Source organism: Panthera tigris, chromosome C1, assembly GCF_018350195.1.
Source record: "Panthera tigris isolate Pti1 chromosome C1, P.tigris_Pti1_mat1.1, whole genome shotgun sequence".
NCBI classification, from domain to species: Eukaryota; Metazoa; Chordata; class Mammalia; order Carnivora; family Felidae; genus Panthera; species Panthera tigris.
The window spans coordinates 45,063,356-45,135,444 of NC_056667.1; the positions used below are offsets into that span (position 1 = coordinate 45,063,356).

At 44.1% G+C, this 72,089-nt stretch overlaps 1 long non-coding RNA gene across 1 annotated transcript; it reads left to right on the top strand.

Moving 5' to 3' along the window:
• The first annotated feature begins 3,482 nt into the window (after positions 1-3,482).
• LOC122241379 lies at positions 3,483-23,262 on the top strand. The gene is made up of 3 exons (XR_006221485.1): positions 3,483-4,466; positions 4,919-5,085; positions 23,031-23,262. It is a non-coding gene; the product is annotated as an uncharacterized LOC122241379 (long non-coding RNA).
• Positions 23,263-72,089: the final 48,827 nt, after the last annotated feature.

Below are 72,089 nucleotides of genomic sequence, written 5' to 3' on the forward strand. Positions count from 1 at the left end.
TTTGCCTGCCAGAAATGACCTCTGAGAAAACGAGGGCTGAAGACAGCCATGCCACTTACAGGACTGAGGGTACAATGCCTACCCCTTACTGCCCCGCTTCCCCCAGGAGCTCAGACATGTCATTTTCTCCAGGTGGTAATGGTGGGAGCAGCTGAAAGCAAGTCAAAGTGCTGCATACATCTGATGGAGCCAAACATCTTTGAGAGTTTTGCCAAGAACTTCTCTCCTTCTCCTCCACTTTTTAAGCACGTTGTTTTCAGGAAAAATTTGCCCATCTGGTTCTGATTCATTTGCACTTAACTCATCAGAGGGTGGTGTTGTAATACCAGATTGACTTGCAAAAAGTTCCAATTCACATATCTCCCCAGCTTCTATCCCGAGAAACTGGGGAATGGGTTTGGCCAGCAGATGCATAAGGCACATAAAGATGGGGCAGAGGGCACAAGATGGCAGGTCCAGCTCTGTTACAAACACCCCAATGTACCCTGAGCTGTCCCTCATTTCTGGGGTCTGGACCTGCTCTCCTAGGAAATGAGGGTTTCAACTGTGTCGCAACTCAAATCCATACAAACTGACTAACAATAGTTCTTTAATATGGAAAAGCCCAGTAGTTGTTACAAAGAACTCACACAAAATTGGATGGTTTGATGATGAAGTAAACCTAGAATATGTTTTGAGATGAAAGAAAGAAAGAAAGAAAGAAAGAAAGAAAGAAAGAAAGAAAGAAAGAAAGAAAGAAAGAAAAGGAAAGGAAATGTGGTTCCTAGAAGTTTGGGTGAATTCGGGAAAATCAAATAATTCTAGATTATTAGCCTTATTCTTTAGTTGGTAAAATCATAAAGTTTTATGATTCAAATATCATATATCAGACCAGGCCTGAAAACTGAATAGCTCTACACTGAACAAGGTCTTCTGGGATGGTCTGATGGATAAAAGACAGCAACGAGTACTGGGTGGTAGTATGGTTTGAATGGCAAATCCAGGCCTTACATGTAGGGCAGTCTGAAACCAGAAACGTGCTCTCTTTACACTCAACTATGTTGTCCAGCAATGTTGTCCAGCAATGGTTACTAATACTATGATTAGTATTCAATTTAACATTGAGATGTTAGGGGGTAGACTATTTCATTGAACAGGGGTTGTGTGGGTGACCACATGGTGGGTTTTGAAACCAAAGCCTATAACTGTATAAAAGGAACTGCAGGATTCCTTAAGTAGCTATGTGAGCCAGAGTTCTTAGGATTCCACTCTTCTCAAGTCCTGAAGAGCTCCCTACAAAACTCACTGACTACCCATAAAACCACTGTTGAGATGATTCCATCAAAGTCTTTGCTTCCAATAATCTCCTCCAGGATCACAACTCCCAAATTATATCCTGAGACTATATCTTCTTCTGACTCCCTGTCTCATATACACAACTGCCTCCTTAATATCTTGACTTAGAGGTCTTACAGGAATCTCAAACTAATTATGTCCAAAATAAAACTTATTCTTCTCCCACCTAATGTCCTCTCTGTCAGTAAGGAGCAATGCCATGAACATAATGAATCAAGAGACATTAGTTTGACAGACACCAAGATCAGCCACTGTAAGTCTCTCAACTTTTTGTTGAATTTTGTGAACAGCGAGGGTTAGAACATTGTGAGTTAAATGGAATCTAGATCTATCTTGTTATGTCTCTCACTCACTGAGGATGCAGTAGTTAAGACATTATCTTCCATGGACGTAGGCTTGTTGATTCAAGTCCCTCCTAGAACAGGTGTTCCATTAGACTGCAGGGTCTGGAGAACAGAAGGAGCACATTCTGACTGTTCTAGGTTCTTAGCGCACAGCAAGAGCAAAACAAAGTGAAAGAGACTATTCTCAACATCCTCCTGCGATTTCTCGGTACCTTCATGGTAGCATTATCACACAAGCTATAACTGTCTCTTTAATCTCCTCCACTAGACTGGAAGCTTCATCTTACTGGTTCATCTCCTCTATCTTGGCACGAAGCTCATAGCCTGACACTTAAAAAGTGTTGAGAGAATATGTAACGAGTAAAGAAATGACTAAATGAATTAGTGAATGAAGAATAGAGAAATCAAGGAATTGATGAGGACTTTGGTCCCCAAGGCAGCCCTGGACACACTGCCTCCATCCCAGACCTCCTCACACACACTCCCTTTACCCAACCTTACAGCTCAGGCCGGATGTGAGAAGAAAGCTTCAGGAAGAGCTTAACGTTCAGTGGAAATTTCTCACCAGCAGTCAATACCCCCAGTCTGACTTCCAAGATTATCTCTCTCTCTCCTCTCTCCCGCTCTCTTTAAAGTCACTCACAGTGTCTTTTCCTCCCTCCAGCTTACCCATTACTTACAATAATGACTTCAAACACCAAGCATTGCTATTCAGGGCACTGTGAAAATGTGTTTTTCCCATCAGTCCTGATGAAATAGTTTCCACTGTCTGTTTCCCTTACAGATAGCAATCAAAGTCCGGGAGCAACAATTAAAAAAAAAAAAAAAGTCCAAACTCTTGTCTGATATAGCATCTAAAACTTGTCCTTGGAAAGCGACACCCAAGGGAATTTAATCAGAAATGCTCCTCACTTGGCCCAACCCACTTCTGTTGAATAAGAGTATGTGGAATGATTTGTTTCTGGGAGATTTCCCTATGCTTCCCCCCATTCTTCCCAGAAGACCAAAATAAGAGCCCTTTGAAGAATATTATTCCCTTAAGACCTGTGCTGGGATCTCCAGAGTCTAACGCTAGCCCATGAATTCTCACTGTCATCTTCTTACTACATCCTCTGGTGACAGCCTCCAAAGCTCAGAGTGCACTGTTCCTGAGCTCGCACTCCCTCACTTTGGTTGACTTTGTATCACCAGGTCAGTACCTATCACTTACTGGATTACCGAGTCAATACCTACCACACCTGGCCCTATAACTTACAAGTTATATGACCTTGGACAACCATCCTACCTCCTAGCTTCAGTCAGTGAAGTCAGTGTTCCCACTGACAAAATAGGAGTACTCCCCTGTGTCTCACAGGCTATTTGTGAGGTTAAATGATGTGAGACAGCAGACGCTGCATGGGAATCGGTCCTGAACTGGTTGGAGAACTGGCTGGAGGTGAATTCACCTTCTCTTTGTCAACCTCCCCCTTCTCTGAACTTTATAGCCCAAGTACTATGCATTCTTAGGCAGAACGGCCTATAGAAATGGTCCTCTGAAAATTCCCATTTTAAATGCTGAGTACACACACACACAAACACACACAACACACACACACACAACACATGCATACACCATACTACACATAACATCACACTACAACACACACACACACACACACACACACACACACACACACACACACACACCATAAGCTGGGCATTTGGACATTTGCCCTTTCAAATTCCAAGGATGGTCTGTCTCCACTGACCTTCTCTTCTCTTGTGATTTGGCCTTCTTCACTAGGAAACAGCCCTGGTGCTCAGTCCAAAGAGGTTATGAGGAAACACTGTGGGAAACATAAAGAAAAGGGATACGTTGTTTTTCTAAACACTTTTGTTCTTGGTGAGTTTAGACCCTATTTCTCATGTCCATTGGTGACAGGCATTAATATGTAAATAATTGGTCACGTATATGCAGATTATTTACCCTCGATTAGGCACCATGCCAGTGCATTACATGAAGGATGCACTTGACCCTTACAAGATACCTTTACGACAGCAATCAAGTTGCAGGGGGAGCAGTCATCCCCAGACACTCTCACCTGCTGAGGGTCCATCCATCACCAGGGCTCCCCACTCCAGTTCTGCTTGCTAGCAATTAGAAAAGCAATTGTACCTTAAGCTGGGATGACCAATGATTAACCAGCCAAAGGATACCGTGTCAGTCTTCCTATATTCCGTTCATAATTGATCCAAAAAAGTAACAGGTGGGCTCCCCAGGGATTGGGGACCATAGATGTTTTTGTCATTTCATCTTGCTACAAAAATGCCTAATGTTTGTGGGGCTAGTGCTTGTCTTCTCCCAGAAGCCTAGCCATTCCAGAGCCCATGGCCAATGATAGTCTGGCAGAGAACAGCTGGCTTGATCTGTACATAGTTGTTCTGCATTTTAAGGAACAAAACTATGTTTACTGATGGGACAATTTAACCATGCAGATAATATTTAAAAAAAATTGCTCTTCCCCTTTAAGTAACACATACAGAGCACATGTATCCACGGATACACGTGGAACTTCTGAAGTTCTGAAACAATATAAAACTTTGAAAGGATTGGCTCCTGGTAGGATCAGCATTTTCTCTTCCTTGTTCCATCTCAACGCTGGGTCAGATGCCCTATGACCAGCTTCCTCCCTTTCATTCACATGGTTTCCAAAGTGCTTTCATGTTCATTATTTTGTCAGTCATTCACAATGACCTTGGTGTTATCATTCGTTGTTTCCCAGATGTGGAAACTAAGGGTCAGATAGGGTAAGTGACTTGCCAAATATCCTATGGCCCACAACGGCAGAGAGAAAACCACACGACTGTTTGGCCTCCAGCCAGGCCAGATTTCTATCTACAGCTTCAGACCAGTAGACATTTTGGGTGATGACCTAGATTCTCTGCTCTTCGTAAGTGGAAGAAGCAACGTCCCTTTTAGACTTTGCTAGACTCCATGTCTTGCCACATGCTGATCCCAATTGGTCTTTGACTCCAATTCATCTTAAGTCTTGGCCCACGGCCACTTTCTCGAGGTGACTTTCTGTGACACCCTTATCTGAGGGTTCACTGTTATGTGTCCCCAAGGCATCTTGTTCTTCCTATTTAGTAATACTTACCATAATTATAATAAACTTTTTCAATTGTTATTATCTTCACTAAGCTGAAGTTCCATGAATCAAGGGCCATATTCAGCTAGTATAATTCCTAATACCTACTAGGCACTCAGTACATGTACAGTATGAGAGAACAAACCATTCCCTCTCACGGAGAAGTTTGGACGGGGCCAGAGAGTGTCAACCCATCAATCAGGAGAAGACTGACCAGAAGCAGCGAGAAAGCAAGTACAAAAACATGTCCAAAAGATCAGCAGCTGGTCAACTCACTGGTAAGCTACTTATTGGCAGATCTAAACTGGGGCTAGGAACCAGAAATAGGACCAGAGGCAAGGGGAAGGGGTTTATTTCCAGCAGGGTGAGCCACTCAAGCTCCCCTTTAGGGGCCAGAGGACCAGCATCAAAAAACAGGGCCAGGGAAACAAAGTTCACAGCTTTCTTGAGGGCTGTTCAGTTAAAACAGATGGCTCGGTACAATGACAGATGCTTTCCTTTTTCTTGTATGCCCAACCATCTCATATAGTAGGTAATAGGGAACTATAGATACATACCCTAGTGGCATATCAGGGCAGAAGGTATGTTTAAAAAAGATTATCCTGGGACACCTGGGTGGCTCAGTCGGTTAAGCGTCTGGCTTCAGCTCAGGTCGTGATCTCACGGTTCATGAGTTTGAGCCCTCTGCTTTCAGCACAGAGCCCGCTTAGGATCCTCTTTCTCTGCCCCTTACCTGCTGGTGCTTGTGCGCTCTCTCTCTCTCTCTCTCTCTCAAAAACAAATAAACATTTAAAAAAAAAAGATGATCCTGATAGAGAAAAGCCACACAAGAATCAGTAAGACCACCTAAAATGCTAACAAACAAGAGAGAAGGAATGAAAAGCATAAATTACAACAGTGAACATCCAAACAAAATGAACAAAATTGAAAGGTATTAGGAAGATATACTCTGTTGAGCTTGGTGACTGATAGGATTTATAATTAGTATCTCCTTTTCACTTACTTCCTGTTTACTAAGTACTTTTATGTCCTTTATCTCATTTGAGACTCATAGAAGCCTATGTGTTGGATGGATAAGGAAACAGGCGACAGGTGACCTGCCCAAGTCACACAGCTCAGAGGGGCTGGGCTAGGCCTGGAGACCAGGTGTCCAGACCACCATCTCCGGGCCCCCCAGGCAGCATCGGGCCATTGTGTCACCCAGAGTTTCGGTCATAGGAATGCGCTCACCTCAATCCCCCAGGATCAAGCAGCTTTGATCTTGGCTGTGTATTCACATTTATGGCAATGCACATTTATAGCTGTGCATTTCCCAGAAGAGAGGTATGAGGATTCCCATCAGCTCTGGGAGTCGCTGACGCCCTGAAGACCCACTCTGCTCCCGATGAGTCAGACCTGTTTTTCATCTTTATTGTTATTCCTGATTACTAAAGAAACTCCAGGGTCCTTATAAAATATCCAAATAAGAAATTCTAAAAAGATAAAATTCTATATACTCTACTACAATGGAACTTTGATTTGATAATACCAAACACTAACATTTATGGAGCCTCAATTAATTGCCAGGCACTGGGTAAGGAACTTTTATATACAGCATCTCACTTAGTCTTCCCCACAGCCTCAGACAAGCACTGTTATTACCTCTCTTTTACAGATGAGGAAACTGAGGTTCCCAAAGAATAACTTACCCAAGCTCACAGAGCTGGTGAATGATAGAGAGAAAATTCTGGGCACGTCCTAGGATTCCAAAGACCGCACACCTACCTGTGACTGACTGTGTATTAGGGATATCTTTCTAAGTCAAACATATTCAATTTATCTGTTTCTTGAAAAAAGGACTAGTGCCTTTTTCTATTCCCCAAAATGTTTCTCAAGTTAACTAGAGTAAGAGGGCCAATCCACAGTTCATCTTAAAAAAAAAAAAAAAAGTCACATTCTTCAAGTAAACTTAAGCAAGTTCTTTCCTGTCTACTTGCTGAGCCAGATATCTTCATAAATTATGCCCCCTTGTCTGTGGTGGACAAAGCTTGGATGTTGGGTCAGGTCCTGGCTATAGTCTTCCCTCACTGAATGATTTGGGGCAAGTACCCTCTGTGTCTGCATTATCGTCTTTATGATGAGAAGTTTGGGTAGCCCCTGAGGGCCCTTCCAGTCGTGACCTACTGTGACCTGTTCTCTCTCATGACTTCCTGCAATATGGACGGGCAATTTTTATAAGATCATTTATTTAAAATGAAATTTAAATCATCATCATAATATTCAAAATAGTAAAATGGCCAGGGAAAGGAGATTGGAAGGTATATTAATTTCCTATGGCTGCTGTAATAAATGATCACAAACTGAGTGGTTTAAAACAACAGAAATTTTTTCACTCTGTTCTGGAGACCAGACTTTGAAATCTGGTGGCTGCTAGCATTCTTGGCTTATGACTACATCACTCCAATCTGTTTCTAGTCTCTGGGTCACACTGCCTTCCCTTCTTGCTCTGTGTCAAATCTACCTCTGTCTCTTTTTTATAAGGACATCTTCTGTTGTATTCAGAGCTCACCCAGATAACCTGGGCTATCCCTCCCCATCTCTAGATCCTTAACTTAATCACCTTGGTAGCTGCCCTTTCCCAAATAAGGTCACATTCACAGGTTCCAGGGATTAAGATCTGATATCTTTGGGGGCCATTATTCAGTCTACTACAGAGGGGCACCTGAAAACCCTATTTCAACTGCTTTATGATGACACTCAAGGCCATCTCCCAAGGACATCATCAAGAGCGAATGACAGCAAAGGACAGCTGACCTCATGGCTCTTTGAAGGAAAACCCGTCAGTCCCTCTCACACTGGCTTTTTTTTTTTTTTTCAGTGTGTCAGCTTTCAGAGGCAGTTGTTAGCCCAGAGCATGTCCATGTTAGGACCTTGCCCAGTGCCCAACACATAGTAGGTGGTCATAAATATTCACAATGTAGGGCCAAGCAGAGGTAAATGTAAACATGCTTTGGGTATCTGGCAGAGAGCAGAGAGGGAAGCAAAGAAAAAGATCAAGAGAGGCAGACTGCAGTGGAGTCAGTGTGTAATGAAGAAACATGGGCCGAAGGGCTGCACAACACCAGCCAGGACAAGGCCACCAAGGAGCCCTAGATTAGTCAACAAATGAGTAATTCCACGATGCTAACCATTTGTTGTAAAATCAAACAACCTCTTGGTGTCAAACTCTCCTCTGACCTATCCAATTCCCTGCAACACAGGTTAACTTTCTTTTCTTTTCTTTTTTTAAGAAAAAATAAGCCCCAGTTTTCATTCCCACTGGTACTATACATGTGTTTCTTAAAGTAGCACAGGACTTCTCAGCTCATCCTCTCTCTTAAAAAATCACGAACTTCCGGAAGTGTTCTTAAAACACCAGGCAAGGTCCCAACAATAGGTTAGGAAGCCTAAAGATGTCTACGTTTTTGAAAACTTCCTAGGAAGTTTGGATTCAACACTAGATTTTAGCAGGCACCAGCGGGGCTCCTTTGGTTAAGTCATGCCTTACTCCACCACTCAATCACTCAGAGGTTGGCCGCTCTCCCCACCAAGGCCCCTTGCTCTCTCTTCGGATTTAGAATAGCCTGGAAAAATGTCTCATCTCCACTTTTAGACCATGAGCTCCTAGATGGGAGGGGCAATGTCTTAAAGAAAATGAAGGCTGATTTACTGGGCCGCGTGTTCCTTCCAGCACCCAGTAAAATCCCTATAAAACATGGAAATTACTGCTGCCTTACAGATGAAGAAACTGAATGCTTAGAGAGGTTAGCTGACTATCTCAAAACTAGACAATCAGAGAAGAAGTCAGGATTTACACCCTGAGTCCAAACTTCATACTCTTTCCCTCAACTCATGCTTTCGCTCTTATCTCTAGCACCTAGTACTGTATCTAGAACGTGGAAGACTCTGGAGAAAACAGCCGACAGCTAAGAATAAATTAAGGAGTAGAAACTGAAGGAACAAGCACTTGTTTACACCATGCATGAACTCGGCCACCTTCAGAATGCCAGAAATCATGAGGTTTGCATATGAAACAGGGCAAGCAGAGGCAGATTAGAAGAGCAGAGATGTACAAAATAAAGCTTTACAAATTACAGGTCTGCACGGCCCAAAGCAATTTTCGTAGATATTGCTACACTTGATACAAAACATCTGGGAGGTATGAAGCATGAGGAAGTGGATTTTCACCGTAAGTTAACAAATATGATCTGTGATGTTCAGTGACTTTGACTTCTAAGTGGTGGAGCCAGATTCAAAGCCAAGTCATAAGACTTCTTTCCAGTGCTTTTCCCACTGGGCCTCACTGCTTTCTCTTCCCATGGACTTTCCTTGGAGGCCACAAATCCCTTACCCATCCCTTGCTCAAAGGTTCAGAGGCCAGCAGGGTTCCACTAGCCCCCTACCACCACGAGCGTGCACGCATGCGCGCGCGCGCGCGCGCACACACACACACACACACACACACACACACACACACGACTTCCTTTTGCTATATTTATTTACAATGCCCTAAGGGTGAAGAAACAAGGATGCGGAACCTGGGGATGGGATACAGAATCTATAAAGGGCATAGGACTCATGACACGGTCATCCTAGCTTTCCCAGAATTTCTTGAGAATTTTTTCCAAAAGCTTCTATAAACTGTATTATGTGTATACATTTCTGGATGTGAATAATGCCCACGATATAAGAGAAATCATAGATTACCCAATGTAGGCATGATGTCCTAGGAAAGTCAGACCTGGATTAAACACCTAACTCCCCCTTCTTCTCACTTCATCTATAAAGGGAAACCACAGAATGATTTTAAGAATGAAGGTGGTAGTCAGCACAAAGTGACTCACACAGATTCAAACAAGTAATTATCCGTCAATTTATTTAATTAATCTGCTTCTTATATAAAATGGATGCACTTACATACCCATTTTTTGGAAATGTAGCAACTCCACTGCATGACTTCAATAGCTCTGGCAAGTCATACGTTAGGAGTTGACGAGAAGCAGACTATAAGCTCCTTGGGGCAATAATCTCCAGGAGAATAGGCATGTTTTCCTTATTTAATACTCTATTCTCAATGTGAGATACAATGTCTGGTATATAGTGAACAGTCAATGATCAATGAGCAGTAGAGAAGGCTGAAAGTAAACAATGCATGGGACTGAGCAAAAATATCAATAAAGGCAACTGAAATTTGTTCTCCTATGTGTATAAAGGAGGCTTCAAAAGAAGCTCTTTGAATGTATATTCTGATTTGAAATTCATCTTCTGCTCCAGTCGCAGAGCACTTAAAAATGATGTTGTCTTTGCCTAACACCAAGAAATCGAACTTATAGTTTTGTGTAATGAATTTACAATTTCTAAATTATCATGTATTGTGTCAGATATGTGATGGGCATTTGTTGTTTTGCCTATTCATTCTCTCTTCCCTTATCATTTGGTGTGTCAGCCCCATTTTCTTTTGAGAACCCACTTACGCCAGTCTTGGTCCCTGTCATTCAGGGAGGGCTGATCCCCACTCCCAGTTCCAGTGGTGGGCGTGTGAGCCACTAACCAATGAAAGTTCAACCCTGGCCACTAGGACTGTTCCAGAGATGACCACATGACAGGCAGCCTCATGATTTGAGTTAAACTATTAGAACAAGAATTCTGTCTTCCAGCTTAGATTGCCCAGATAGTAAAATCTATGCCTGAAGATTTGAAGATGCCAGTGGCCATCTTGCTGCTACAACAACTTGCTTGAGAATGAAGCCAGTCAGAAGAAAGCAGGCGAAGGTAAGGAGTGAGGCAGATTATTAAAGATAATCTGGGTCTTGCCGTAGTGTTATAAGTGAGTTTATAAATTCAGCCCTTTGTCTTCTTAAATCAGTTCCAATGAGTTTCTTTCTGAAACAAAAGACTCACGTCTAATACAAATTATCACCTCAAAGTCATCAACAGTTTAAGAAAAACTGATAGGAAAAAAATGTAAAACTGGGATAATTCTATCGATTAATTAATTCTACTATGGAGGGCAAAAACACCATCATTCTCTTTTCAAGAATAACTAACATTCATTGTCAATATTTATGATCACCTACACTGTGAATATTTATGACCACCTACTATGTGTTGGGCACTGGGCAAGGTCCTAACATGGACATGCTCTGGGCTAGCAACTGCCTTTGAAAGCTGACACACTGAAAAAAAAAAGCCAGTGTGAGAGGGACTGATGGGTTTTCCTTCAAAAAGCCATGTCCTTTGTGTCTGGCATGAAGCAAGCAAGTGACTAAATGCTTTTATTAAGAAGTGAATTAAAGGTCAGAGGTGAATTTCCCTTAGTCCTTAATTTCCTGTCTATGTGCCAAAAGTAGGTGGGAAAGGGGAGGGGGCATGACCTGTTAAACACCAGATGAAGACCCATGGTGGCTGGGAGAGTTGCACCGCAGGACCTGGCCAGTTGGGTCTGGAGGCTCGAGCTGTGGAGAAATGGTTCCATGTCCCTGTGGCAGAATGTTTAATACTGTCAAGGGCACTGGTTGAAGGAGTGATTAAAAACAGGGGAGGGGAGGATTCAGGGGTTGGCATTTAAGCAGATGAGCTGTAAAAGTGAGAGGCAGAAGTTCAGTTTTCATTAAACATAGGCAGTTGAGAACCTAGAAGAATGATGCCAACGTTCCCTTCTACTTTGGGGTTTTATTCTATTATTATATGTTCTGAATATAATTCAGACACATAATATCCCCCTTCATGGGGCTTTCCTCTAAATGCTATGTGATCACAAGGGGTCAAGCTAGCTTGGGGTTGAACAAAAGCTCTGCCGCTGGCTATCTATAGGCTACACAGTACGTTACAAATCCTCTGGGCCGTTCTTCCCTCTTCTTAAAATCAGAATTTCAACACCCCTAGGATGGTGTAAGAACTGTATGATAGGTGGGCAGAAGGTTTAAATAAGCCTTGTGCATAGAAGGGACAGAATAAGCGTTTGTTTTCTCTCTCTTTCTTCCCTTTTTCACATCACTCAGCAAACAAAGAGACACCCTATGGAGCAAGAGGGTGGAATGGGACAGACACGTGATTGGGGTCAGGCAGCTGGGATTTGTATTTTACATCTGCTTTTTACCATCCATGAGACTTTCACAGTTTTCCTCCTTAAGTTCAAGGTGGTTTCTTATCTTTCAAATGAGCATAATTACTAATGCCTTGTGAACCTCACAGCATTGTTCAAAGGATAAAATGGATCAATGAATTTCAAAATGCTCTATAAATGAACTTGTGTCATATACACAGATATGTGTGTATACGTGTGCATATATATACGTACATACAGTTTTAAATATATTAAACTGTACATGATATAAAAGACAGACTAAAATTTTTGCAAACTTACAAATAAAGCAATCTTCATGACATTGAACTTGGCAATAGATTCTCAGATATGACCCCCAAAGCATAAGCAACTAAAGAAACAATAGATAAACCAGACTTCATCAAAATGAAAAATGTTTGTGTACAAAAGGGCATTCTTTATCAAGAAAGTAAATAGACAACCTACAGGGCAGAAAATATTTGCAAATCATATATCTGATAAAAGCCTAATATCCAGAATATTTAAAGAACACCCATGACTTAACAACAAAAAGACAAAAAATCCAATTTAAGAAGAGGGCAAAGGATGTGAACAGACACTTCACCAGAGAAGATATACAAATGGTCAACAAGCATATGAGAAGATGGTCAACACCATTAGTCATTAGAAATGTAAATTAAAACCACAATAAGGGAGACGGCTGGCTGGCTGGCTCGGTTGGTGGAGTGTGCAACTCTTGATCTCAGGGTTGTGAGTTCAAGGCCCACACTGGGTGTGGAGCCTACTTAATCATAAACAAAAACAAAACACGAAACACAACGACGTGTCACTTCATACCCACTAGGATAGCAATTTTAAGAAACTGGAAAACGACAAGTGTTGGAGAGGATGTGGAGAAATGAAACCCCTTGTACATTGTTGTTGGAAACGTAAAATACTTTATTTAGATGCTGTGAAAAAGTTTAGCATTCACTCAAAAAGTTAAACATAAAACTACCAGATGACCCTTCTTACACTCTATACCCAAAAGAATCGAAAACAGATCCACAATTCCACTCTTAAGTCTATACCCGAAAGGACTGGAAAGGGCATATAAGTGAGTACAGATACGCACATGTTCATAGAGGCATCAATGACAATAACCACAAGGTGGAAACAGTTCAAATGCCCATCAAAGGATGAAGGGATAAGCAAATAGTGGGATATGTATGTAGAGAATCTTTTCTTTAAACGTTTGTTTATTTTTGAGAATGACTGGGGGAGGGGCAGAGAGAGAGAGGGAGACAGAGAATCCCAAGCAGGCTCCATGCTGTCAGCGCAGAGCCCGATGTGGGGCTCGATCGCACACATCGTGAGATCACAACCTGAACTGACACCAAGAGTCAGACGCTGAACCGACTGAGCTACCCAGGAGCCCTGGGAAATATAAGTAATGGAATATTACTCAGCTGTCAAAAGGAAGTACTGATAGCTGTTGCAACATGAACAGATCTTAAAAATATGCTCTCTTAAAAAAAAAAAAAAAAAAAAGGAAGCCAGACACGAAAGGTCACAAACTGTATGATGGAAATGTTTGGGAAGTAGACAGAGGTGGTGCTTACTCAACATTGCTCCACTAAATGCCACTGAACTGTTCATTTTAAAATGGTTCCTTTTGTGTGTGTGAAGTTCACCTGAACAAGTTATTTTTTAAATAGGTTGACAATTTCAATACTGTTAAGAGAAGTGCCATTACCGAATGGTTATGTACCTAAATATGTTGGCTTTTAGAGAAAATATAGTAGTCATCCCACACATTTTTTTAAGAAACTAGTAAATGCTTCAATCAATCAATGAATAACACTATCTTAGAAAAACAGTCTATTGGAAGGAGCACAGAGAAGATTCCAAATAAACTTTCAAGCAACATAACAGAATCACTGCCAATGATATCACTGTTTTGTGTCAAACCATTACCAACTGAAACCGAAAAAAATTAAAACTATCCATAAATTTGCCAAGATAGCATGTAATACCATGACATAATGGCGAGTTTTTCCCAAGTATGTTATTTGTTTATTTTATATTTTGGTAATTCCTATCCCTGTCTCTACTGAAGAATGTTCTTTTTTTCCAAATTAAAACTAGCTAAAAACTATTTAAAGAACACTAAGCGACAACATTTGTCTCTGCTCTGAAGCTCAGTCAGCTGAAAAAATAAAGTTGAGAAACTGACAATTAATTTTGTTGCTGTTAAATCAAAACGCAGAACATTCTGAGTTTATAATTTTGAAATGTGTTTGTATTGACAGGATATTTTCTTTTACATTATGTGTTTTAAAGCTTCAAAGTTTATTTCTATAAAAAAATGACTTTTTTTTTAAAAGAGCGCTGTTTGATCATTAATCAAGTTTAGCCTAGGTGTGTGTGTATATCACTCAGGATCTAACCTGTTAAACAAAAACTACTCTAGGCTGTCTAAAGCAGAAGGAATTTAGTACAAGGAACTGGCTGCACAGACGGTGAAAGGAAAGCTCCGTGGATCACCTGAGGGACTCCAGCGGTCAGCGATGGCAGGGAGTTGCTATGCCCCTACAGCTGAAAGAACAAAGCAAGGTGCCCAGGGGCCAAGATCATGTGGCTGAAGCTGGAATCATCATGAGCCAGGGGCCTTGGAAGAGACAAAGCCTCAGCTTGACATACAGGACGCACAGGGAGAAGAAATACCCTGGCTTTTCCCTTCTTCCCACCCTCCAATCCCTCCTCAGTACATCCCACTGGGAAACCCAGCCAGAAGCTAGCTGGTTAGAAAAGGAGCCTGGGAAAGAGAGGCTTTAGAGACCGGCCTTCCTGCAAGAAGTAGAGAGGCAAGCGGGAAGGAGTAAGAATGAATCTGAGGCCAAGGTCAAGGACCAAAACAGAAGGCAAAACTAATTCGCATGTGATGGGTACAATATTACATGAACTAGAGACATTGAATCATACACATTCTGCCTCAGGATTTTACCACCTATTTTGGGAAACGGGCCGTCGGACGATTACCTTATTAGTAGACGGTTCACCCCTGTATAGAATAAAAATAGCACAAATAATAAGTAAAACACTTTATCTCACAAATAAGAAAAACAGCATTTCACAGAGCACTTTCATACACATTATTTCCATTTTTGAGATGAGGAAGTTAAAGCTTGAGAGTTGCCATGAACCTGAACCCGCCGTGATCCCCGATGCCTCCCTCCATCAAAGCCCCTCATTCACACCACGGACTCCCACCAGTTATTCTATTTCTCAAATCCGTCCACTTCTTTCCACCCAACATCTTGTACCTCTGGGCTACATAGTCTCTCACCTGGATTACTACTATTACCACAGATAATTTCCCTGTGTTCACCCTGTTCCCCTCCCGTTTGTTTTTCACACAAACATGACAGTGCTACATTTTTACTTTCAACCCCCTTCAAATCCTTTCCATTACTCTTGAATTAAAGACCAAAGCCCTCAATGTAACCTAAACCACCAGGCAAAGTCTGGCCTCCCCCCAACCTTTCATCCCCATCCCATGCCTCTTCTCCCTAAGCTCCAGCCACACTAATCTGCTGTGTCAGTTTTTCCAAAGTACAGGCTCCCTATAACTGCAGGGACTTTACATATGGTGGTCCTTCTGCCCAGAATATAATCCCCATTTCCCCAGGGGCCTCACCCCCCCACAGTCCTAGTTATTATGAGGCCATAAATGGCTTTTTATTTCTGGAAAAAAATGACTTATTTCATAATTTATTCATTCAACAAGTATCGATAATTGCCACACACACAGGCATACACACACACACACACACACACACACACTGCATACATATAGGTTGATTCATCTTCCTGCCTCTAACAGCTGCCCTACTCGGTTTTTCCTATACAAATTGAATGGTTTAATAATAATAGCAATAATAAAGGACAAGAGCAAATGCTACTATTTATTTAGAACTCTGAAGTCTTTTCATCAGCCTGAGCCATGGGAAGAATTGAGTCATTGGATTCTTAGACTCAAGTTGGCCACAAACATATTGTTGGTGACGTGGGTTTTGAAATCCTAAACATGGCAACAAGAAGATCAGATACCCTATTAATGAGCAGCATTTTTCCTACTTTCCCACTAAGGAATTTCAGGAGTTCTCCCTACTTGGGGCCCTAGTTGGCCTTCCTATTGTACCAGCAACACTAGGTTTCTGCAGGAATTACTACTGCAACAAAGGGACTCCCACTCAAGCAAAAGCCTCCTGGTCTTGAGGGCTTTCGGGTGAAAGGATAAGTGCTCCCACTTTCTGTTCTAGTTCTGTGAAAGGAGGAAGGGCGTGGGCTGACACCCTTGACATGACTCCCTACCCCCAGCGCTGCCTCTCCTCTACTGGCAGGGGAGAGGGGAGGGGTCCCTTCCACCCCCTAAAGTGAGAGAACAGACTGTCAAAGAGTCATGCCTAATCACGGCCCTGGAAGTCAAACAGACCAGGGCTCAGATTCAGAGTCTCCCACTTTCCGGCTGCGTCTTCTCCTGTAGCTCTGCTATCAGATCTGGTAGCTACAGGGGCTGTTTTCATTTAAATTAACAGACAGGGGCGCCTGGGTGGCTTGGTGGGTTAAGCGACCGACTTCGGCTCAGGTCGTGATCTCACGGTCCGTGAGTTCGAGCCCGGCGTCAGGCTCTGTGCTGACCGCTCAGAGCCTGTTTCGGATTCTGTGTCTCCCTCTCTCTCTGCCCCTCCCCCATTCATGCTCTGTCTCTCTCTGTCTCAAAAATAAATAAACGTTAAAAAAAAATTAAAAAAACATAAAATAAAAAAATAAATTAACAAAGACAACATAAAATCAAATATTTAGTTTCTTGGTCGTATGAGATACATTTCAAGCGACCCAAAGTCCAGTGGCCATCATATTGGGCAGCACGGACAAATTATTTCCATTGTCTAGAAAAGCCGACTGGACAGCAATGGTCTAGAGAAAGTCACACAGCCCCTCTCTCCGAGCTTTCATTTCCTCACCTGTCAAATGAGATCATGCACGAGATCATGTGTATAAAGCACGGTGCTTGGCAGAGTGACCCCTCGATACATTCTCTCCCTTCCATTCCTCAAGGGGTAGGTGCTACTTGAGGGCAGAGATCTCATTTCATCATTTTTGCATCGCCAGTGCCTTCCTAGCACAATATCCAACTCATAGGAGATGCTCGATAGATATTTGTTGAACCTTGCACTTAACATTTCGCATCAAGCTCAAACCTAAATTTTCCCTACCATCACCTGATGCACTAGGGATAAAGGAAAGAAGACATTTTTTGTATGTGATATGCACACACTCAAATACAGGGCCCAATACTTAGTAAAAGAAGGAAGGAGGAAAGCAAGGAAGGAAAGAAGGTCCACTAGCTAACAGCTGCCAACGCTTGGTCACTACAATGTGAAGCCCTCTCTTCATATCGCTTTATTTAATCCTCACAAAAACCCTATGAAATGTCATTTTAATCTCCGTTTTACTGGTGAAAACACCGAGGCTCAGACACTCAAAGCCAAAATTCAAACCCGTATCATTCTGAATTCAAACTTCACGCTCTCGGCGATTATATACTACAGTCACCCAGTGATGAAGGCATCCTATCTGTCCCTTGTCTGCTCCAATAGATTCTTGGGGTAATGAAATGAGATAATACTTGTGAACACTCTTTGTGAGCTCTAAGTGTCATGCAAAGGGGCCATTATTATTTTGTCCTCACTACTGTGGAGCTCTCTAGCCCTCAAGCCATAGGGTCTGGCTTAGACCACAGGCAAAGCTACAAGTCACCTAACCTCTCAATGCCTACCTCAAAATCCAAATAATAATGACAGGATAATAATACCGTGCATGCCTTATAGGATTGTTGTGAGGATTATATAGATTAATATATTTAAAGTATTTAGAACAGATTCTGGCATGTCTTTAGTTCCATATAAATGTTACCCATTAATATTATTAGTATTATTATTACATGGTGAAGACACAGGAATGGAAATATCTTAGAATGGAAAAATACCCTGAATCGAGGAAAAGGGTCTAGATTCTCTTTTTTTTTTTAATGCGTCAAAGTAAACGAGAGGGTTCTCTGTGATATTTATTATCTATCATTCAATCAGACCCTCCTATGCAGACAGTCCACCTAGAACACCTCAGCATTTGGGGATCAACATTCAAACCAGTCCCCAGCTCTGGGTCTTAACTGCGGATATCAGCCCATGAACAACCTGGTGCAACTCAGTCTGTCAGGTGGAGACATTACAGGGAGAGAGGTATTCATGGCCCTGAGCATCTGAAAACAGAAGGCTGGCAGCTAGGCCAACATCCCCTGGCAATCACAAAGCAAGTTTCAGAGGTGTGGACAATGTACAACAGTGACCAATGGACAAAATTCCCCCTTGTATGGACTCCTGGAAGCCCCGAAGCTACTGGGTTAATAGTCAGAGATTAAGAATTAATATTCGAGTCCACTGCTCATGCTAATGGTGTTTCTTACTTATTGGCTTCTATCATCCCAAAATGACCTATTGCACCTGGATCTCAGAGAGCTTGTCTCACAAAATTAACGGTTTACCTCAACTCCACTTGGAGGGTGGAGTCAGGGGAACTTGATTCAATTTATTATCCAACGTTTGCTTGACGTCAGGGATATAGAATCCAGTCCTGAAAAGTCAAGGGCCTCCACGATGAGAGATACTCGTAGGCTCAGAATAATGCATTTCGAGGGGGTGCTCTTTTTTTTCCCCCTTCATGTGAATAAGTACAGAGGATGACTCCCCAGTGAACTACAGAGAACCTGACCCAGGAGGTGAGCAGCACTTCCTGCAAGCAAGTTGTAGAGAAGAAGCGACAGAGATTCCCAGAGTCCTAGGTCACTGAGACTCAGCCTCACACGTAGCAGGGGCTTGAAACTAAAACGGGGCAATTGAAAGTTGCTGGATGGGAAGTTTCCATTCCTGACATAATCCACTGACTCTGGCTGGCAGTTGGCTAAATGATGCCCAGGGTAAAAAAAAATTTTTTGAAGACCTCCAGGATTTTACTTAGCATTTGAGAAGACGGTGGTATTATTTGCCGAGAGACAGTCCAGCAGGAAGAATGTGGTAAAAAGGAGAAGAGAAAGGAAAAACCAGTTTATATGGAGCACCTCTACTTATCAAGCACTGAACCAGACACTTTCCATGCATTCTTTTTTTTTTTTAATTTTTTTTTAATGGTTATTTTTGAGAGAGAGAGAGAAATTTGAGCAGGGGTGGGGCAGAGAGAGAAGGAGACACAGAATCTGAAGCAGGATCCAGGTTCCAAGCTGTCAGCACAGAGCCCGATGCAGGGCTCGAACTCATGGACCGTGAGATCATGACCTGAGCTGAAGTCGGACGCTCAACCGACTGAGCCACCCAGGCGCCCCTCCATGCATTCTTTTATTTAATCTTCACTGAAATCTAAAAGGTAGGTATTACTATACCCATTTTACAGATAAGGAAATTGAGGTTCAGAAAGCTACGTAACTAACGTAAGACATTACAGTTATTAAATATTAAGATGAAATTCAAACTTAGGTCTTTCCTGCCTGGAAGCTCACGACCTTTCTAATGCATTCCAACTGACTGCCAGGGATATTATCCCAGAGCATCTTCATACCAGTCCATGATGTAGACATTATTATCCCCATTTTACAAAATAAGAACCCTCAGAGAGTCAGTGACGTGCCAGTAGAACTGAATAGCGTGAGCCCAGCTGCTGGAGGCAGATAAATCCTGGATTCAAATCTCGGTGTTATCGTGTATCAAGCATGTGACTTAGGTTATTTAATCCCCCATCTGCAAGGCAAGCATAACAATATGTGCTTTATGAGGTTGCCGTAAGGATATAAGGAGAACTCATGCGTGGCATGAGTCCTCAATAAATGTAGCTGCTATTCTGTCATCATTGTCCAACTCACATTTCTTTTATGAAATTAAATAAAAAATAGTACACGACACAGCACACTATATGCGACACAGTAAGTATTCATTACATGATAGCTCGTATCTTATTGTTAGGTATTAAAATGGCCTTTGTACTCTCCTCTTCTGACTCAAAAACCCACAAGGGAAGCCCCTGTCCTGTCTCACCGGCAGGATTTCCTCCATAATAAAACTCCGAGTTCACTCAGGTGCAATGTGATCTCTCTTCCCCTTGACTCTGGCAACCACTGCAGGCCACCTCCCCCCAGGCTCAGGGCAGAATAATATCCCTGTCCTTCCTCTGAGGGATGTAAGGCGGCTTAAATAATTAACAGTTGTAAGGTGCTTTGAAAAGAGAGCGCAAAACACCATAAATTCCAAGAATTAATTCATAATATCAGTGGTGGGCTTGACAATTATATATGTCATATTTGTTCAGCTGTGAGAATGGTTCAGAACGTCAAAGTTTGGAGTGTGGTCCAAATCTCTCAAGACCAAGGATTTCCTGCAACTTTATATTGTCTGTATTCTCTAAGGCTAAGATTGTAAAGTTCCAATCTCCTAAACACAGTGCTAGAAATGGTTGCATTTTATTAATTTTTTTTTTAATCTCTCCACTCCTCAGACCTAACTTGCATTGCAGTGGGGGTTTTGGACACCAAATGGTGGAGTGAAAAGGACACAAGGCATGGGGTTTGCAGAGGGTCTTTGGAGTTCTGGCTCCCATCACTCTAACTGGGAACACTTTCCTTATTTAACCTGAGTTTTCATTTCCTCCTTAGAAAAAGAAAAAGGCTAATGGCAGTACGAGTAATTCAGGTTGTGAAAATGGACTAATGAGCTAATGCTTGGATATACATTCACCAGAAGTTTACTGAGTATCTGATCCTGTGCCAGACTCCTATTAGACAATAGCAATCACAAAACAAAAATTCCTTGGTCTTAACAGTCAAAAAAACCAAATGAACTGATGATCGCAATAAGATGGGCTAAGATCTTGCCACTGCAAGTGTGGTCCATGGACCAGTGGCAGCAATGGCACCTCAAAGATGGTTTAAAATGCAGAATTGTGGTCCCACCTCAGACCTCTTTAATCGGAATCCGCATTTTCACCAGGTTATGGAGGTATTTCTAGGCGCGTTAAGGACTGAGACGTCCTGGGCTCAGGGCAGTGTTTAAATAAGTGCAGGCATTGTAGGACTACAAACTGGACAGGATACAATGCAGCTGGTATCTAGATGGGAGTGGGCAGGAGAGAAGTGAAGGGAGGCTGGTGTAGGCTGTTGGGCACTCAATCCAAAGGGGTGGCAAAATGCAAAAGCAGACACCTGAACCAGCACGACGCCTTCAAGACGCTATAAGGAACTCAATATTTCAGCAACGGGCTTAGGACTTTTACCAATAGTGTGACTGATAGTTGGTTGTCTTTATTCAAACATGAGAACCCCTGAAAATCATCTAAGGTCCTTTCAAGGTGTTTACTGCAGCATGCCTGCATGCATATAAAACTGCATCTGAACTGGAGCTTTTGTTTTTATTTTTTTAATGGTTTTTTTTTTTTTTTTTTTTTGAGAGACAGAAAGAAACAGAGTGTGAGTGGGGGAGGGACAGAAAGAGGAAGACAAAGAGTCCAAAGCAGGCTCTAGGCTCTGAGCTGTCAGCACAGAGCCCAACGCAGGGCTCAAACTCAAGAGCTGTGAGGTCGTGACCTGAGCCGAAGTCAGACGTTCAACCGACTGAGCCACCCAGGTGCCCCCCCTTTTTTTTTAACTTGAGCTTTAACTATAAGTGTTTCTGTCCTATAAACTGCCTATACGTTCACTGGCAGGGAGTACCAACAGTACGTGGATAAGTCACATTAAAATCTATAATGGGAAATGTCCCCTTTCAAATGTGTTTGATGTTGTTGGAAAAAAAAAAAAAGAGAGAGAGACACGTACAGACAAAGACCCAGGGGAGAGAAGGAGGGAGGAAGGAAGAAAAAGAGTAAAGGAAAAGAAAAAAAAAAAGGAAAGAAAAGAGAGGAAGGGGGGGTTGAAGAAAAGGCACGATTCTTTTCAGATGCGCTTTTCTTACATTTTGTACAAAAAACAAGTCAGTCAGCTTGACTATGCTTCATGCCTGGTTTCTGTTCTTCATGGGCACTTTCATGGTTTGGATTGAACTCTTTGTACTCTCTCAGTCATTTATTGACTTCAATTTTGTCATTTTCTGTAAAGAGTTTTAGGGATGCTTTGTAGTGGTTCAATATATTTAAAATTTGTCCAAACTCCTCAGGGCTGGCTCCCGAGGCCTTCGTAATGGGATGCTTGCCTGCCTTTCTAGCCTCACCCAATTCCCTATTCCCCACCGACAAATAACATATTCCCTTCCGAGAGATTACCCAGCCCTGGCACATGCAATCCTTTTGAAACACTCTTTCTTCTGCCAAGAGGCCTTTATCTTCAGTAAAATCCTCACTCGCTCTTTAGTAGGAATCGTTGCCATGGGGACCATTTACTTGGGACTTACTATATGTTCTCAGAAATTTGTATTCACTCTTTCCTAAGACACACAACTTCTTATCTGCACCCAAGTCCTCGTGTCAGGCTCCATTTCTAGAGAACCCAAACCGTAACACTGAACACGGGAAAAGCACCTTCACACGGACGATCTAATTTTAACCTCAAACTATCCAGGGTTGTATACGTATCAGGTACGTTCAACCCTTATTTTAAACACTGATCACTAACCAAGTATTCCCTAAGCAGCTACTGTTATCCTGGGCGCCGGTCAGTACAATATTTTACTCTACTCTCTGCCTCTTTGGGAACACATGGGATTTAATCCTTGCCTTTTATATGCTCAGGCTCTCAGATTTGTTTGACCTTCATTGGCATCTCATCCAGGCGTTGGCCCCGCACAGGGAGCCCGGCCAGGGAACCCCGGAGCGTGAGCAGCTTCTGCTCGACCGCTTCTAACGGGGGAGGAATCCCTTCCTGACAAGGGCTTTCTTCACAATATCCTTCTGCACGTTCAGCTAAAATCTTCCTAATGGATCTCCCACCCACCAGTTCTGGTACTGCTCTCTGTTCCTTCACAGGAGGTCAGCTCTCGCTTCCAGATCATTTTTATAGAATCAGGGATTATGAGTATTAGTGAAACTAGAGGGTTGTCATCTACCATTTCCTCATTTCAGAGTAAAAGACGAAGCAGCCTGTCGGTGACAAACCGCACATGAGTGAAATGCCGGCGCTGAAACCTCCTCCGTGGTAAGCAAGCCTCTTGCCCCAACAGCCTGTGGTCTCTCATCCACCCTGATGGATTCGGTCAGTGTGCGAGCCACTTGTGCACACGTCGTGTGTGTGCGCTCCCCGTTGTTTCCGCTAACAGCTCTCAGCTTTGGCGAGACTTGTGACGTAAACAAAGATTTGACGTTAGTATGCCTCATTAAATGCTCAGTTGCTTCTAATCAAAGTCATTAAATTGTTTTGCTAGTTCCTATCAAAACCATGGTGCTTTTCATGGAAGACCAATTTATTATTCATTCAACAAATATACGTTCGGTATATAGCATATGTCAGGTATTGCTAGGTGCTGAGAGCCACACAATTGAAAAAGACGCGGTCTCGGCGATCCAAAAGCTCCCAGCAATCAAGCTGGGAAGACACAAACACTAACCGAGAGGTTAAGGGTATGGACTCTGGTGTCAGAAGGGCCTGAGAGAGAATTCCAGCTCTCCCAATTACTAATTACATAACTCCAGACGAGTTACTTAATGTCGGTAGATCGCTATTACATCATTAGCAAAATGGGGTTATGTAATACACTATTAACTTCAGCGTATTCTAATGATGATTAATGACTCAATAAATTGTAGCCATCTTTATATGGTACATAATTACTGCTTAATAAGGTATAACCATTATTATAGTCACTATAATTAATAAATATTCTGTTAATTTAGCAAATGTTTATTCTATTTCCTCTGAGAGGCCATCTATCATTTATGGTTGACATGGACATGGGCCATCCAGAAAGGAGAGACTTTCTGAGCCGCTGCGGAGGATGTGACGAACACACAGGCCCCAGCTGCCAGCAACACCAGGGTCCACATTAGCTGGAAGGAGCTGCTTTGCCTGTGGTCACTGCTTTCCCCAGGGCAGCCCATGTCCAGAAGATCAGGCAAAGTGGGGATATAAATCCCAGCCATGTTAGCACAGGCCAGATCAACTCTCATGAGCAATACCCCTTCCAGCCCTCCTCATGGGCCCACTCAGTTAGACTTCTCCCTCTGCCCCATCCTGCTTGCTCACAGGTGCTGATCTCTAAGAGCCCACATCCCCAGCTCTATCCCCACATCTGCCTCCAGAACATCCCACCGGCTACAGTATTATACAGTCACTAAGAACATGGGCACCGGACCCACGCTGCGTGCGTCTCATGCCTGACCTCCACTCTCTGGGGACTCTTGGATGAGTCCCTTAATGGAATGTTGTCTTGGTTTCTTTAACCATAAAATGGGAATTATATCAGCATCTCCTTCATAGAAGCATGATGAAGATCAAATGAGCTACTCCGTGGGACAGGCTTAAGAAGAGTGACTTTTAATCACTCAGGAAATGCTAGTTGTTACTACTCCCAACATTACCGTAGACTAGGCCCCACGCCACACCCTGGGAGCACAGAGAGAGTTCACGCGCCATAACCCCTGCCCACGAGATGTCTGCGTCCGAATCAGAAGAACGTGCTGTGGTCGGGGAGGGAATCCGTGAATGAGACACACGATCCTCCCACAGCTGGGGAAAACATGGGGCAAGCCTACATAGTGAAGGCCTACATAGAGGAGGGGACCCTCCTGCGACTATACAAAGAACAGGAGAAGTGTGAAATGAGATTCACATCTGGCCCTGACATCCAGCCTACCTTCTCCTGCTCTAAACAGTGGTAAACACTAATAACAGTGCACACTGCCATCCGACAGCACATAAAGGATTCTCACGTCCATTCTCTTCCCATCCGCTTCTTCATTTCCACTAAAAAGTGGAACTCTAAAACCCCAACAATTACCTCCACTTTGAGGTCAGGTGAATCTCTGCCCCCAAGCTCCGCACCCCCCACCCCCACCCCCGCCACAAAAAGCAAAACAAGAAAGTGTTAAGTCAATTGGATTTCTGCGAGTTTTACTCAGGAAATACAAGAGTTATTTTACCTGAAGTAATCACAAGGCTATGCACGTAGTAAATACTACAGTCAGGAATTTCTTCCATTCACAGTCTTTACCAGTAGGGGCAGCTAAAAATGAATATATACAGTATTGGTCCCTGTGAGCAATTTTTTTTCTCATAAATTTTATTTATACCACAAATAAAAATACAAGGTTTGTTACTTGTGCTTATAACCTATTCAAATATGGAGCAGGGTGATTTTTACGTTTGATTACCATCTACTTGACTTATGTATTTTAATAAAACCAGCAATGTGTGTATATTCTCTCAATATTCATGGGCAGTCATGGGAACTGTAAATTACATTAAACATTAACATGCTTAGGACTGACACTGTTACATAAAAACAAATGACATATTCAGCTTTTTTTCAGTACCTCCATTTAAAGAACCGAGAGGGCAAGAAAAACATAAGGAAGAACGTGTGTTCATTTTATCCTCCCAACGATTTCGTGAAACAAAAGAATCATCCGTATTTTACATACGAGGAACAATGAGGTTCACAGTTGTTGTCCGTAGGACAGATAAGCAATGACTAACAAAATCATGACCAACACAACACAAACAAGGGCTCTGTTTTGGCAGCCATGTTCCACAGGGAGAATTAAAGTGTCGGGACCAAACGACCCAAGTTCAAATTGTAGGTCTGCCACCTACTATTTGGGTGACCTTGGGCATGTTTTCGAACCTCTGTGTGCCTTGGTCATCCCAGCTGTAAAATAGTAGGTAAAGCAACACCAGCCTCTCAGACTTACTGTGAGATTCACGGAGGTGCAGGATGTAGTGACTGTTCAAAAGTCACTCCTTGTCCCACTTATCCTCCTTGTCCCACTTCCTGCCCATGTTCCTAGGTCCTCTTGTTCTTCCTGTAAGTAAGGGGTTTCTTCAGTCACAATATCAAATCCTGCTTCCCCCTCCCCATTGATTGATTCAGTACAGAAAAGAACAGCTGAGTTGGGTCCCCCACCCAACCAGCCCAGCATCTTGATGCTGCCTCCCCGACCCCCCTGATACCTCCCCTGAAACCCCACAGTCCTTCATTACTAACAGCTTCCTTTTAGAAAGAGATGCCAACCCAAGCCTGAATCAAAAGCGGGAGTTCCTAGAATCGCGGCGGTGGAGGGACCTCTTATACAGCCTGCACAGAGCTTTCCCTACAGAGGACTTGTTCCACAGGGTACAAACGACTGCAACATGTCTAGTTAATTGATATGTCTGTCTTCTGGTGTCCCAGTGCCCGTTTTAGATCAAGTGAAAAACAACAACAACAACAACAACAACAACAACAACAACAACAACAACTGCAGTAAGGTCATGTCCTTAACTTTGCTTCCCCACCCTTTTCAAGTGCTATGATTCCTTTTTTGCAGAAGATCTAGTAACATTTTATAGAACCAGAACTCTGCAAAATACAGTTTCAAAGATGTGGCCTCAAGAGCAAGAACTTGGGTGGGGAGATGGCTTCTAAATCTACAGAGACTCTTGCTAAAACCTTAAGTTCTAGAATCTAAGAGGTGAGACCAGTACTGAGCATTATCTAGGTCAACCCTTTCATGGGGATAACCCACGGGGACTGAGAGGCTCAGAGATGGCAACTGACTTCCCCAAAGTCAGCCAGCAAGCTGGTGGCAAATGTGAGACCTGAACCCAGTTCTCTGAGCCCCGTGCTAATATTCCCCGGGGGAACCACAGAGCCTTTCAGTTTTTAGCCTAGGCCATCAGGTTGAAGTAAGAGGGTGTGTCTAGTGCATCCATTCATTGGTTCATTCATCCATTCCTTTACAAATCCTCCTGTATGCAAGAAAACACACCAAGCACTAAAGACATAAAAGCTCTGGTCTCTCCCTTCTAGGAGTTCACACTCTAGTGTAAATTAGGACACATAAAGGAACAAACAGAGAGCACAGTGCTCTCAGCGAGGTATATACAACAAAGTAGGCAAATGGAGAGGCAAGCGATTGTAGAAGGAAAAGAAGCACATGCCATGTGACTAAGGTCTGGGGAGGAGAATTAGAGAGGGCATCCGCAACAGAGGACAAGGCTTGTGCAACGACACGGTGATGGCACGGCAAAGGGAGCTTGGATGCTTGCTAACAGGCCTCACCTGGAGACCGGGCACAGAGCAGGAACTTGTGGCATTCCCACAGCTTGGGATCTGCCACTTCCCTTCCTACGTTGTTTGTTCATTAGTTCATTCACTCATTCGCTCATTTAATAGTGCTAGAGATTGGCATTCACTATGGGTTCTGGACATGTGGAATACATCAGCAGGTCCCGTCCAGCCACCGAGCCTCTACTCATCCCTCTTCAGACATACACACACACACACACACACACACACACACACACACACACACACACAAACACACACATACGGTAATTTTCTTGCTCTTGGTTTAATAAGCACATTAAAGGACAGTAACTGTCCTGCGTATAAGAGAGACTCCATCAATTAAAGCTCCCCTTGGCCTGATAAAACTCTCCACTGGCTTTTAAAAAGACCTGCCCGACTGGCTTGGGGCATTTCTCACACTTCATAACTCTCCGCAGTTGCCCGCTCTTCCCCAGGACCTTCCCAGGGTAATAACTGCCTTTCAGAAGGTTACTGTTTCCCTGTTCCATAAATGTGAAAGAGTTCAGTCTCCAACCAGAGTGCCCACTGGATACTCCAGTAATCCCGTTCCTTTTCAGAATTGCAGAAATACTTCTTATAGCTCAGGCTAAATTTATAACAGATCACCTGCTTCTGAGAGTTAGACAGATGCCTCTACCTTGAGACAATCGATCTTCACTTTTCTCATAAGAATTTCCTCTGAGGAGACACAGTAGAAGAACCAGCAAAGCACGGAGCTTGGTTACCAGAGAGAATTGAATTTGATTTGTGAACAAATTATTTTGCTGTTCTGTGACTCTATTTACTGAATCAGTAAAATGGAAATAGTAGGATCTACCCGATAGGGTTATTACTAGCATAAAATAAGACGGTATGGGTAGGGGCTCCCGGGTGGCTTGGTCAGTTGAGCATCTGCCTCTTGACTTCAGCTCAGGTCATATCTCACAGCTCACAGATTCGAGCCCCACCTTGGGCTCTGCCCTGACAGCAAGGCACTCGCTCTCTTTCTCCCTCTCCCTCTCTCTCTTTCTCTCAAAATAAATAAAGTTTCAAAAAAAACAGAGAGAGAGCATGGTAAAAGCATCTGATATACAAGGGGTGTTTAATGACTATAACCAAAGAAGATTGCAACCAGGCAGACTGTGTTTCTTGACAAATTGTGAGGTCTCAAGTCTCCAAAGGCAACCAAGGACAAAGTTCCCCCCAAAAGAGTTCAATAATGGTCTTCGCTGACTATTTCCTTGCATTAGTAATAACTCATTAATACACCTGCAAGCTAGAGGTTACCCTTCCTTGGGGATCAAATTACAAAGGCTACTTACCTATGGGGAAGTCCACATTTAATTCATAATTTATTAATGAAACCGGAATGTATTCTTTTGTGGTTATTCATTTAACAGTTCTACTTCTCACCAGCGGCCATGTGTCCCTGCGTGGGCAACAAAGTTCTCTGATTTAGTCTTCCTACCATAATTACACATGTCAGAGAAATACCATAAAGAACAAATGAGATAAATGTCCATACAACACTGTGCTTCTTTAATGTCACTTCCCCAGTAATTAAAATTGAAGGAAACATTAAAATCCTCCCTGCTTACCATCAGCTAGTGTTCGAGAAAAAAAAAAAAGAGACAAACCGAAGAAAAGGAAAAACAACAACAACAACAAAACAAACAAAAAAGTTAGCTGTAAAAGAAAGAAACCTTCATTATGAGTTTTATTGTTCCAACTACTGTAAACTGTGTAGGAATCGGAGCTGCAAAGCTACCCATTAAACTGTCTGCTCTTTCCTGTTTAAACAAGGCCCCTCTTGGGCTGGGGCCGCCTGAGCCTTCATGGGTCTGCATCCAGGAAGGAAGACGTTTCTACGGTAACCGCTGAGGCCTTCTCTGGAGGTTCTCTGGGAGAGGCCAGGGTCTGGTGCAAGTGACAAACCCCAGTTCCCTTGATAATGTACAGAAAGGTAGCAGCCCTGATGTCCAGGCGTGAGCAGAATGAGAGCATTCAGGCGTGAAATCCCTTTCAATCAGCTGTTTGTTCCCCGCCCCCCACAACCCTGCCCCCAGTAGGAGAATTCACTTTGTGCAGCTCTTTTGAGAAACGGCCGACCTAGGCTCAGTGGTGTATAAATAATAAATATTCCAGAAGGAAAGATATTTGGGGGATTTGGGAAGGAGGCTAGTCGGCTTCCCTTTGTAATTTGGTTCAAGTTTTGAGAAGGCCTGAAAGCGTAAAAGATCATGGAGAATCAAGTAACAGATCGCAGCCCAAGAGCCTCATTTTATAAATGGGGAGAGAAGTCACGAGAAGGCGGTTGGGAGTGGGGGTGGGGGGAAGAGCAGTCAAAATCACAGAAGGAGGTGGTCAGTATCAAAACATATCCTAAGCGCCTGGTGAATAAGGCCTGCATTGTAGAATTGGGACCGTCACCATCCAGTGCGGTAAATAGTCACATGGGGAGCTGGCCAAGAAGCGATGGGGATATAAAACAAAGAAGAAAGAGAGCTTGAGCTGAGACTCAAAGAATAAGTAGAAGTTGCTATCGTGTATTAGCATTACAATGTGCTAGGCACAGTACGTGCACTGTCACGTTCATCTTCACAACATCCCTCTTTGGTGGGTATCATGACTAGCCATTTTTTTTAAGAGACAGAACAGGTTTAGGGGCGTCACTGGCCCACACAGCTGGCAGATGACAGAGTCCGAATTCAAACCCGCATCAGTCTAATCCCTACCCCCACGCTCTTTTTGTTGACCACCGATACGCTGCCTGCCATACATAAGTGCAAGAGTCTAGGATGTGGGTGAGCTGGGGACCGTGTTCTTGGAAAAGAAACAAACAGCACAGGCAAAGAGACAGAGGTACGACGTATAATGTCTCCGCCTGGTATCTGACCAACTTTAAGTGGCACCGACGATCTCTTCCAGTCTTGTCTAGGCCTAAGGAAGCCTCAGCACTGCTTCTGAATTCTAAGAACCTGTTCTTGGCCATAGTGGGACCATCTGAGGCTTACCCAACAGTAAAATCCTGGACACAGTTGGTGGCCTGGATGTAGCCCCTACATCCCTCATGGAAGTCGGAGTAATAAAAGCCATAATGAACCATTCTCTCTTTTACAACTTACTTTTACAGCTCGTGGGGTTCGGGAGACTTTAATCATTTGGATCCCCCTTCATTCCAGATACTCAGAGTATAAAGAATTTCCAGCTCAGCTTCTTTCCATGGGGACATGTTGACCGTTGGTGCCTACAGCCAAAGTGGTTCCAGTTCAGTAAAAAGTTTTTCATGGAAAATCCGTGGCTGAGCTTGATGGAAAAATGGCCTGCTCGTTAGGGAGCTCCACCAGTCCATGCCAAACGGAGTGAAAAATAAAGAAGGTTATCCAGATGTCAAGGCCAAACTGGCCACGTGTAGGTAGGAACTATCCAGGTTATAACAGCCACAACTGACTGCTTGCTCTGCAAAGAGCACTTTACATACAGAGTCTTATCCTCTTCACAATCCTCTATGCCACTGCACAGATGAAGAAACGGAGTCTCAGAAAGACTTAGCTGATTGCCTAAGTTCAGATAGGGAGAGTAAGTGGCCACGCCAGGATCTCTACCCAGAACTCTGATCCCCCAAAGCTCTACAATTTCCACATCAACCTCAAATCATCAATCCAGCAGTCAGTTGGGATTATCATTTTTGCCACTATTTTGTGCTAGGTCCCAGTGGATGGTTCCATGCTCACCAGTGGAACCCAGGTTCCACTGGTTAAAACATACGACCACTCTTTAGCAGGCAAGCACCTTTTGTGCAGCAGGTGTTATGCTAGGTCCAGAGAGTTTAGAGATTGTTTCATTCTGCAGGTTAGTCAATGAATATACACAAGGGACAACATTGTGAGAGGTGCTGATGCTAAAGAGGTGAGCGAAAAGCAGAGACAGACCTTCACAAAAGACTCTCACACTGTGCTGGGTGCCATGAGAAGCAGGACATGGAACCACGGGTGGATGAAATGGGGACACAAAGGAACACACCTTGTCATTAAAGTCAGAGAAAGAGTCCCTGAAGGAGTGATAAGTAGGCAAGATTGGGGTCATAGTTGGGGCAGGGGGAGAAGAGCTGGGGGAAACTGGTACCAAAAAGGAGAGAAAGGGACAAGTAAAGCAGGCAACTACAAGAAAACGTGACTCAGTGCTTGATCAGAAAGGACACCACACTTGTGGAAATGGAAAGGACGGTAGTTCATCTGCCTAAGGGGGAGTGATACCTAGGCTGAGAATTGAGGAATGCACCAGGATCCACCAGATGAGGGATTGTTTGATGATACATATGGAGAAACAGCACACACAGAGAGCCAGAAACAAGACAGCATGTGACACTCTTGGGAAACTGCAAGTGCTAGCATGTGTCATGGGACCAAGAGAACAAAGGAAGGGCCAAGATGGGGGTGGGGATGTTCCAGGAAGTGGCACTGGTAGTGAATAATGATCCTACTGGGGAACATCATTCTGATGGCAAACTCACAGCTCAGAGTTGATTTGTTCTCGTATTAACAGGGCCGACGCCAGCATCATGCAAGGGAAGAGAAATGGGAAAGGGAAAAGGAATTGGAAAGGGAGCTAATGTTTATTGAGCACCTGCTAAGTGCCAGATACTTTCAGGCAGAACTCCATTCTGTGGATAAAGAAACTGAGGCACCAGAAGACGAAGTCATCTGGCCAAGGTCATATAGGAAACAGACAGGGAGCCAGCATTCATGCTACATTCTTCCGTGCTGACCTCTGGATCTGCCTTGTGACTCTATTTTCAAGGGCTTTCTAATCTGACCAGAATGTTACCCAAGTGGGTGATTAAGACTGGCAAACAATAATGGCATTAGTCAGGACACTTATCTGTAAACGACAAGAATCTAAATTCAACTAGCTTAGGTAAATGATGGATGGTAGGTATGCCAGGATTGAGGAAGTAAGGAAATGTTTAGCACTAGGGCATAAGAGGGTCAGGAAGCCACTGGGGCCTCAGGAACAAACAGACTCCCCAGAGCCCTCTGTCCCTCTTGTCTAACTTTCTACCCATGGGCTTTACTCTGTCTTACCACCCACCATAGTTCTTCCTCTCTGCAGCAGGAGTTTGGTTATCCATGGTTGTGGGGCCTCTAGCACTACAGAGGGACCTGCTGTTTCAATTTTTAAACTCAAGGAAAGATCTCTGATTGGCCCAGGGTGCATCAAATGTCCACCCAGGAATCAATCAGCTGCAACTAGGATCAGAAACATGGCTACTGGGGGTTCACGGTTGTGCACTGGGGGGTTATTCTCTGAAACTCTCTATGAATCAAGAAGCCACTCCAAAGAGTACCTACTAAATTAATAACAACATTTATCATTTATGGGAGATATAACACATGGCAAGGTCTGAGATGAGAAGGCACATTGTTCTATCTTCACCTCATTTGATTCCCACAACAACCATGAGAAGTAGTGACCTCCAATTTACGTATAAGGAAACCGAGGCTAAGGGAGGCCCACTGATTTTCCCAAAGTCCCACAGCTAGTAAGTGGTAGGGGTCGCATTCAAATCCTGAAACGACTCCAAAGTCCTGCACTCAACTCCCACACTTAATTACCCTCTACTGCCTGTGACTGATGCCTTATGCATTGGCCTCCTTGAAACTAAAGTGAGGTGTTCATAATCCAGAAGTCCTGGGATCCACCTATGCCACTGTCAAGCTGTGTGGCCTTGGACAAGACTCCTAATCTCTGTGCCTCCATTTTATCATGTGCAAAGTGAGAGTAATAATTTGTGCTTGCCTACTTCTATGATCGCAAGATTAAGTGGGTCTGAAAGGGAGTTGCTTAGGAAAGAACTCCATTTTAACAAAAGTGAGCTATTATCATCATTTTATATCTTATCATTCCAGTATGCCATGATTTTCAAACTTTCTCTATTTAAAGCAAACCTGTGCTTTGAAATACGAGTGTGTTTGTGAAGAGCCAATAGGCAGACCCAAATGTTTTAGGCCATATATATATATATATATATATATATATATATATATAAAATATATATAATTTATATTTTATATATTTTTATTTTATATATCATATATTATATCTTATATATCATATATATTTTAAATATATATATTTTTTTATTATATATATATATTTTAGAACTCTATGTCGACAGAATTTAACTCAGGAAACAGAAATAGAGTTAATTGATCCTGGATCCAAATGTTGGGCTCTTCTTGCTTTTTTCAAAACAGACATAAACATTGCTCCTCTGGATTCATTCTGTGCTGACACCACCTGGTTTCTGCTTATTTTTTCATTTCACCCGCTTCAGGGATATCGAATTATAATTGGTTTCTGCTGAACTTTCTCATGCTGTGAAGTACTGATTAACAAAGAAAATGAAAGTTTTCTTTCATTTGGTCAACAAGTTCTGCCCTGCTGCAATGTCTCAGATGGCAGTCCTGTAAGGAATTAAGGCTCTGTGGAATAATCCCCGTCCTTAGGAAATGCCTGCAAGGCTCTAACGGGAAGTCTCTGAAAGCCAACATTCTGTTGATGGCCCACTGGCCACAAATTTGCCCAAATGGGGGACCGTGGCATAATCCTGTGGCTCCTGAACCCACACATGTAATCACACCCTCAGCCAGGTCCATCACCTGGATGGTCTCCAGTCTGCGTCCTCTTCTCTACTCTTGTCATACCTAAGCACAGACCTTCCCACCTCTGTTTAAACAGGCTCCTAAGCAGCCCCTCACCTCCACACTGGTGCCAGAATGAGCTTCTTAAAACAAAGATCCAACCATCTCAGCCCTGCTGAGCACCTTCCTGCGACTCCCTATTCACTAGATAACAAAGCCCAGATTGCTGGTGTTCTCCACAATTTGATTTGTATGTATCCTCCTGGAATCATCACATTGCACCACCACACCATCAGAATCCAGCCTACCCTGTCATCAGGGCAATGATACTACATTGCTGTCTTTTATTGAGGGTCTAAGACATGCCTGATTCTCTGTAGCACTTTTGCACAAATTCTCGGAAAGCTGTGAGGTATTTTTATACCTTTTTTTACACCGAGATTCAGGAAGCTCAGGAAGCTGCCCAAGATCACCCAGGCGGCAGAACAGAGACCCAAACCCAGGTTCACCTGACTCCCAGATGCTCTCCACTCTGCCCTGCGGATGTTATGAAATACTGGCAGTTCTCTGAATGGACCGTGTTCTTTCTACACCAGCACTGTCTTCGCGATTTCTCTCCCCCCCACCCCCACTTTCTTTGCCTGCTGGCTCACTGCTACCCATCCCCTAAGATTTGGCTCAAATATCACCCTGGGTGAAACTCTGAGACGCTGCAGGCAGAGAAAGAAAGAGACCCAGACGGGGAGGCAGGAAACCAACAAGTCCTCACTGTCTCACCTAAGCCTCCTTGTCTATAAAACGAGGGCAACAACCCACACCCTGCCTACCTCCTGGAGTTTCGGGGAGGATCAAACGGGACTCTGTATTTGAAACCACTTTGCAAACTATCAAGCCCCATATAAATACAAGTTATTATTAATTGTTGTATTAATTAAATAATTAAATCCCAGCTATAATAATGAATCTAAGAAATTACTGTTAATGACTATTAATCAAAATGCATGTTGACGGTAATTATGCTAAGTAAAACTCTCAATAATCATGATAATTAGCCCTGATACTGAGAAGTGGCCCATAGGGTGTGGACCGGCATGAAACTGGAGTAAACATCGCAAATGAGAGCTGGCAAAAAGACGCAGATACAGGCAAATGAGCCAGACAAGCAGATTAGCCTGGCGCTCCTCGTCCCAGTTCCATGGGGTTGAGGTCAAAGGGAATGATAAACACCCACACCGCCTACCACACTATCAGCTCCTGAGGTGCAACTGTCCATGCGGTTGTGGTGTGTGTATCTATCTCCCTGTGCGAATGCTTTCATACGAAGCTTCACCACGGTGAACTGCTCATGGGTCCATGGCCATGCCATTCCCTAACACCACCTACTCATCACATTGTCCATGCCTCCGGACAGACCCAAGGTCCTTCAGGTCCCAGTTCATGCAGATTGTCTTCAGCGAAGTCTTCCTGGGATTTTTCTGGAACACCAGGAATCTCTCCCTCGTGCTTCTCCTCACCCTCTGTAGACCTCCACTCTGGAAGGTACCATCCCAGTTCTACCACTTGGAAGTTGTGCTTCTTTGAGAAGTTCCTTAAGGGGCACCCGGGTGGCTCAGTCGGTTGAGCATCTGACTCTTGGCTCGGGCTCAAGTCATGAGCTCATGGTTCATGGGTTCGAACCCCAGGTCAGGCTCTGCACTGGCAGCATGGAGCTTGCTTAGGATTCTGTCTCTTCCCTCTCTCTCCGTCCCTTCCCTCCTCCCGCCCCTCCCCTCCTCTCTCTCCCAAAGTAAATAAGCTTTAAAAAAAAAAAAAAGAAAAAGAAATTAGTTCAAACGTGATTATGCTTCAGCTGCCTTACCTATTCAATGAGGACAATACAGCATGGACCATACAAGATTGTTTTCAGAATTCAGGAAGATACGTAAGACTTCTAGAACAAGATTAGACACAGAGCACTTGATCAACATTTATTATTATTATTATTTATTGTATATGTCTCTATATCTATTGCCCTGCCAGACTGTGAGCTCCTTCTTTTTGAGTCCGTATCTATACTTGCCACATCATAGTTGCTCTTTTCATTGTTGTTATTAAAATGGATATGGATGGATGATATTCTAAAGAAACGCTGTGACAAGAGTAAAGGTGGTGGAGTGGTGAAATCATTGACTATGGAATCAGATTTGGTTTAAATCGTGGCTCTTCTGCTTGCTTAGACATTGGCTTTGTGCAAGTCACTTCCCCTTTCTAGGACTCAGTTTTCTCATCTAGAAAATGGAACCAATAACCTTTTGCCCACTTCCTCACAAGGTCCATTGTGGGGTTAGAATAAGGACACAGATGTGAAACTGCTTTGTAAACCAAAAGGCACTAATCAAATGTAAGATACATTTCCTATTATTGGAACCATCTGGAAGTTGTTTGGACTTACAAATTGATAGAATCAGTCAACACCTACTTGGCTTACACAAAAAGTGGTTGTTAGGCTTGGGTACTTTTAAAAGCCCTTAACCCTATGCATATGGCAGGTCTTCTCCATATTCACCCCAATTTGAGAATTTTCAAGTTTCTTTCCCCAAAGACTAAGTAACGACAGGAATTAAAAATATAGCTAAGGCTAAAACTTCACTAAAGATTTTCAGTTTCTATTTCCCTTAAGGGAATTTCTAAAGCCCTGGCTAATAGCTAAGTTATTAAACACAGCTCAATTTACAGGGTTTCTGGAGGTGTCAGGAAGCTCAACCTCAGGGGTTACTTTAGGATAATAGGGAGTTTAGATTAAGATAGCTAGTAAATTTGGCAAAGACAGAACCACAGAGATGGCAAGAACACTGGCCTGAAAGTCAGAAATCCTAAATTCTAACCTAGTTCTATAGCCTTCTAATTGGGATATCTTCTCTACCTGGGCTTTAGCTTTCTCAGTAAAATGTGGATACCATACCCCCCATTTCATTAGCCTTTCCCATACAACAAATCACCCTAAATGTAGTGACTTAAAACATCAAGACCTTGTTGATCACCATTATGTGCATTGGTTAGACAGATGCACTCAAGTAGTGTGAGCCCACTCATAGGGCAGCATTCAGCTGGTGGGTCAGTTGGGACCTCGGCCCAAGTAATACAACTAAGTCTCTGAGTCCCTTTCTTTGTACAGGGTCTTTCAGACATAAGGAGCTCGACAGGGCAGGTGGTGGGGTGGGGGGAGCTTTTCTCCTGGCATGGCATTGTACAACCACAAAAGTAGAAACCATATGGACTCTCAAAGCATACCTTCCCAGAGCGTCACTTCCTCCATATTCTACTGGGCAAAGCAAGTTATACAGTCAGTCAAGAATCATGAGTTGAGCAAAGAGAATCCACTATTTGATTAGAGGAAGGCAAAGTCAAATTACAAAAAGGGACCTGATCACAGTGAGGCACGATTCATTGGAAGCCATTTTTGTATCAATCTAACACACATGTGTCCTGCCCCTGGGGTTATTTACAGGCAGGTAAGTTGATATAATTACAGGCTCTTCATAAAAAGTGAAGTATTAGGTCATACAGATGGAAGAGAATTTATTTTTTGTCCTAATATTTGTATTTGTATTACTTAACTGGTCTCAAGATGATCTGGGTTAAGTTTTCACATTTTGATTCTCTATTAGTTAAGAAAAGTGTATGAGAATATAAAGGAAAGAATCCCAGACAGATGATAGAATATCATCATTTTCCAGGGGTGCCTGGGTGACTCAGTCAATTAAGTGTCCGACTCTTGATTTTGGCTCAGGTCATGATTTCACAGTTCATGGGATGGAGCGCCACATCAAGCTCTCTGCTGACAGCATAGAGCCTTCTTAGGATTCTCTCTCTCCCTCTTTCTCTGCCCCTCCCCCGCTCTTGCTTGCTGTCTCTCACTCTCTCTCAAAATAAATAAATATTAAAAAAAAAGAATATCCTCATTTTCCAACCTAAAATGAATTAGTAGATGCAGGTTTTAAGTATAGTAGCTGCTAACATCACAAAACCCAAGACAACTAGGGATGCCTGCGTGGCTCAGTCAGTTAGGCATCTGACTTTGGCTCAGGTCACGATCTCACAGTCTGTGGGTTCAAGTCCCACATTGGGCTCTACGCTGACAGCTCAGAAGAGCCTGGAGCCTGCCTTGGATTCTGTATCTCCCTCTCTCTCTGCCCCTCCCCTGCTCATGCTCTGTCTCTGTCTCTCAAAAATAAATAAATGTTAAAAAAAGAAAGGAAGGAAGAAAACAAGATAACTCGATATGATGTGACCCTGAGGAGGACCACTATATCAGCTGTGAAGTTCTCTTGCCAAAATAAAAAAAAAATTGACCCTAAGTCTGATCAAGCTTCTAGGTACAACTTCTTTTTTTTTTTTTTTTTAATTTTTTTTTTCAACTTTTTTTTTTTATTTATTTTTGGGACAGAGAGAGACAGAGCATGAACGGGGGAGGGGCAGAGAGAGAGGGAGACACAGAATCGGAAACAGGCTCCAGGCTCCGAGCCATCAGCCCAGAGCCTGACGCGGGGCTCGAACTCACGGACCGCGAGATCGTGACCTGGCTGAAGTCGGACGCTTAACCGACTGCGCCACCCAGGCGCCCCGGTACAACTTCTAATTTTCAGGAATGACAAAACAAAAAGGAACATGTTAAACTATACTACAAAAGTGCAATCAGCAAAATCCAGACTGGGAAACACTATAGGAAAATAATCTCGTTTTTCAATAAATACACTACAAGGGGATAAAAAGAGGTTGAAAAGAAACACATACATTAAGAGAAACCAGTAACAATGTGTGGGACTTATCTGAATTCAAATAAACTAAAAAAGTACGACATTATGAGACAACTGGAAACTTATAAACTGGGTAATTGATGACATGAAGGGATTAAAGCTAATTTTAGGTGTGAGCTGGTATTAGTATTACATCTTCTTAAAAGACTCCTTAGCTTTTAGAATACCTATGAAACTATTTACCTGGGAAATGATACTATAGCTGAGATTTGTCTTACAGAGGGGGAATAAGTGGATGAGGGTACAAATGAAGCAAGAATGCCCACGAGGTTACAACTGTGAAAGTTACATAGTGAGTACACGGGCATTCATCACACACTTCTGGCTACTTTAGGAATTTGAAATTCTCCATAATAAATACATTTTTTTTAAGAGTGGGACAAGTAGGTGGACAGCGCTGGGTTCAAATAGCAGCCCCAGGTCTCCTCTCCTTAACTCTATGTCCTTGAAAAAGTAATTTCACTTCTCTGAGCTTCCATGTCCTTACCAATAAATAGGGATAATCTCCCCTCGTTAGTTTCCCATGAGGCCATGAGAGCCAAGCCAAATGAGCTCACAAATGCAGAAGTATTTGATAAACCATGAAGGGCTACCCACACATAAGGAACTGTTTTTGTCACCGTCACTACTGACCTTGAAACTAATTTGGATCCGTTGGCACCTGCTGCCCCCTTAGTAACAGTAGCTCTTCACAGGTAGTCTGCTCCCATGAGAAATTAAGTGCAATGGGCTCAAAGAGCTCCTTGAGCTCTATGACCTGGCTCAAGGGTCTGATGATTATTTTTTAAAATCTCATCTCTTGTCTTTATCTCAAATCCAAGTGGGGAGAATTTCTGCTTTGGGTCAACATGGAGTAAGAGACACTGGATTTATTCTCATCCATATGTTTTCATACGTAGTATATGTTTCACATGTACATATATGGTTTTCATATATATATATGTACACACATATATACATATATGTGTGTACATATATATATACATATATATATATATATACACATAGGTTTTCAAGAGATGTGAGAAATAAACAAATTGAGTCCCACAATTTCCCAGCTGACTGCCTTGAAAGAGTTTTCAGACAAAAAAGGCATAAAAGACATTAAGATTAGAAAGGGAGTAAAATTGACTTTATTCACAGATGACACCATCATCTATGTAGAAAATCCTATAGACTTTACCAAAGAAAAGCTACTAGAAATGAGTGACTTTAGCAAAGATGTAGGGTACAAGATCAATAATACAAAGATCAATAGTATTTCTATATACTCGCAATGAAATATCAGAAATTAAAATCATAAAAAGATAACACTTCCAACAGCATCAAAAACATAAAATTTTTAGGGATGAATCTGAAAAAGCTGTGAAATACCTGCATACTGAAATCTGTAAAACACTGCTGAGCGATGTTAAAGGAGACCCAAATAAAGAGATTACCACAATCGTTAAGGCAGATGGCTCAGTATGAAGACGTCAATTCTCCCCAGATTAATGGACAGACTCACTCAGCACGATCCCAATCAGAATCCCAGCAAGATTTTTTAGGTAAATTGACAAACTGATTCTAAAATTCATATGAAAATGCAAAGATTAACCAAAAACAAGTTTTAAACGGCAGAACAAAGTTGGAGGACTTCCACTATCCGATTTCAAGACTTATAAATTTACATTAACCAAAACAGTGATGTTGGCACAAAGACAGACACATAGACCGACGGTACAGAATAGAGTCCAAAGGTATAAGGACACAAACAATTATATGATTTTCAATACAAGTGCAAAGGGTATTTGGTCAAGAGCCGTCTTTTCAACAAATGGTGCTAGAATTAGATATGCATGAGCAAACAAAACAGAACAAAACATTCTTGAGTCCCTACTTTGTGTCATAAACAAGGATCCGCTCTAAATGAACCACATACCTAAATGTGCCACCTGAAACTATAAAATTTCTAGAAGTAAAGAGGAGAAAACCTTTGTGACCTTGAATCAGGGAAAGATTCCTTAGATCCAACACCACACAGCACAAAGATAAAAGAACAAAACAGACTGCTGACTGTAGGGGTCGCTCTGCTGGCAAAATAATCACCAGGCGGTCTTGGAGAAAAAGCAAAGCTTTTCATGAAAATTCCTAGGTAAAATCTTTATAGCGCTCTAAAGAAAGCTAGATGGATGTGGGTTTTCTATTATTCCTCAGAAGCAGAAAGGCCATATCTGAAAAAAATAGCTCCTTTTAGTTCCTTTTTTTAGACCCAAATCCAGAACTTGTCTTTTTTGCGTTGGTTTTTGGCATTTATCACCACCAACCCTTCTCGTCCATCCTCTTTAGAATTCTTTCTCTGCCTTTTGAGAATTAAAAACTATTGTTCAGGCTTTGACAACTTCTTCTTACCTCCAGTATCCCTGCTCCAACCATTTTTATGTAACCAGCTTTGCAAGTACCACAGACAAGGTACTGAATGTGTTTAGGTCTCAGAAGAAAACAAAGCGATGGGGCACCTGATCTCTAAAGCCTTTTTCAGCTCAGATCTGCTCTTATTCTCAGATTTCCAGGAAAAATGAATCAGCAGTAAAAGAGCATGAATTACGAGTGTTACAGTCAACAAAGTACCTCTAGAATTCTGTTACACACACGCACATACAAGATGTTTTTCCCCTCTACTCCCAGATTGTAACCACAAATAGGAGTGACCGCTTGCTATTACCCAGATCATTAATTCACTTAAATACAAGGCACACTGGAATGAAGCCACATTGGACTTAGGTCTGGGGCGTCTTGTCAAATAGCCAATCATACATGCACTTAGCTCATGCCTTCATTCGTTCATTAAACTAATATTTCCTAAGCACTTATTATGCCCAGGTGCTCTGCAGGGCCATAAAGATGCAGTGCTCCCATTCTGGCAAAGGAGACCCACAGAATGCTTCTCCCTGCAGTGCGTTTACACATGTCCCTTCTGTCTGGGATAGTCCTGTTCTTCTCCCTTCCCCTGGCCCACTCCTGGTTACTTCCTTGCATCCCTCTATTCCTTTCCTTCTTTGCCCTTGACATCATCGATGTCCACGTTATTCATCACTGTGTTCTCAGCACACTTGGCACAGTCCCAGGAGAGAGCAGATGCTGAGTCAACACATACAAACTAATGGAATGAACAAAGAAACAGATCAAGGGGGCATAAATGGACGGGGAGAGGAGGGGTTGAAATGTCCCCTACAAGTGTTGGGTTTAGGTCAAGACTGCGGTAGGTGAAGGATGAAGACAGTAGGCAAGAAGGCGTCTCTTCTTCAGCCCATGATGTCGTATCCGGGAAATAGTCTCCTAACTGGTCTCAAAACTTCTGCTCTCTTCAACTTGACAGGCTGAGTTATTGTGCTATAAAGTCAGCTTACAACACGTCACTTAACGTCTCCAAAATGCAATGGACTCCCTAAGGAAAAATAGCCAAATTCTCCAGCATGGCGCCACCCTCTCCCCACAAAAGACCCGGCTTTCTACCATCTGTCTGTATCTGTATCCCCTCTAAATCACTTCACAAAGCAGTCACGATGACCTCCTCCCCACTGACCAAACACACCCTGCTCTTGCCGACTTCTACACACATCCTGTCCTTCATCTTCCCTCTGCCGAAGCTCTCATCTGATTCCAATGTAACTCCAATGCCCTCTTCTCTGTGGAAGCTTCCCTGGTGAGCCATCCTTCCTCCCCTGGATGCATCTCTCCTCCGTTCTGCTTCCACTCCACATGCTTCCACTTACTTGATGTGCAGAAGTCATTCTTCTTTTTTTTTATCTTACTTATTTTGAGAAAGAAAGAGACAGAGACAGAGCATGAGTCAGGGAGGAGCAGAGATAGGAAGAGAGAGAATCCCTAGCAAACTCCATACTGTCAGTGAAGAGCCCAACATGGGGCTCGAACCCAAGAACTGTGAGATCATGACCCGAGCTGAAATCAAAAGTTGGATGCTTAACCGACTGAGCCACCCAGGCACTCCAGAAGTCATTCTTCTTAATGTCATAGTTTATATCTACATATCTTTCAGCAGCTTATGAGCTCTGCTAGGTTACAAGCAGCCCAGAAGCTGCTCCTGACATGGTTTAAGTGCTCAGTAAATGTCTGCTGGATTACACGTCCCAAAGCATCTGCACAGGACATCCATTTCTACCGTCCCTTGCTTCCGGTAGTGGGTCACTAGGAAAGCATTGATATCGTCCTCTCAAAAACCAGACTGCAGCCTTCTCTCCAACTCTGATAGCTTATTTATGCATTGAATATTTACTGAACACTCACCATATTTTAGCCACTTTTCTAGGCACTGGGAATACAAAAAAAAAAAAAAAAATCCTTGCCTTGACGGTGCTTATATTTAAGTGAATAGGAGACAAACAATAAATAAGTATAATATGAAGTACATCAAGTGGTGAAAATACTATGGAGAAACATAAAGCACAAAGGGGGACAGAGAATACATGGCATGCTGCAGGGCAGGGGTTCCAGCAAGGTCTCTAATAAAAGGTGACTTTGGAACAAAGACTCGAAATAAAAGAGTGAGGAGGCGGATGCCGGAGTATGGGGCATCCCAGGCAGAGGGAACATTCACACCACCAGATGCAACAGGAATGCCAACAATCCAGGTGAGAGAAAACCATCATCGGGGCACCTGGGTGGCTCGGTCGGCTGAGCATCTGACTTTGGCTCAGGTCATGATCTCACAGTTCATGGGTTCGAGCCCCACGTTGGGCTCTGTGCTGACAGCTCAGAGCCTGGAGCCTGCTTTGGATCCTGCGTCTCCCTTTCTCTCTGCCCCTCCCCTGCTCCCATTCTCTCTAAAAATAAATTTAAAAAATAAATAAAAATAAACATTAAAAATTAAACAAACGATCATCTGCCCCAGAGTGACATGTTTAAGGATCAAGGCTAAGGCCAGTGTGGCTACAACACTGTGTACTTTGGGGGACAGTGGGAGCAGACAAGATATGATGGGTATGAGAGTGTGCAGAGGCTGCAAGGTGCCTTAAGGACCTTCCCTCTGTGTGAGATGGGAAGCCACTGGAAGGTTTTGAACAACAAAAAGAGATCAACTGGCATGTGCTTTAAAAATGTAATTTAGGGGCGCCTGGGTGGCGCAGTCGGTTAAGCATCCGACTTCAGCCAGGTCACGATCTCGCGGTCCGTGAGTTCGAGCCCCGCGTCAGGCTCTGGGCTGATGGCTCGGAGCCTGGAGCCTGTTTCCGATTCTGTGTCTCCCTCTCTCTCTGCCCCTCCCCAGTTCATGCTCTGTCTCTCTCTGTCCCAAAAATAAAAAAATAAAAATAAAAAACGTTGAAAAAAAAAATTTAAAAATGTAATTTAGATGCAGTGTTGGAGGAGGCAGGAGGGGAACAGAAACAGAATCAGACAGGGACCCATTGGTGCAATACTCTCGATAAGAAATAATGGAGTTTCAGGACGGAGTGCTGGCTATCGTGGATAAGAGGTGGACAAATTCTGGAGGTGTTTCGAAAGCCCTTGAAGACAAGCTAAATGTGGAAGTAGAGGACATACGGAGAAGGCAGTATGATTTTTGGCCTGATCAACTAGATAGAAGGGAGTTTTTTTCCAGTTTTATTGAGATGTAATTGTCATATAACATCGTGTAAGTTTACGGTGTACAACAGGATGATTTAGTACACATTACCTATCGAGAAGATTGCCATGATCGGATCACTTAACACCTCCATCACCTCCCATAATTACTTTTGTGTATCGGGAGAACATCGGGGATCTACCCTCTCAGCGACTTTCACGTATCTGATACGGTACTGTTAACTACAGTTGCCGGGATGTACACTGGATCCCCAGAACTTTCTCATCCTGTACCTGAAACTTTGGACGCTTTCACCAACATCTCCCCATTTCCCCCATCCCCAGGCCCTGGCAGCCACTTAGCATAATGCCATCAAAGCCCATCCGTGTTGCCACAAACGGCAGAATTTCATTCTTTCTCGTGGCTGAATAATATTCCATGCTGTATGAACATGTATATTTAATAGATATATCACATCTTTCTCCATTCATCTGTAGATGGACATGTAGGTGGTCTCTATGCCTTGGCTACTGTGAATAACACTGCAATGAACGTGGAGGTGCAGATATCTCTTCAAGAACCTGATTTCGTTTCCTTTGTATCTGTACCCAGAAGAGGAATTGCTGGCTTATATGGTAATTCTACGTATCATTTTTTTGAGGAACTTCCACACTGTCTTCTGTAGAGGGTGTATCAATTTACATTCCTACCCATAACGTACAAGTGTTCCTTTTTTCCCACATCCTTGCCAACACTTGCTGTTTTCTGTTTTGGTTTTGGTTTTTTGATAGTACTAACCATTCTAATGAGTGTGCAGTGGTATCTTATTGTGTAAGGCTACAGAAGAAATTGATCTTATGTGAGAATTGAGGGGGGGATTCGGGAGTTCAGCCATGGGAAACTAACATCTGACATTTTTATCATCCAGCTGAGATGTTAAATTGAGAGTTAAGAAGAACGCTCTGGATTTCACTGAAGAAGTCAGAGCCGGAAACATAAATTCAGGACATGTCAACACCATGATAGCATTTCAATTGTTGGGCGAAATAACGTGTGGACACACAACTGACCATCAGTTTCAACAATGTAGAAACTGGTGATCTGGACAAGAAAAGTTTTTGTGAGTGATGGAGTGAAAGCGTGTTTGGGGGAACATTCTAGAGAGAAGTGGAGGAGTGGAGCTCATGACAGAATGTAGACGGAGCTGCCATTTGTCTTTGTTTAGCGTCGCAATCCCAGCCTGCACTTGCAGACCAGTGTTATATCCAGTTAAATGTGTCCCAGTCTGGATGATAAATTAGATAACAATTCTAAGTACAGACAACTCTGTCTGGTATCTATCAACATACTCAACCTATTTGTCCATATAACAGTGCACTTCTTCCTGGTTGATTTCCGAGAAGTCACATGGCTCCCAGTCCAAAGAGCCAAGGACTGGGGGACTCTCCAAAGAGCCAAGAGCCTGGAGGACTCTCCCTAGGATGATCATTTTTAGTGGTGGCAACACAGTAGAATCATCTGGAAACTAGGGCCCTACCCTCAATAATTTTAATTCATTCCACCTGAAATAAAGCCTGGGCCTGTTTTTCCTCTAGGAGATTCTAATGTGTGGCCAAGGAGGGGAGCCACTACCCTGATTAATGAAGAAGCAAGCAGCGAGTGGGTCTGATAAGGTTATCATACACCACTCTTTAGAAATCTGTCCAGAATCCTCCTTCCTGCTCATCTTCTGCTCAATGCTCTGGTTCATATGGTCATTTTCTCTACCTTGGGCTATTGACATTGCTCTCCAGATAGTTTCTTTGCCCCTGAGCTACCCATCTCCAGTCCATTTTCTCTCATATGAACAACTTATTCCTCTCAACGGACTCTGTCCTTCCTTTAGACACCTGATGTCGTTTGACGGACTTGAGGTTAACATTCAAATTTCTTAAAATGTCATTCGAAGTCACATCAGTGCTCAAGAGTTGCACCGTGAATGAGGAAGGAATAAATGGGCTCAGACCACCAGGGTAAACAGAGGCATGAACAGAGGATGAGTGACAGAACCAAGCAACATGGGCTTGAATGGGGGGGCTTTCAAAGTCCCCCCAGAACTTGAGCAATCTACGATAGTAAGGAATTTCTCACTCGACACAAAGTCTGAGGCACATTGTGCTCATGCAAACCTTACCTGGATATGAGCTGGGGTACAGGGAGGAGGGGAAAGTAGGGAGTGAGATCCCTCATCTCTCACTCGTCCCCACCCCGTCATTACCTATATCCCAGTCGCACAGAGAAATTACACTTGTTCCCCAAACAAGTCGCCCTCTCTCGCCTCCAGGCCTCAGCACATATTATATCCTCCTCCTGGATTGCTCTTTATCTCCCTTCTGCAACGAATTAATTTACACTCATCCCTTAGACCCTGGCTGCATGATAAGTCCCGCTGGCAAGGTTTCCCTGACACCTGTCACCCCCTTCCCCACCGCCTCTACCAAGCCTGGATCGAGGGCCTTTTCCGCACCTTCCCTCAGCACAGCAATGGTCACTGTACATGTCTATCTTCCCAGCTAGGCTGCAGGGACCACATCTATCAGTTCAAAGCTTAATAACTCCTGGTTGAATAAACACTACTATGAATTCCATCTAAAGGGTTAGGGGAAATACCTAACATAAGCCCCCCAAAATCACAGGTGCACAACTCTCCTCTGACATGTGAAGCCCCAAGGATGGCACACCTAACCTGGGCCTTGTTTTGCCTGGCCCCCATGGGTGGACATGTGCTTCACTTTGGCCTTGGTGCCTGCAACATATGATTCATGCCGAAAGCACATCTGAAACTCTCATCTTTATAGCTCTTTTCTGAGAAAATTACCCAATCTGGCAGTCCTTCTGGCCCCACTCGACAGATCACAATAAGCCAGGCCAGATGGGAGGGGGGAATGAACTCCACCATCAAATTGTCCAACGCCTGAAAAATGTTGGCTTTGGAATGACGCAGGCCCTCTCTTGTGCACTGACTAGAAACGGAGAAGGTGTGCCCTGCCAGGCCAAGGCAGTGAGGTCTCTGTGTTCCTGGCTGAGGCCCCCAAGCCAGCTCTGTCTCCACAGCAGAGCTCCCTGCCAGGTGGGGCGTCACAGCTGCAGAATCAGAGAAGTTGTGCAAGAGAGAAAGAAGTTTCCAACTCAGCGAAAGGACTCTTGGAGAGCAAGCTTGGGGGAGAGCGGGAGTCCCGAGCGAGGCCAAGAATCATGAAATAAAGTCCACGTGGCAAGAGCTAAGGATCTTAGCCGCAGCAAGATCTAGAGGGAAGCAAACGAGCAAAAGTCAGGGGGGGAGAATGAGCGTGGTCAGAACACACAAGGAATTCCAGTGTTTCCTTACAGCCTGCTGTTTGTTGCAGAACTTTCTACGGAGTCAGTTTGTGTATTAATTTATTCACCAGGCATTTATGGGGGCCTTTGTACTTAGCTCACTTGATGTGCACAACTACCCTTGCTTCTATTATTATGGCCATTTCAGAAATGAGGAAATTAAATTTCAGTGAGGCTCACAAGTGATCAAAGTGGGCTTTATGCCCAGGGCTTGTCTGATCCAAAGCCCCTGTTCTGGCTTGGAGCCCATCCCGAACCCCCTCGTGGGCTGAACGACCCTGAGCAAAGGCACTCTCTCTTACCTCATCTATAAAATGAGGGTGCTGTAACCACCGACACCGTCTGTATAAAAAAATTTGGTCAACCAGCAGGCATCATGCAAATCTGAGTTGCATGTATTTGTTTATTTGCCTGCTTGTTTCTTTATTTTTTTTTTTCATTCTGCAACAAAGCCTACATAAGACCACACACAGTAAAATAACACCGCCCAGTAACCTGAATACCAGTGCAGATGTACAAAAGAGATTAGTTTCTCCGCCTGATAAATCTTCATGGAGAAAGACTTCGCAGGCACAAATAAAACCCAAGGAATCCAATCTCACATTCATAAAATCATTCATTCAACAAACCCTTCCTAAGCCGCCGCATTGGGCCAAACCCGAGTGCAGCATATAAATCATGAATAAAACACAGTCCCTGCCCTCAAGGATCTCAGAGCCTAGAAGAGAAAACAGAGTAATAAACAGGCCACTTTACAAGAGTGCCCAGCACTACAGGAAAGAAAAACACAGCAAACTGCAAGTTTGGGGAGTGACGGAAGGGCACCTAACCCGAGAAAGCACTCCTGGAGGCAGGAACTTATGATTTTCCGCCCCCCCCTCCCCGAACGAACTGGATTCTGGGGGTGAAAGAAGAGTGGGGAGGAGTGGGTGTGTGAGTTGGCAGGTCTCTGGAACTGCAAATAATTGGCCTGGCTGAGGCTTAGAGGTGTAGGGGAGAGTGGGCTATGTATGACGAAGTTCCTCAAGCTACGAGAACTCCCCTCACTGTGCTCACGAGTGTCCCCATATCCAGAGCCCAGTGAGACATCAGAGTCTTCCAGAGCCTCCGAGGGCCCTGTGCCTCACTCAGATCCATCAGCTTCTCTAGCTGCTCCTACAGGTAGGCCTTAACGACCTCGTAGCTAAGCCACATCTCACTTCCCCTACAAGCAAAGACAGGCAGCCCAAAGCTGCCTAGATTATGCCCATCCCCCTTAGCTAAATGCTTCAAGCCCTAAGTTAGACCGGCCCACCTTCAAAGCCTGGCATAGCCACTTAGCTGTACAAACTGGGCAAGTAATTAATCTTCTTGTGCCTGTTTCCTCATCTGTAAGGAGGGGTGACAGCATCTACCGCCTGAGGTTTGTGTGAAAATTAAATGAGACAATACAGGGGCGCCTGGGGGGCTCAGTCGGTTAAGCGTCCGACTTCGGCTCAGGGCAGGATCTCACGGTTCGTGAGTTCGAGCCCCGTGTCGGGCTCTGCACCGACAGCTGGGAGCCCGGAGCCTGCTTCGGATCCTGTGTCTCCCTCTCTCTCTGCCCCTGCCCCACTTGCTTACGTGCTCTCGCTCTCTCTCTCTCTCAAAAAATAAACATTAAAAATTAAAAAAAATAATAAATGAGATAATACAAAGAACAGAGAGCAGCGCCTCACACACAGCAATGATGCAACGTTAACTATCATTATGATAATGACCCAAAACATCAACATCATCTACAATTCCAGCCACTTTATTTTTAACTTCAATTATTTCCAGGGACGGGGGGAGATATGGATGAAGAGTGAGAGTGAGAAGAAAACACAAGAATCACTGATTAACATAGGGAAAAAACACAAAAACCCACACCATAAAGTCTCACACGGCTGCTATGGTCGAGTTTCAAGTTTGACGTCCAGTTTCCTGGCAGCCAAAGCAAAAAGGAGAACCAATTCATAATTACTTTCCCAGAACAGAACTTCTGAAAGAATTCCTCCCTCTGGCTTCACACAGGAGGCGCTAAGCGTACAATATTCTCAGGGGTGTGTGGACCAGTCTGCTCGGGCCGCCATCACAAAGCACCAGAGACCGGGGGCTTGAACAACGGACACTTACTCTCTCACAGAATATTCTCGTCACGGCCTTATTCTGGAGGCTGGAAGTCAGAGATCAAGGTGTCGGCAGGATTGTTTTTTCTGAGCCCTCTCTCCTGGGCTTCTGTAGACAGCTTCCTGGCTACGACTTCACACGGTCCTCCCTCTGTGTGTATCTGGGTCCTAATCTCTTCTTATCAGGACAGCAGTCATAATGGATTATAGCCTACCTGTAGGACCTCATTTCACCTGAATTATCTCCTTCAAGGCCCTATCTCCAAAGACAGCTACGTTCTGAAGTTCTGGAGGTTAGGACTTCGACACAGGAACTGAAAGGGGACACAGTTCATCCCACAACAGTGTCTCTGCCTCAAAGGCAATGAAGACATAACCCCGCGTGATTTTGCACAAGATACCCTGAGGATGCTTCCACTGCACTCCTGATGGCTCAGCTTGATTCCAGAAGAGAACCCAGAGCATCCAGGGAGGTGAAAAAGTCATTTACATTCCAAAGATCTTTTGGGAAGATCACATCCCTCAGGCAGTGCTGGGAGATGAAGGTGGGGTGAGAGAAATGGAGCCCCTGCTTCTCGTGGTGAGCCTGGAGTGCATTCAGTCTTAGGTATTGGCAGAGGCTCTCAAAGGTAGCGTTATTTTGAGGCAGGTTGCTCTAACAGTAATGTACGGCTAAGACAAAACAGGGAAAGCAGTTAAGAAAGGGCTGTAACTACCCAGGTCAAAGACACAGATCTAAAACTGGCTTCACAGAGGCCACGGTTAAGAACAATGTGTCTGCAGCCCAACTGTGGCAATTCAAAGTCCCGCTCTACCATTTACTGTTTGTGGGATCTTGAGCAAGTTATCAAGCTCCTTTGTTCCTTGGTGTTTCCCCCTTTGTAACGTGGGAATCAAAATAGTACCTAATCCCACAGAGTCGGCATATGGATCGAATGAGAGTAATGTGATCAACCCTACATGATATACATGTGGGGTGGGCCGGTGGGGATTCAGGAAGGCTTTCCAGTAAAGGTTACCTCTGAGCCACCTCAAATAAAGGAGGAGTTGGTCAAATGTATCTGAAAAGAGAGGAACTTCCCGCTTAGGGAACAGCCTTACAAAGGCACCTGCATCCTGTTCAGAAAGCCATGCCGTCACTATGGATGGCCACAAGTATGCCCTCCTCCTCTCCTTTCAAGCACAGGTTAGGACAGCATTGCCCCGCCTTTACCCTGAAGGAAAGTCAATGGATCTCATGACACGGTTCAGATTTAACAAGCCATCCCGGAGGCAGGGATAGCAAATGGGGGGCTGGTGCAACACGCAGGCAACGAGGCCTGGTACAGGGACCGAGGAAAGCTCAACTAGAAAGGCAGCCGTGCTGGTCTCCATTGACCTGCATACAGAGCAATTTGTCTGACTCCATGTAGAAGGGGAGTTTGTGGTCCAGCCAGTTAGGGAACCATCAGCCTGGCCTAGTGTGATCTGCCGTGGCTTTAGTTTCATCTTGTAGCTATTGGCTGTGAGGAATTATTCCACAGATCCATCATGGTAGAAGGCTTTGCCCCAATGAAGTATTTTGGATCCATTTCAAGGTCATTTTCACATTTCAAGGAAATTTTCCTCTTGTTTTTCTTCCAGCCCAGGCCAGACTTCAAAACCTCCAGCTTTTCAAAGCCCTCCAGCTGGGGTGGGGATTTTTCCCTCCTGTATTTTTTTCCTCCACAAATGATAGGCCATAAAAGAAGAGACAAAGGGATAATTCTGCACCATCCACACAGACGAGATCTGGGGCTGGGGTGGATAGGGAAAGCCACGCAAAATAGATGGGTGATGATGTGAAGTCACCACATCAAAATTCATTCCACGGATCTGAGCTATCGTATTTTGAATATTCCAGTGTTCATCTTCTTAAGCGTAGGAGGAGAAGATCCCATTTGAGCCTGCACCACCATAAAAGAGCTCCGTAGGAAATGTGTTGGCAAAATGACAGTAATAGCCATGAGAGAGGTTTGTTCAAAACCTACTCCGAAGATTAAGAGGTACAAACTTCCAGTTACATTGTAATAACATCCAGTCATATTACTTCCAGTAATGTTGCAATAACTTTGTACAGAGACAGACAATAAGTAAACACTCACTTACCATGGTGAGCGTTTTACAACATATATAATTGTGGAATCACTATGTTGCACACCTGAAATTAATATGCTCTTGTATGCCAACTACACTTCAACTAAAATAGAAAGAGTACAAGTTAAAAAAAAAAATTACTTCGAGGCTTTTCTTTAAGATGTTTGTACACAATAATTTCTTTCACAGTGATTTTCATATTATTTAATCAGCTTTGGCCGAGAGCAAGTCACAGTGATATGGAGGCAGAGCTCGTACACAGGTGCAATGACATCAGGAATTATTTAAAAAAAAAAAAAAAAATTTTTTTTAACGTTTACTTATTTTTGAGACAGAGAGAGACAGAGCATGAATGGGGGAGGGTCAGAGAGAGGGAGACACAGAATCTGAAACAGGCTCCAGGCTCTAAGCTGTCAGCACAGAGCCCGACGCAGGGCTCGAACTCACAGACCACGAGATCATGACCTGAGCCGAAGTCGGCCGCTTAACCGACTGAACCACCCAGGCGCCCCAGGAATTATTTAATTTCTATGTAATGAAGCAGAACTCAGACCAAGTTGAAGTTCTACCACTTGCTATGTGATCTCGGGCAAATCCGACAACTTTCTGAGCCTTGGTTTCCTCCTCTGTACATTGAGGACAATGATCCCTACCACCCAGGATGGTTGTGACGATTCAGTGGGAAAACTGGCATGTTAACCGATGTTCCATAAATCTCGGTTATTTCCCTGAATAAAGAAATACATGGATTTGGAGCCAATGAACATAGGATAAAGATCCAGTTCTGGCATCTCCCAATCACGTGGTGTTGGACACATGTCATTTGTCTATATTCCATGGAATAGGGGGACAGTACTTTCCCAAATTAAACAGCATGACGTACTTGACATTCAACATAGTCTTTATCCTCTAGAAAGCAGTCTGAAGTGTTGCCTTGCATTGGAGTTGTAACCTAAGTGAGACCAAGATGAAGAAGCCAACACCGAAGTGAGCAGAAAAAACACACAGGGGTGTCTGGGTGGTTCAGTTGGTAAAGCGTCCAACTTCAGCTCAGGTCATGATCGCACAGTTTGTGAGTTCAAGCACCGTGTCGGGCTCTGTGCTGACAGCTCAGAGCCTGGGGCCTGCTTCAGATCCTGTGTCTCCCTCTCTCTGTGTTCCTCTCCTGCTTGCTCTCTCTCTCTCTCTCTCTCTCTGTCTCAAAAATAAACATTAGAAACTTTTTAATTAAAAAAAAGAAATACGGAAACTAATGTAATATGTAGACTCCTCACTCTTTGTGAGGAGTGGCAAAGAGACATTCATCCTGCAAAGGCATGTTCATTCCTTCAGTAGATAGGACTTTCCAGAAGGTTTTCAAGCAGACACTGCCACTCGGCACTCCTCAGAAGGAGGAGAAGACATAAAGTGTCTGCCTTGTTCCTCCTGGTCTCCCCGCCCCATTGATCAAGGTTGACCCCATGGGGAGCCAGTTTCCCACACCTGAGTGGTATCGCTTGGCCCCTGAAGAGCTGATCAGGAAGCCTATCAACTATCTCAGTGGAAAGGTGGCTCCGTGTGGTCCAAGCAAGCCCAGGCCCTGTGAGCCCAGACAGCTCACAGAGCTCGGTCACCACAGTGGCCTCAGAACACCCCATGCAGTGCTCCACCCTTGTGCAGGGGGGGAAGTGGCATCCATAGCACAGACCACGAGCAAGATTCCAATTTTTTAAAAGATGCTTTAAAAACTTCAATGTGACCTGTCCATTTTAGAAACCAGCAATCGGAGACCCAGCAAAGGAAACGGACTTCCCCAAGTCACACAGCTGCCATTGGCCAAGTCCCTTAGACCTGTGCTCCTCAGATTCTAATACGTTGGTCAATCTACTTGCCAGTCTGGTTACGAAGGAGATTCTGATCCAGGATGTCTGAGCTGAGATGGGGGTTTGTGGACCACTTTTTGAATAGCAAGGCTTTCAACCTCCACGGTCCCCTTGGAAATCCGGACTAAGCACCATATAAAATGAGCCTTGGCATACTTCCTTCTTTCATCTACCACCTCAATTCAGATTGGTCCTCCTTAACCATCACTTGCACCTGATTCTATCCTGCTTCTGAACTTCTGCTGAACTTCACCTCTTATTTTCTCAGTGCTGTCCTTGCTGCCTTGGCCTCGCAAGATGACTTAATACTTCTCTCTTCTTTCTTGGCTAAGATTTTGGCTACCCCAGACAGGCCCACTTAAGCATATCACTATGCTGCCTCAAGTTGCTTTGAGTAAATGCTCTCCCTCTATAACTTGGATCCTCCAGCCCCAGTGCACTCCTCTGGGCCAACGCCTCCAACAGGCTCCACCAGCTTCTGTTGTGTGAAAACCACACTGCAGAGATCCCAAATCCTTCATGCAGTTTCTGCTATACCATCCAGCCTTAACTGAAGGGGATTGGTAGGGCATGAAAATATTTTTGTGCTGGAACGCGTGCTTGTTTCCAAAAAAACAAAGCTTATGGCCAAACAGGAATACTCTGGTTTCCTAAAAATCACAACCAAAATAGACTTACTTTCCTGTTTACCTTACGTATGAATCAGATTATGCTCCAGAGTGACTGATTTGCTGAATGAGTAACCATAAGCAGATCCAAAATATTTATTAGAGCCGACAATCTTCAACAGCATAGCATAGAGAACAAAATGGCCTAGAGTTAGTCAGCAAAGGAGAAACTGAGTCCTCATAGGGTTGGCCTAAGCATTAAATTTTCCCACCACATAAGCACCAGCAAATGTTAGCCAGCATTGTATCAGCTGAAACTCTACCCCTTTTACTCACACCCAACAAAGTATATTGGAATGCAAGTAAATGAGAGCGAAAAGAGAAAATAAGTCTTAATAAACTTAAGAAGAATAAAGTCATAAGAAGCATGGTTTCCTACCACAACAGAATATGTTATGGATATAGCAGGTAAACATTTGGGCTAATTTTATCAGGAACCGAGAATTTGAGTATGTGAGAAAAAAGATACGAGTATCAATCCAATAAGGTTAAACTCTAAAACAGTACATTTGGATTGGAAATGATTAGCTTAATCCTGTGATTTTTCTCAAGGTAAATATTGTCCAGTTATGTCCACTAAAAGGGGCTAGAAGCAAACACAACCTCACAGCAGTGAGCATCCTGGCACCCAAATTGTGGCTTATAAAGAGCAGTCCCCTCCGAAACAAACAGGGATTCCTCCAAGAAATGGATGATGTTTAAGACCCGGAGCAAAAAATTTCCAGGGGCTTCTTGTACCAGAAGGTACGAAAGCTATCAAGGACCACTGATGGTTTGATAAAAGGACTGGTGGCCAAAAAAAGTTGGCTGCAATGTACTGAAACACACTGCATTTAAAAACCCACGTGTTCAGGGCCCCTGTGTGGCTCAGTCGGTTAAGCATCTGACTTTGGCTCGGGTCACGATCTCATGGTCCATGAGTTCGAGCCCCGCGTCGGGCTCTGTGCTGACAGCTCAGAGCCTGGAGCCTGCTTCGGATTCTGTGTCTCTCTCTCTCTCTCTGCTCCTCCCCCGTTCATGCTCTGTCTCTGTCTCAAAAATAAATATTAAAAAAAAAAAAAAACCCACGTGTTCATTATGATATCAACAGGAAAATGAATAAATACTTCAACATCCTCCATGTTCACCCTTAGTGGTCACTAGGCACCAGCTTGTAACTGAAATCCAGCAATTAAAAAAAAAAAGAAAGAAAGAAAGAAAGAAGAAGAAACATTTATCCTACCCTTTCTTCAAAGAAAAATGGTTCAGGATAATCAGATATTCACAATTTGTGAGCATAATGGGTCCTTACAGAGTAATTCCAGCCCATAAATGTGAAAGGATGATGGAATTTTAAGAATTGCCACTTTTCAACTCCTAATGAGATAATTCATTCAAGCAAAGATTATCTGTAGATGAAACCATTAGACAAAAGGTCAAAGGGACATTTTAGAATGGAGGTAGCAGGGTATCACCATCTGAAACCCTAGACCAAATTAGCATCCTTAACAGTGTTCAGACTTCACTCGACTTCTTATGTGAAGCACGAAGCAGGTGGCACCAACCGTGAAACACTCTTGCAAGAAAGCTTGGGCTTGGGGCGCCTGGGTGGCGCAGTCGGTTAAGCGTCCGACTTCAGCCCGGTCACGATCTCGTGGTCCGTGAGTTCGAGCCCCGCGTCAGGCTCTGGGCTGATGGCTCGGAGCCTGGAGCCTGTTTCCGATTCTGTGTCTCCCTCTCTCTCTGCCCCTCCCCCGTCCATGCTCTGTCTCTCTCTGTCCCAAAAATAAATTAAAAACGTTGAAAAAAAATTAAAAAAAAAGAAAAAGAAAGCTTGGGCTTGAATTCCATCAAGGTGTTAGAACTAACTTCCAGTTTTACTGTAAACAGAAGGAGAAATCAACTAAATGACACCATGATGAAGCAAATACAGACACATTCAGAATGTGGGACTTTCTGTAAGACCTGGTTCTTCAATAAGAAAATGGTATAAAAAGGGAGGGGTCAGAGAAACGGGGAGTGGAGAGGCTGTTCTAGATGGAAGACAAGAGGTTCAAGAAACACAACCAACGGCAACAGGTGTCGATCTTATTTTGATCCTGATTTAAACAAAAATAGTAACATCCCATTCTTGAGATAATTGGAGAAATTGGAGTATGACACCAAGGCATCAGAGTGAATTCTTTTAGGTATGATGATAACCTTATGGTTAGCTGAGAAAATGTCCATATTCCTAAAAGATGTATCCTCAACTATTCATGAATGAAATGACATATGAGATCTGGGATTCAAAGAAACAACACTTGAGTAGGGTTTGGGTGGGAGGAGATGGTGAAGCAAGACAGGCAAAATCCTGAGATATAGATATATCTAGATAGACAGATAGATAAGATATTAGAGTTTATCAAACTATGTTACGTTAGAGTAGTAGTAGGTAGCATAACCTCACCATGTTGGTGTTATGTTTGAAAGCTTTTGTAATAAAAGTACTTTCAAATAACATAGGAAAATCTTAAATCAGACTTAATACACATGTTGTTAAAAATCATTTACAAACTTTGATTTTTTTTTTTTTTTATGAACAGCAAAAACTACCCCGTTGTACCACCCACCACCACGCCAAGCAAGGCATCAACGCTTGTTAACCACTAATGTGCGTGCTCCCTCCCTGCACAACCTGGTTTGAATCAAACGGGTGTACTCATTTGTCACCTGCCAGACTGTGGCTTGGGAGCAAGAGCTGTGTCTTACTGAAGTATGAACCCCAGCACTGGCATATACACAGTGCTCAGAGTAGATGCGCTTAATATGTGAATATTCAGAAGAATCAACCAGAGACTGTTTAAAATGCTGACACCTGGGCATTAACCCACAACTTCTGATGCAGAGAGTCTGTGTGGGTTCTGGGGAATCTTCATTTTTACGAAATTTTCCAGTGATTCTTATGCACATTATTCAAGCCCACACCTTGAGAGACATTCACTTGTCTGGACCTTATTAATAAGCAGCCATGGAGGACTCAGGGGAGCTGAGGAATAAGTAAAGCCAATAAACAAATGGATGGCAGACAGCTATACTCCTCAGTTTCAGAGGCTCTGATTTCTGAGGTTTAAATAATGAGAAGGACTGATTACTAAACGCAAAGGAATACAGGGCAGCTTCCAATGCGGCATTTGATTTCAATTCTATTTTTACTTAAATGGAAACTTCTGCAGGAGTTGAAAGCAAAGCTTCTTGATTGCAGACAGCGCAGCCATGGATAAATGTAAATCCTAGCTTTCTAGACAGCTTTGTGAGAGGGATAAGGAGCACACGGCACTAACTGGCGTGATTGTACAAGGCATGTGCTTATAATAAGACTTAAACGAACACGGGCTTCCTCTGAGTCCAATTATAAAATTTCTCATTCTCTCCCATCAGCCCCACAAGAGTCTGCTTGAATCAGCCAGCTCACTGGCTAGAGCAATATTGTTTCCATACAAGTCCTTATCCCATGCCGCCATACTGTTTCCATACAAGTCCTTATCCCATGCCGCCATACTGTTTCCATACAAGTCCTTATCCCATGCCACCATACTGTCAGTGGTGGGTAGTTCATTGCCTCATGAACCTAGAATTGCCCACCACTAGAGTTCAAGTAGAGAACAGACAAATGGTCACTGAATGATCCTTCTGCCAAAGAGATCCCACTCAGGGCCTTCAGGAGAAAGGCCCAAGATTCCTGGGAACTCTGTTTCTCAGTTGCCCCCTTGTTCCTCCCTGTGTCCATGATTGGCAAATGTTCTGCTTCTGCATTTTGGCTCTTCTCCCACGTCTCTGCCTGACCAGGTCCCGCTCATCTACTGAGCCACAGCCCAAGGATCAGCTGTGTGGGGAAGGTTCCTCTGACCCCAGGGTGATATGGAAAGTCCCTCCGCTGTTCTCTTATAAGCAGCCTGACCTTACCTCCATCCTAATATAATCAACCATTACATTTTGTTTTCTCTGCCTCATCTGTGTGAACTGTATCTCACTCTGTTGTATTCCAGGTATCTTGCACAAACCTGGCACATTATAGATACTCAAACACACTCAATACAACTAACTGAATGAATTAATGAATAAGCTCTTTACCCACAGGTCTGAGTTACTCCACTAGCCTATTCAAGTGAAGTATGTCCTCAAGTTGAAATACTAGAAACATTTTCAGGAATTTTTAAAATATCAGAGAATTAGAGAAAAGCCATAAGACATGAAATGGATAGAAGTGTTAGTTTCTCAAAAAGCAATTGAAGGTGAATTTAAAAAACCAGGGACAGGCTGATGTGCAACTGATCACTACCAAATTTAGGAGCATTTGAAAAATGAAGAAGTGATCACTGGGATATAAATAGCATCTCAATTCATAAATCCTGACAAATTCTCTGCCATTCGAGCATTTGGCAAATCTTATATAATGTCCATGTGAAAAGAGAAAAACATTAGCTGGAAGATAATGCCATTTAGACAAACTTACACCTGATCAAATTCATGTATTAATGAATGTTTCAAGATTTGTCCGGAGGGAGAGTGCTGTCCTCATTTCTTTGCCTTTCCTGTTTGACAAGTGTAGAAATTACTTGATAAAGATTCATAAGATAAGCTTATTAAATACATTCATCCATTCATTGGAAAATCGTTGAGCACTTACTTTGTTCTTTCCCTTGAGAAGGTCACTGCACAGTAAATAGCTCATTATACTATATAATGTGATAGATGCTATCGCAGATTCTGAAGCAGAAGGTCAAGGGGCTGACCTAGAAATCACTACTGTTAAGAAGAGCTCCAGATAATCTTTGTTGTCACCAGACAAGATCTGGGAAACCACGGCAGACAACACAATCAAGTTTAAAATATCTCTATCTAAAAATGAATGCATGTAATTAAGGTAAAAAAAAAAAAAATGACAGCAACACTTTAGAATACCTCCACTGGCAGAAACAATGGATTGAAAACTAGGAGACATGTAATGATTAGTGATATTAAAATATGCAAAACTTGGGCCTAACCAATTAAACAACAATAATGTACGTGATCTGGTGTGACAGGTCTGTTAAAAGGCAGGCATATCCCCACACTCTGTAACTTACTATCTTTACTACAGTAGGAGATAAAAATAGAGTATGACCACGGCAATACAATTTCTTTTTTGAGGCGCAGTGTCCTCATCCATGCAGTGGACATAATAATAGAACCCGCCACAAAGAGCTGTGTAGGATCTCCGGGGATGGAGATCCTACATTTATCAGATATATGAGTGACTGCCATATTCTCGTGATAGGCTCTGGATAGGCGTGGTTAAGCACTTTGCACCGTGCTTAGCACGTAGTAGATGTACCCGAAACCTGGCAGTTACTCTTATCATTACAAGCCCAGTTATGCTGATCCTGGTTATCCAACCTGCATCTAGAAAGAGAATGGCACCTGCTTTTTAAGGCTCACCGATGGGAGGGTCTGTGCTGGATTACTGTAGTTAGCACATTGTAAATCTCTGCAGAGCTCTTCCCTTATCGAGTGTCATTGAGAGTTCCCGCCTCTCAGGATGATGTCCCTGCTCAACTCCTTAGGGGAATCAAGTGTTTCGAAATCAAGTCACGATTAGTGCCTGCCTGGCTAGACCAGCTTTCATTGAAATGCCTCACGTCTGAACTTCTAAGCATTGTTAGCCCGTAACACACAATCTTGCACTGAATTTCATCCTCTTGGAGTAGAAAGAATGATCAAGATTATTTTAAAAGGCATGAGTTAAGAGCCTGGGCTTTTTGGAGTCAGTCCTGTACTCAAACTCTTACCTGTCTGACCTTGGGAAAGTTATTTTGATGCCTAAGTTCAATGCAGCTGCGAAGACTTAATGCGATTATGTACCCAGCAGGAACTCATGAGCTGGTTGTTAGAAAGTCCTCCAGGTACGGAGCCAAAATTCTCCTTCCTCTCACTTTGTTCTTCCCAGTGTTCTAAAATCTGCCCTCTGAAGGTACGTAAAATCAGTTTACCTCCTATCTTTCCCTGGAAAAGCTCTTTAGTTAGTTGAAGAAAGCAATGATGTCTCCCCAGGGTGACCGACTACCCTGGTTTGTCCACGACTCAAGGGTTCCCTAGGATATAGGGCTTTTAGTGCTAACATTGGTAAAGTTCCCGGCAAACCAAGATGATGGGTCCCCCTCCCCTCCTCCCTGTTCTTCCCCAGCTGGAATATCCCCATGGTCTTCAACCATTGCTTTTGTGACACATGTGTGGTCCCCGAATCATCCTATTATCCCTCCCCATAGGCATTCATTTTTTTTTTTTTTTTGTAATATCCCTCCCTAGAATTTGCCACAAACCAAGAGTGGGACTCATGAGTCATGGTCACATATGAATTTAATGTGCCCAAGTAGTGCCAAATTATCTCCAGAAGGACTACACAAATCTGTGCCCCCACCAGCAGTGCATAAGGGTTTCTGATAACACTTGATATTACATAGCTAAAATAATTTTGCCAACCTAGTTATGATGCCAAAGTAAAAAGCACATTTTTTAGTGTCCCACTACCCTGTAGAAGCTGATTGAACTTGATTTCCTACAATTTTTTCTGGTGTTTCTGACATGGGCTGCTGCCAAACTAATTCTCCTCAAACCAGTATTTCTATGTTATATATAAACTTAAGTTCTGGACTTGACATTTATCACTGTAAAATTTTACTTGAATAGTATTAGCCCAGTGCTCTGGTCTATGAAGATTACTCTAAAATCTTTATTCTGTTGTCTATTTTTTAATCACCCCTTTTAACTTTGGGAGAATAAAAGGAAAGGAAAAGAATGTTAATTCTCTGAGATGCCTGGGTGGCTCAGTTTGTTAAGTGCCTGACTCCTGATTTCGGCTCAGGTCATGATCTCACGGATCGCCAGTACGAGCCCTGCATCAGGCTCCAAGCTGACAGTGCAAAGCCTGCTTAGGATTCTCTCTTTCTCTCTCTCTCTCTCTCTCTCTCTCTCTCTCTCTCTCTCTCTCGAAATCTCTCTCTCTCTGCCCCTCCCCCACTTGCATACATACTCTCTTTTTCTCTCTCAAAATAAATAAAACTTTAAAAAACAGTGTTGATTTTTTGTTTTACACACAGGAAACTGAAGCTCAAAGACGCTAAGTTAACTTGCTCAAAGCCTTCCAGGGATAAGTGGGAGAGGCATGCTTTGAACCAGGTATGTCTGAAGCCAAAGCTTTTCACACACAGGATTATATCATGCTTTGCAAAATCACACACAGGCGATATCTGCGGACTAATCCAGATTCCTTACAGTTAAACAATTTAAAACACTATTTTTGGAGCACTTGTGGGGCTCAGTCGGTTAAGCATCTGACTTTGGCTCAGGTCATGATCTTATGGTTCATGAGTTCAAGCCCCACATCAGGCTCTGTGCTGTCTGTGCTTCAGCACAGAGCCTGCTTCGGATCCTCTGTCCCCGTCTCTCTCTGTCCGTCCCCCACTCATGCTCTCAGTCTCTCAAAATAAATAAATAAACTTTTTTAAAAACTAAAAATAAACCTAGGCACTGTGGTTCCAGAACCCACTCTCTTGGCCCTTACACACATTAACTGGCATGAGAAGAAACAGGAAAGCAAACATACAATACGGTGTGACTTACCTTAGTTTAGACATTTGACAAAGGCACGAAAGGAACATGGAGGAAGAAGTAGCTGATTCGGCTGGGAGAGTCACAGAAGGTTTTCAGGGGGCATGATTGGCCGAACTGACTCTTGAAGAAGGAGCAGAGTTTTCCAGGTGTAAGAAGTGAGGAGAGAATTTCAAGCAGAGAGGAAAGTGACAGCTAAAGCAGGGGAGGAAGGAAACGGGATCTTTCTCCTGAAAACATGATGATACCCTCTTCCCCCAAATATCAATGGAAGGATGCCTTCTGTAAAAATAAGTCTGGATCTTAGACATCATCTTTGCAGTAAATTTTTATTTTACTCTTAAAGAGAAAAAAAAATCAGCTGGCTATCACCAATCAATCCGTGTTATAGCTAGGATTAATGGTGTTTCCCAAAATTCTCTGATAAGAATTGTCTGGGGCTCATATTAAAAACACAGCTTCCCGGGCCTCCTGGAAGTTCTTATCCAATGGGTCTGAGATGAAGCCAGGAACTAGCAATAGTTAAGAAGTACCCCTACGAGATTCTCATTATCAGAGACGCCTGGCAAACACTGGGCGAGCCTGGGTGCTGAAGTTCAGGGCCCCTCCCACCAATCTTCAGAGGAGGCTGACTCCCACATAGAGATCAGCCTTCTGGTCAGTTAACAATTAAATCATATGAACCACTGCCCTGGATAACTCCAAGATAGAGTCCCTTAAAACATGTGACTTGTGGGTCGGCAACCTTGTAGCACATTTCTCTTTATGGACCCAGTAACTGACACTTTTCCTACACTCTCCCATCCAATCCCCTCCACCCTCCTGCAAGATAGATACATTTCTACCTTGTACAGATTTGGAAACCAAAACTCAAGTCTGGAAACATGAAAAAGGTCGAGCTGTGTATAGTGAGTAGCCAACTTGCAATCTGAAACCAAATGCATTCTGAGTCCATGCTCTTCCCAGTCTCCTGGCTTCTGGAAGGGTCTATGGTAGAGCCTGTCCTCAGAGAGAGTCAGTCCATACAAATGGGTAGCCATAGTTGAAATCCGCAAGCCTGACTCAGGATCTTGCCATCTTAGGTTGACCCTCCACTGACCTCTACTTCCCCACCCCACCTGCTTCATATCAAAAAAGCTACCCTGTTTTCTCCTCGCCACTCTGCTGCAATTTTCCACCCCTGAATTATTTGTGGCTATAACAAGCAAGGCCACGCCACGCCTGGCATTAAAAAAAAAAAAAAAAAAAAGCATGAGCCTTCATTCCTGAGGTAATGAGACCTTTTTTTCCGAGTTCCTTCCTCCAAAGTTCATGAACTTAATAAAAAATAAAATAATACTGGCTCTATTACAGCCCAGACCTCTGCTGCAGGAAGCCAGGGCTGATTGGGTAAAGGCAGTGCCCGAATAAAAAAGAAAACGTATTCACAGATCAGCTCCATCTTTACTGACCAAATCCACAGAAAACCACAGTGAGAGGCACCACAGCCCACATCTGAGCTTCCTGATACACTGCAGGTAATACCCAGGGCTCAAGGGCAAAGTGGATCTGGGTACAGAGATGTTTACAGCATTTTCTTCCCCTTGGATGTAGCACTTTGGAGAAGGTGGACACCCAACCCTTCAAAGTGATCGGAGACTCGCATCTGTCCAATCCCTACGTGTCACAACCACCCAGAATAGTGTGAAATACCCAGGAAATGAGCAGGAATTGGCCCACACTCTGACCTCATTGGCCTCTTATTCCTCAATGCCAGTGGCCATTGACACATGCTTGTGGAGATACCCAGTCGTGGCCCACAGTGGCCCTGTCATCATTCCAATGGCTCCCCCTCTGAGACTTTTTAAGTTTATTTATTTTTTAGAGAGACAGAGACCGCCCAAGCAGGGGAGGGGCAGAGAGAGAGAGCAAGAGAGAGAATCCCAAGCAGGCTCTGCACCTGCAGTGTGGAGCCAGACACGGGGCTCGAACTCAGGAACCTCAAGATCATGAATGAACTGAGCGAAACCGAGAGTCGGACGCTTAATGGACTGGGCGCCCCAAGCACTGCAGCCCTCTGAGACTCTTAAAGTCCACTACCCTTCCGGCAGCTTCTCAGCTCTGGCAGCTCGCTCACACAACCACTGCCCTATGGCCCCACTGGACCCTCCGGGAATTTGACGTGACTGTCCATCGGTCACCTGCTAGCATTCACACACCTATTCAACAGACACCTTCTGAGTGCCAGTCATGACCCTGGTATGAGAGCTTCACCATGAATAAGACCCATCCCTGCTTTCACAGACCAACCTCAGCCCCTTCCCGGCCAGCCTAGATCGTCCTCTCACCAGCCTAGAGACCCTTCATCTGCCCCACCCAGTGGCTCACCCTCGAGATTCTGACTGCCAAACTGCTGAGAAGTTTGCCTCACGACTGGAAAAGAATTAGCACGCTCTGTCTTCACTGCACTTTCCGCCAGGCTGCAAGGAGGCAAGTGGAAGAAACAGAATGCAGAAGCCCTAATATGCTGTGTAACACCACTAGGTGTTCGACAGATGCGACCACCCCCCACCCAGCCTTTTGAAGTCTGACAGGCCTCTTAATTGAACTTGAATTCCAGCAGTGCATTTAACCACTGTGTGCTCTGAGCCACAGCCCCCTCATCAGTAAGCGGCAGGCAGTAACATAACAAACTCGGAAGGTTATAGACGGGATTTAGAAACAAATATGTCAACAGCCTGTTGGTTCCACTGGGCCTTCCCTAAATGAAAGTGGTCTGTTTGGGCTTAGATCCTGTCCTATTGCCTAAGTTCTTAGGAGGTTTTCTGGTCAGCAGCTTCACCCTGTTGGACCCGAGGAGCTCAGCTGATGACAGGTTTAAGACCTGCAAGGCAGCTAGGACCCGTGTCCCCGCCTCCTCATTGCCAGCTAAGACCATTGAGAAGATTGTGGAGAGATGTGGAAAACTATCAGGAGCCCCTGATGCCCGGGGTGGGGAAGGGGGAGCAGGGCTGTGCCAGGGAAATGTAACATTTCGGTGCCTGGAGCTCCACGCTCCCAGGCACCCGGGACCCCCATCCCAGATGTGGTGGGCAGTGAGGAGGAGGAGTGTGTTGCATTTCCTATGAATTAAGCCATCAGGCCCACAGAACAATGTCGTCATTGATGGGGAAAGGTCGCTGCAATTCCAAGGACACTTCAGGCCTTTCACTGGGCTGAGACAGAGATGCTTAATATTAATCCTACGTAATATGAGTCTCTGAAAACCCACTTTCTAAGGGGCCTACTGGCAGCTTCAATTGAGCATTCATTGTGATTCAGTGCATCCTCAAGGAAGTGGTGTGGAAGGGGGAGACTCATTTTTTTTAATCTATGAGCCAAAGCTCCCCCCAAAATCTATTAGCACAGGCCATTCTGATTCTTGGGGGAGAAATGCTCTGCTCTCATGAAGACTTACTTAATCTGGGGTGGGAGGGACCACCTCCGAGCACAGTGAAATCAATGTTCTTTCATTTATTAAACATACCATCGATGGGGTGCCGAACGTTTAACGCCCAGACTGCTTCTGCTGCCCTCCTGATGGTGACTTTGGATCTGGGGCTATCTCTTCACACTCCCACTTTACACGGGTGCTTTAGGGGTCATTCATGTATGTGACAAACCCTTAATGAGCACATCCCCTAACCCAGGCACTGTGGTGAGGGCTAAAATAGCAAATAACAGCGCCATTCTCTCCCTGTACACAGTTTATTGACTAACTAGAAAGCCAGACCGTGACTTTTATTACAATGAAGCGGGATGAGTGAGGGTTGTGCTAGGGGACCTTCAGGACCCTGTGAGGATACCACAGGCAGTCCAACCTGTAAGAGATATTTGAAGAGGGTCTTTGGAGAAACTGCCTTTTCAGCCGGGACTGAGCAGAAGGCTGAGTTAACCTAAGGAGGTGGCAGCAGGAAACAAGGGACCCACAAGGAGAGGACTATAACTAGGCTGCGGGGAATGAGGCATGAAAGAGGTAAGCCCGGGCTGATGCACAGCCAGCTGATGGAGGGGAAGGCTGCCCTCATCCCTCCCTTCCAGCTGGCTAGGGTGCACACAATTTCCAGACGTTCTTTGGCTCCATGCTTGGAAACCAACAGTCCTCGGTGAGACCCCGGTTCCAACCCAGCTTTCAGAGTCCCAGGGGAGCCAACGCCTTCCAGGGTCCCACTTGTCAGGGAGGGGAACTGAGGCCACACCCACTTGTGTCTCCAGGGTCTGAATCCTGGGAACAAAGAATCATTGTGAATTAGGGAGATGAAGGTGGTCTCCTGAGTGACGCTGGTGACATAGTGTTTCAGAAATGGCAAGGGACAGCCACATTCCTCTACTCTTCTTCTGTATCTTTTCTGGCAAGAGAAGTGACCTTCAGGAGAGTGAGGCGCACCATAAGTGACCTCTGTTTGCCCCTAATTGAGTCCTCGTCTTCTGCTTTGGATTAAACTCTGTCCCAGTACTGAGGATTTCTGCAGATGAAGTTTTGAGGAAACATAAAGAGCAAGAGAAGAGTTGAGGGATAGGAGTTTGACCAACATTATGTTTATTTTCAACAAGAGTAGACACAGGAAACTTCACTGATGACCTCGACACTGACACCAAGCCATGATGGAGATGAGGTGATCAAGAGGGAAACCTCAGGACATCTGAGAGGGAAGAGGTGGTGACCAGGAGAACAAGTCACTCACCTGGCTGCCTTTTTGTGGACAGTTTAGTGAAAGTCCACAGTTTCTCTGAGATTTGACCAAACACAGGCCAAACCCTTCTTTGGCAATTACTTAATACACATTCAACAAACAGAGTCAAGGCCAGAGTGTAATGAGGGCACAGGAGAGAGTCACCTACCCCAGCCTGTGGCAAGTCTGGAAGGCTTCCTGGAGGAGGGATACCTGAGCAGATACCTGAGGACACCTGAGACAGAAGCATGTAGTACAGCATGGTCTGAACTCTGGAGCCAGACTGCCTGGGGTCAAAGTAAGCCCTGCCAATTACTAGCTACGTGACCCAGCGCAAGTTCCCCTAACCTTACTGTGCCTCAGTTTCCTCACCCACAAAAGAAGAATAATAGTACTTAGTTCACAAGCTTGATGTGAGAATTTTCATAAAGAGTTAACATATGCAAAGTGCCCAGAACAGCACCTAGTATGTACTAAGTGTTGCATAAATGTTAGCTACGATTAAAGAGATTCATGGTTAATTTTTTTTAATTAACAGACTTTCTAAGCAGTTTTAGGTTTAAAGAAAAACTGAGCAGGAAGTACAGAGAGTTCCCACACTCCCCTCCCCTCCACACACAATTTTCCCTATGATTAGCATCTTGCACTAGGGTGACACATTTCGTACATATCGGCATATTGTTAACTGAAGTCCACAATTTACACGAACGCACCGTGTTGTACATTCTGCACGTTTTGACAAATGCATAATGTCATGTACCAGCCATTACTACATCATACAGAATAGTCCCACTGCCCTAAAAATCCTCTGCTCTGCCTAGTTGTTCCTCCCCCGATTTCCTACCCTCTGGCAACCACTGATCTTTCTACCACCTCTGTAATCGTACCTTTTCCAGAATGTCATACAGTTGTCAAACTACACGTAGACTTTTCAGACTGGCTTCTCTCACTTAGCAGCAGGCATTTGAGTTTCCCCCATGTCTTTTCCTTGGCCGTGTCTCAATCAAGGGTCGGTATGTTCACACCGAGTTGAGTGATGATAGTCAAAGGAAGCTGAATAAAGGCTCTTTACCTGGTCACTCCGTAGAAAATTCTGCAAATCTTTGCCTTCGGACCTCTGCTATTTCATCCTCCAGTGAAGTCCCACCACGACTCTAGTCAAGTGACCCCTTTAAAATACAAATGTTCCGGGACGCCTGGGTGGCTCAGTCAGTTAAGCGGCTGACTTCGGCTCAGGTCGTGATCTTGCGGTCTGTGAGTTCGAGCCCCGCGTCGGGCTCTGTGCTGACAGCTCAGCTCAGAGCCTGGAGAGCCTGTTTCAGATTCTGTGTCTCCCTCTCTCTGACCCTCCCCCGTTCATGCTCTGTCTCTCTATCTCAAAAATACATAAACGTTAAAAAAAAAATACAAATGTTCCTATGAGATCACATTTTAGATACAACCTAGACCCATAGCATTTTTTTCAGCTGGAAGAAGCCTCAGCATCAGCTGTTACCAAACGCTTATTGTAGGGAGGAAATCAGAAAGGGAGAAGGCTTGCCGAAGAGTACACAGTCATAGCCAAGGGACACATCACTCATGCCATGTTACTTGTCACCCGAATGCAGGTGTGGATAGGTGCCTTAACTGCACACCCCGACCAAAACACTAAAACTCCAAGTTCAAAAAAAGATCTTTTGAATTTCATCCATGAACATATACATCATTTAATGATTTCATGTATAAAAACCCTTATCACTAATAAGAACATTAAAGTAAATCAGGACTATTCCTTTACTAATCTATGCAAAACAATTTGTCAGAGGTGCAGATATGCAGGTGAAAATAATGCAAGCTTGCAGAAAGTCGGCATAAGCCCCTGAGGCAATCAAGGAAGACTTCCCAAAAGAAGTGACAGATCATCAGGCCCTGAAGGATAAGCAGATAGAGGTGAGAAAGAACGGACAATCAAGTGAACCTGGGATGAGGAAAGGGTATGATGTTTATCTAGAAGAGTGGGCAGTTCCACCTGGCTAAGAAGAGGGCATCCTGGGGTGTGGCAGACATGAGGCTGGACACTCCTGGGTACAGTGTCAGGGTGACCCCAGGCTACAAACAGCCTGGGCTGGGAAGTGTCATCTCATCTTGAAACTGACTCCCCATTTCACCACTGTTCCCAGGGCCCCTGCTGCTCCTCTAGGTTAAGTGTTGAGCACCACTCCCTGAACACTTGCTAAAAGGCAATCTCCAGCAAAATCTGGAGAACTCAAGGACTCCCTGCTTCCTCCCTGTGGCCTTGGCTGCTGGGTGTCCTCATTGTGCCCCCAAGGAACAAGTTTCCTTGTTCCTGAAGGGCAGACAATAGAATTCTTCCCAGGGAGACTTCTCAGGAATGAGAAGTCCAGGGCAGCCTTAATTCAGCCTTGGGGCCGAGGGTGGGCTTTCCTTCCAGGAAATCTAGTTTGCTGACAACTTGCCTCCCCCCGCCCCCCCCCCCGCCCCGCTCCTACCCCCACCTGCCCTACACTTACAGCTGCGGCTTTCTCTGCAGTGCAGCACCCTCCCAGGCAGCCTTCACAACACGGATGGGCCTGAAGAGACTTTGCATGTTCAAGTCCAGACTCCAGGGAATCGGGGCCCTTGTTGAACCAGCCTCCCCAAGCCTGTCGCCGGGAGGAAGGCTCTGGGTCTGCAGAACCCTGTGCAAATAAACACGGGGTCAGCACGCAAATGTCTTGTCAAAGGGGAGTCAGGAGTGTGGTTGACCTCGTGGGGCTCCTGGGAAAGGGAGGGCTGTTTAGGGCTGATTTCCCACCAGTCCTTTCAGTAACTATCTCCCTCCTGACTGACTGCCTCCCCATCTCTGTGGATGAGTAAGCACGCAGGAACACACACACCACACACACACACACACACACACACACAACCACACACACAACACACACAACATGCATCACACATACACACAGCCACACACAACATACACACAACACACAACATACACACAACATACAACACGCACGACACACAACACACAACATATGACACACAACATACACGCATGACACACAACACAACATATGACACACGCACAACACACACATGACACGCAACCACACACACAACACACAACATGCATCACACATACAGCCACACACAACATACACACAACACACAACATACACACAACACGCATGACACACAACATACAACATATGGCATACGCACAACACACACGACACACAACCACACACACAACACACACAACATGCGTCACACATATGCCACACATACAGCCGCACACAGCATACACACAACACACACGACACACAACACACAACATATGACACAAACATACACACAACATGCACATGATACACAACCACATGCACAACACATACGACACACACATGACACATGCCACACAACACACACACACAACACATATACACTATACACAATGCACAACACACATATATCACAACGTACACCATCCACACACCGCACAAACACACATACAACACACAACGCACACCATACACATATCACACACACACGCACACACACACCACAGGTGGCCTTCTTGTTCCCTGCTCTCACACCCTATGCTGCTCCCCACTGCCAATCGTCCCCGGTCCCCCGCTGCCCCGTTAATTCTTACACCATCACGCACCTCAACACCATGGTGCCACAGTGGGCACGGAGTGCGGAGGACAAGGGCTCTCAAACCAGAAGGACCCGGGGTCGTATGGCAGCCATGTGACTTATCTATGTACCAGCCCCGCTTCCTCACCTGCAACCTGGACAGAAAGAAAAAGAAAGGATTAAAGGATCGAAGATACATAAAGGACAGAGAAGAGTAGCTGGCACACGGTATAATCTCACGTTATTTCCCTCCCGCTGCCTCCCTTAACCTGACGGATACTCCTAATACCTAGTCTCTCAGTCACAGAGCTCCCAGTCTCCAAGTGACAGACACACAGCCTATGCTCCTCTCTTCCACGCACACTCCAGAGACTACACTTCCCAGCCTGCCTTGCATCCGCACGTGATCCTGCAGCAAACCGTAAGTGACGGAGAGGAGTGCAATTCTCGGGTCACTTCCTTAAAAGAGAAACTAAATTGCTCTCCATAGCTTCTTTTGCTCTTCCCCAGAAAGGGAAGCCACCTGCTGCGAACTGAGCAGAGCTAGTCTGGTGGCCCTGGACCTCTTATCTCCGCATTGTGATAGGAGACAGAAACAAGCTCCTATCTTATCTAAGTCCTCTTGCTGGAGAGTCTTTGTTGTAGCAACACACATACCCTTTCACCTGCTAACACAATTCACTTCAGGTGTGGCTTGATCCAGCAGTTTCCAACCGTGTCACCACGGATCTGGTAGTTCCTTTCGTTGTCTCTGATCTGCTTCCAATGGTGTCTTATTCTCAGACTCTACGTGCCCCCTCCCATAACTGGTCCCTACGCCCCCACCCCACCCTAACCCCAGCCCTAAAATAGCTTCAGGAGCTCCCCCGAGCCTAACAAAAATTGCTTCAACAAATACACATTTCAAATTCTCACACAACACAGTCTAGAGAAGAGAGATGTTTTCTTCTGTCAGCATTGAAAAGGGCAAGAGGGACACCACATGAAGACAGAAAGATAAGCTAGCAAACTTACGTGACCTACCTGAGGTTATTCATTTTCTTCTTTGAACACCTTGCTTAATGTTTACCTAGAGCCATTACATGTGGATTCACACCCAGCACAACGGACGCTAATGGTCACAGGCTGTGCTTCCAGTCCTCTTGGGTTTCTATTGTGGGAGGCAAGCACCTACTTCCCACAATGTCCAGTCAAGACACACACACAATGGAGGACACAAATTCCCCAAAATGAAATTAAGTACTGTTAGGAAGTAGAAATCAATACTGGGAAGCTAAACAATAGTAAATGTCCGCTCCATCACCTGTATGCTGAAATTATCCAAACTGCTAACTCCAGCAGGAACCCTCTCCTGTGGCTCAGACAGGGCCAGCACTGGAGAGAGGCAGGCAAGGAACCTAGGGTGCACAGTTTAAGGACACACTCACTCTCAAGTGCTGACCCTACCTCTGCAGGGCACTGAGAGTGAGTGCCTCCTGAAATTTTGCTCTGTATGGGCCACCTGTGCCTTCCTTTATGTCTTGACTCTTGACCCTCGGGCCTGTGGACTTGTCATCAATTCCCCAAAATATTCCACGGGCTTCTCAAGTTCAGCATGATTAAGATAGATCCCATCCCCTTCCATCACCTAACCTTGTCCCCGCCGTGCTCCCAATCTCAGGGAATATAATACTACCGCCTGCCACTGTCTGGCTGTTCAATCCAGAATCCTGAAACTCATCTTTGATGTTACCCTCTCTTCACGTCCCTCCAGTCTACCAACAAGCCCTAACCACTCAACCTCAGACATATCTCCAGAATCCATCTACTTCTCAACCCCACCACCGTACGGACCCTAGCTATGCTACCATTATGTTTCCA